The sequence below is a fragment of the Phalacrocorax aristotelis genome, chromosome 16 (genome assembly GCF_949628215.1).
Source record: "Phalacrocorax aristotelis chromosome 16, bGulAri2.1, whole genome shotgun sequence".
Classification (NCBI taxonomy): Eukaryota; Metazoa; Chordata; class Aves; order Suliformes; family Phalacrocoracidae; genus Phalacrocorax; species Phalacrocorax aristotelis.
In genome coordinates, this window is record NC_134291.1 from 775,441 (window position 1) to 845,539 (window position 70,099).

At 42.8% G+C, this 70,099-nt stretch overlaps 2 protein-coding genes across 3 annotated transcripts in view; both read right to left on the reverse strand.

Annotated features, from left to right (window-relative positions):
- Nucleotides 1-750: 750 nt before the first annotated feature.
- On the reverse strand, nt 751-33,972 carry LOC142065477 (myosin-4-like). Its single transcript, XM_075111672.1, has 38 exons — nt 33,769-33,972; nt 33,528-33,671; nt 33,278-33,434; nt 32,675-32,702; nt 32,473-32,584; nt 29,624-29,716; nt 29,450-29,527; nt 29,276-29,363; nt 29,076-29,179; nt 28,755-28,893; nt 28,223-28,341; nt 27,973-28,122; nt 27,724-27,894; nt 25,462-25,771; nt 23,924-23,994; nt 23,308-23,395; nt 21,059-21,176; nt 19,511-19,634; nt 18,526-18,662; nt 16,963-17,218; nt 14,850-15,092; nt 13,795-13,971; nt 13,029-13,174; nt 12,852-12,942; nt 11,690-12,079; nt 11,471-11,597; nt 10,942-11,060; nt 10,052-10,248; nt 9,366-9,549; nt 8,292-8,457; nt 7,392-7,516; nt 5,117-5,425; nt 4,829-5,032; nt 4,619-4,744; nt 3,318-3,488; nt 1,626-1,730; nt 1,452-1,547; nt 751-1,005 (listed from the first exon to the last, which is right to left on the reverse strand). Exons 1-38 carry the CDS (start codon nt 33,970-33,972, stop codon nt 751-753), a joined length of 5,922 nt encoding a protein of 1,973 aa, XP_074967773.1.
- A 17,580-nt stretch (nt 33,973-51,552) lies between these two features.
- Nucleotides 51,553-70,099, reverse strand: part of LOC142065108 (myosin-1B) — a 22,775-nt gene continuing 4,228 nt past the window's right edge. For both annotated transcript variants that reach the window (XM_075110951.1, XM_075110952.1), the window contains 33 exons: nt 69,947-70,039; nt 69,770-69,833; nt 69,589-69,687; nt 69,380-69,483; nt 69,160-69,298; nt 67,074-67,192; nt 66,826-66,975; nt 66,019-66,189; nt 65,011-65,320; nt 64,334-64,407; nt 63,929-64,016; nt 63,731-63,848; nt 62,786-62,909; nt 62,574-62,710; nt 61,612-61,867; nt 59,812-60,054; nt 59,525-59,701; nt 59,294-59,439; nt 59,115-59,205; nt 58,637-59,026; nt 57,860-57,986; nt 56,864-56,982; nt 56,385-56,581; nt 55,782-55,965; nt 55,530-55,695; nt 55,233-55,357; nt 54,714-55,022; nt 54,409-54,612; nt 53,378-53,503; nt 53,113-53,283; nt 52,922-53,026; nt 52,551-52,646; nt 51,553-51,899 (listed from right to left, as the gene is read on the reverse strand). In XM_075110951.1, coding sequence (XP_074967052.1) covers nt 51,747-51,899; nt 52,551-52,646; nt 52,922-53,026; nt 53,113-53,283; nt 53,378-53,503; nt 54,409-54,612; nt 54,714-55,022; nt 55,233-55,357; nt 55,530-55,695; nt 55,782-55,965; nt 56,385-56,581; nt 56,864-56,982; nt 57,860-57,986; nt 58,637-59,026; nt 59,115-59,205; nt 59,294-59,439; nt 59,525-59,701; nt 59,812-60,054; nt 61,612-61,867; nt 62,574-62,710; nt 62,786-62,909; nt 63,731-63,848; nt 63,929-64,016; nt 64,334-64,407; nt 65,011-65,320; nt 66,019-66,189; nt 66,826-66,975; nt 67,074-67,192; nt 69,160-69,298; nt 69,380-69,483; nt 69,589-69,687; nt 69,770-69,833; nt 69,947-70,039 — 5,175 coding nt within the window. In that variant the 3' untranslated portion in view covers nt 51,553-51,746. The remainder of the gene's footprint in view (nt 51,900-52,550; nt 52,647-52,921; nt 53,027-53,112; nt 53,284-53,377; nt 53,504-54,408; nt 54,613-54,713; nt 55,023-55,232; nt 55,358-55,529; nt 55,696-55,781; nt 55,966-56,384; nt 56,582-56,863; nt 56,983-57,859; nt 57,987-58,636; nt 59,027-59,114; nt 59,206-59,293; nt 59,440-59,524; nt 59,702-59,811; nt 60,055-61,611; nt 61,868-62,573; nt 62,711-62,785; nt 62,910-63,730; nt 63,849-63,928; nt 64,017-64,333; nt 64,408-65,010; nt 65,321-66,018; nt 66,190-66,825; nt 66,976-67,073; nt 67,193-69,159; nt 69,299-69,379; nt 69,484-69,588; nt 69,688-69,769; nt 69,834-69,946; nt 70,040-70,099) is intronic.

The window sequence follows — 70,099 nt, forward strand, 5'->3', positions numbered from 1 at the left end:
CCCCCCCGCTTTCCCCGTCCCCACGAAGTTGCGCCACAGGCGGCAAAGGCAGAAGAATGAAGGCGTTCAAGCCACAGGCATTGTTACAGCCTGACGGAGGGATCTTCTGCGTATTTCGGCTTTAACTGTTACCTCCTCTCAAGCATGGAAGCTGGAGGCACGGAGAGCCAGCAAGGAGGGTGTCCCATGCCCTGGGTGCCCTTTTCCCTGCATAAGGGCATTACCTGGGCCTTGGGAACTGCCGCTGTACGCTCTGCGTCCCTTCACCAACGCGCGCTGTCAATCTCACAAGGAATTGATAGTCCTCACAGTCACCAGAGAATCGCCCAGGCTTGTTTTTATTTCTTGTAGCTTCTACTTAGGGTTGGCTGAATATGACCAGGCCAAAGATCAGTGACATGCACGCTGAATTACTTGAAGCCAGCAATATCTCTGTTGGATGCACAGAAGTGTATACTGTGAGGAGGCCTGCTGCAGCTTTGTTCAGGGACCTCATTCCTCTGATTTCTAAATATAAAAAGGAAGGCAATGTAGGGATTATTGGAGCAATTGAATTATTTGTGGGGTTGCTTCAGGTCTGTGGCTATTGCATATATTCTGCCATATTACTGGTAAAGAACAAACATCTCCCAATTCTGCTGAAAGACCCAGATTCTTAATGTCGCTCATGTCTGGCCTGTCTCGTCGGAGGCACCAAAACAACTTTCAAAAGCCACTGGTTTTGAATAAGTGCCAATTTCTGGCCTGCCTTTATGAGGATGCTGGGTGCAAGACCGGGAGGAATGCAGCTGCGGCTGCCAGCTGTTCGGGCAGAGATCTTTGTGCACCTGCTGCATAGGAGCGGTCCCGCCCTGCAGCTCCCCGACTCACCTGGCCTCCAGTATCACGGCTTTTGGCTCGCAGTTTGTTAACCTGACTTTCGGCAATGTCCGCTCGTTCTTCAGCCTCTTCCAGCTCATGCTGGGTCTTGCGGCATCGTGAAAGATTAGTGTTTGCCTGTTCTTCCTGAAAGTCATGTAGTGCCATCAGTGGCGCAGTCGTGGACTGACATTGCCCCGGTACCGTTAACCCAACGCCCCGTGGCTGCTGCACCTCAGTAACATCACCTGCTAGTTAACCCTCACAGTCACAACCCCACATTGCCAGCACTCCGTGCGTTTCTAGCTAGTGCTGTCAACAACATGGGCACTTAGCTGGGGGCAGAACAGTTAATCCTACTCAGTTCCAGCTGGGAAAATTGGCTTCTGTGGCTCCAAAAGTGCAACAACTCCAGGATAATTACAGCTGTGCGTGCTCTGTTGTGAGCCACAGGTCTTTACAAGGTAAGGAATATTCAAAGGCTGTGGCCATAGCTGCCCTGTCAAACTGAGTATTCAATTAGTTTAATGAACTTGGGAACTGTGGAAATCCCCACCCAGGGCCCACAGAGATTTAACAAATCCTGCACTCACAGCTTCCTCTGCCTGTTTCTTGTATGCTTTCACTTTTAACTGCAGCTTGTCCACCAGGTCCTGGAGCCGGAGAATATTTTTCTTATCCTCTTCAGACTGTGGGAAGTGAAAATCAAGTCAACCTCAAAGACGGACTGAGGTGTTTCATGTATGAGGGCAGAGGGTTTGAAATACCTGGTAAGTGAGCTCCTTCAGCCTTCGTTCATACTTGTGAGCGCCTTTAAGTGACTCTATCCCTTGTTTCTTCTCAGCATCAAGCTCATTTTCTAACTCATTAATCTGAAACACAGTATCATGGTGAAGACAGCAAGCTGCCAAGAGTGGCTGCTGGTCATGTTGTAGGATGCTGGGAACCAGAGTTCTGCAGACTAAAGCTGCAGAGAAAGTGCAGGGCAGCTTCCTGCAGCTGCCTCTTGGGGCCAGACTAGCTCCACGCTCAGCATGCTGTACTAGTAGTGACACGGCGTGTGAATCCATAGTTATTTATAGAATGAACTTAGCTGTGCATACCTGGGGCATTTATAATAAAAATTAGGCTTAAATCTGTCAGATAAGAGGAAATCAAAGCAGGGAAGGGAGGGTTCTGTTAATGTTCACCAGGTAAATGGGGAAAACCTGTTTCATTTGTGACCTCCAAGTCCAGCTTATCCTCATGACTAGCCCCTAACAACCTGTCATAGCTCCGTGCCTCTTCTGCAGTGTATATAAGTCAAACCTGGACACCAACGTTTTTATTTCAGCCAGGATATCCCCTTTCAAAGCTAAAAGCACTTACTTCCCCATCAGCTGTGCTGTATTTTGGAACAGGAACAGCTGAAGAGCGCAGCGAGTGAGTCAGGTGAATGGTCCGTCTAGTCCAGTGCTCTGCTGCGGGGGGTGGCAGCAGCATGCACTGTTTAGGGACAGCATGGAAGCCTGGGCACTATCTACTCCCCTCACACTTGTCCAGCTTCCACAGTCATTAGATTAGAGGTGCAAGATGGCATATCTGTGCCTGTTCCCTTAAGTATGTCTATAAACCTGCTGATTTCTAATCCCTTTTTGAACCTCCTGCCATCTGCCTCCACAGCCTCCCATGGCAGAAGGTTCAGAATTTCACTGACCACTCCATAAAGTATTTCCTTTTATTTCTTTTAAACTGGTCTCCAGGTGAAGATATCCCTGCATCGTGTGTCCTCACTTCCCATATTGTGCATTTTGATGAATAACCATTCAGAATACATCTCGGTCACTGCTGTCATGATTCTGTAAACTCTGACCTCACGCCCCTCAGCCATTCCTCTCCAAACAGAAGAGTCCTAGCCTTGTTTGTCTCTCGTTATAAGGCTCCACCCACTCAGCTGCCATTCCCTGGCTGCTTCTCTGTCAGGTCCTTCTTGAGTCGGAGAGACCAGAACTGCACGTGGTACATTTAATAAAACGGCAAGTGATGCTCTCTGTCTTGTCCTCAGCACCTTTCCTAATGAAGCCCCAAATTTTTTCTCTTTTGGGTTTTTGCTTCTACTACACATTGAACAAAGAGTTTCTGAGGCCTGTCATGGATGATACTGAGGTCTCCTGGCTGAGCTGTAATTGCCAGTTCCAAGTTCAACCCCAAGTAAGTATGTTTTAAACTATTTTTCCCTAGATAAGTTACTGTATATGTCTGCCCTGATGTTCGTCTGCCGCCGTTTTTGGCCACTTGGTTTTTATGAGCTCATTCTCAAGTTCCTCACCCACTGTGCAACGCTTGATTACTCAGTGTAACTCCTGTCAAACCCACCGGAGATACCTGGGGTTGTCCCTGTTGTAACCTTCCCAAGAGGTTCCAGCAACCAAGGGCCCACTCAGGAGCTTGACCTTGGCCTACCCTAATCTTCACCATACCCTCGCCTGTAGTTTCTGGAGTTGCTTCTTTCCACCCTTCAGTGCCAGTTGCTCGGCTTCATCCAGGCGGTGCTGCAGGTCCTTCACCGTCTGTTCCAGATTCCTCTTCATCCTCTCCAGGTGGGCGCTGGTGTCCTGCTCCTTCTTCAGCTCTTCGGCCATCATGGCTGCCTGGTTGTAGTGCACAGCTCTGTTACGAATATGCCTCCCTGTCCCTGGCAGTTCTGTGCCCTCCCTGGGAGCGATGCCCAGCTTCGCATTTGTGTACGGCTCCCCACATCCTCAGCCAGTGCCCATGGCTACGCTAAGGGTCTGTCGTGTAAAGAGGATCCCTCTTCCTCAGTATCTGTATTTCTAAAACTACTTTACCTTGGAGAACAGGCAGGGTCAATGACAAGAAAAAAATAATTAAGGTGTGCAAATTTTTCAAGAGTCAGTGGAAATTAGGGGCATCCTGAAGTATCACCAGCTAGCACTCTGCATCTATGGGCTCCCAAATGATTTTTAATATCTGGCCATTTGGTGCCTGAACTTGCCAAAGAGTCAGACTCCTAAGCAGCTTTTGCCAGTAAAATAGCCCCAGGTATCTCAAACTACAATGAAAAGCTTGTGCCTGCTGACATCTTCAGCACCCGGCATGGATGGCTGTCACCAGCGTGATGGGGCAGAGAGGGCAGAGAGGAGCCTGCGGTTCTGCCGCTGGCAGGAACCAGAACTAGACGCAGCACTTCAGGCCCAGGTGCACCGTGACTTGATGCAATAGTGTAATCATTTTCTGTTTAATTTTCATACACCCTTCCTAGATTGTCCTAAGATTTGTTTCTTCTGTGGAACTGCAGCCTTGTTTAAATGAAACACATCTAGTCTCTCTTTTTATTTCTTACATGTCTAGCATTTGTATAGAAGCACGTATGATTTTAGTCTTAATTTCTGCTTTTCTGTGCTGTGCCTAAACAGTACTTGGTTCAGGCTACCCTTTTCCTGTTACAATTTTGCCACCATCTGTTCTATCCTATCTATTACATTTATCCTGGAAGCAAAAGTGAGTGTGGGTATGGGGAAGGGGAGGCAGGATACCTCTTCAGTACTGACTGCTGGCAGAACATGAGTAGAGGAGGTCTTCCAAGGCAAGCAGCAGGGCAGAGGCTGTGTGAGGCTTGTGTGGGAGGGACTGTGTGTCACCAATATTTTCTGTTCCTGTGTTAAAGAACTGGTTCTCCTCCACGTGATTGCTGCTTTTCTAAAGTGTAAAAGTGGCTACAGTATTATAAAATGAAAAAGAGGCAAGCAAGAGGACTCACATCTGTGATTGCTTTCTTTGCTTTCTCCTCTGCATTTCTGGCTTCCTGAATGCTGTCTTCAACTTCATTCTGTAAATGGGTAATGTCCACTTCCAGTCTCTTCTTGGTGTTGAGGAGGCTTGTGTTCTGTTGGGACAGTCCAAAGACAGGTCATTCCCACCCCATTTCATGCCACTCCCACATGCCTATTTTAAAGGAGATGCCAAATACCTGTGAGTGGAGGAGCTGCACTCGCTCACTGGCATCCGTCAGCTCCTGCTCAGAAACCTTCCGGGCTCGCTCTGTCTGCTCCATAGCAGCTCGCATCTCCTCCATTTCTGTTGTTATCAGATTGTTCCTACGCTCTACCATAGCAAGCTGCTCCTTCAGGTCATCATTCTCTCTCAAAGCATCATCCAAATGGACCTGGGAATCCTTTAACAGTGAAAGCACTATGAGGCTCAGGCAAGTAGAACGAGTGGAAAAGACCTGTAGGACAGTAGCCCTTGTGGTTCCTACCTTGAGTTGCCCTTGCACGGATTTGAGGTGCTTCTGTGTCTCTGCTACCTGACAGTTGGCATGGTTCAGCTGTATTTCCATGTCATTCAGATCTCCCTCCACCTTCTTTTTCATCCTCAAAGCATCATTTCTGCTTCTGATCTCAGCATCCAGTGTGGTCTGCATAGACTCTAATACCCTCTGGTGATTCCTCTTCAGCTGTTGAATTTCCTCATCTTTCTCCGCACTCCTTCTATCAGCATCTGACTTCACCTGGTTCAGCTCCAGCTGAACACGTAAGATTTTTCCCTCTTCATGTTCTAAAGAGCCCTGTCAGGGTTGAAATAATATCATTTGTCTCTCTAGTGTCCGTTACTGGGAAATGCCCATGCAGAATTCTGGCGCTCTGCAGGCAGTAACACAGATATATTTGCCTTACTGTGGACCTTTAGAAAAGGCCTAGCACTGAAAAAGCTGACTGCGATTCCCATACACAAGAGTCGTTATACCTCAGCTGGATAATAATCAGTGATTTAGGAATAAGACTCCTTAGGAAAATTCCTCTAATGCCACAAGGCCTGGGCCCTGAGGGCTATGTTGACACTGCAGAGATAACAAAACATGTGAAAACATAAAATAGGACAGCCAAGCCTCATGCTCAGAAGAAGCTTGCCTTCTCTTGCAACTCCATGCTGAATTCTGCTTAGGGGTTCTGCACTTAGCCCCACCCTGGTGACTGTGTGGGCATGTTCCCCTTCCATACAGCCTTTTCTCTCTGATGCTCATATCATCTTGCTTCAGATGTCTGGGAGTTAAAAGCCTGAGGCTGGATCTTTACATTCAGTGGACAGAAATAAGCACATCCAGAGAATGAAACAGTTGATGTAACGTTGGCATCCCTTTTAAGAACAGACCCTCCAGAGATGCCTGTTTCTCCTTTTTGACTCTAGAATGAGCCTATGGTGACTAATTCAGGATTAGATTGATGACATTTAGATGCATAAATTAGAGCAGATGGATTTGCCTGGCTATTATAACTCTTGCTCCTACTGCCTGCCCATCTAGTGAGATCTAAGGATTAGCGATGTCAGTTGTTTTTACTTTTTTTTCTACCTAAGGGGAGTTACAAGAGAAAATCAGGTGAGGCTCTTCCTGGTGGTAGTCAGCAAAAAGAGAAAAGGCAGCAATCAAAAGCTGATACAAGGCAAATCCTGACTGCATATAAGGATAAAAATGTTTTCCCATGAGAATGATGCCGCATTGGAAAAGGCTGTCCAGCAATACTGTGAAATTTCCATCCCTGGAAATTCTAAAGCCTTCTTAGACCAGGCTTTGAGCAACCTAATGTAACTTTGAAATTAGCCCTGCTTTGAGCAGGAGGTTGGACTGAAGACCTCCAGAGATCCTTTCCAACCTAAGTTGTGTTTCTTTGAGCTATGCCCTAGGTATACCATGGGTAGCTCCATGAAATGCTCTCAGAGACATTTTGTAGAGAATTGGATATGGTCAGAGAGAAGTAATAAAGGCTTTTCCAAGAGACACTCAGGGCAGATAACAGAAGGCAGAACCCAGACAAGAGGGAACTGAAGGAACTGCAATCTAGCATAGATTGGGAAAAAAAGGTAAGATTTAAAGTTACAAAGAGCTGAGGGGTAGCCAAAGACAGTAAGGAAGACTGAGAAATCATGGAATTGTGGGATCTGATATGCAGCTTGTGTCAGCAAAGCATGTCAGTGTACCAGTGGCACCTCCAAGGCTCAGCTGATCCCTAGCAACCTCTCTGTGCTCATCAGAGCCCATGTTCTGTGAACTGACTCCTCTTTCGATGTCTCACTGGCTCCCATTCATTGAAGCTGGAGGAACTGAAGAAATATATCTTAATTCTCTTCAACGTTCAGCTTTCTTTGAACAGGAGGTGACATTGAGAAGACTTTTAAGTATGGATTAGACCTGCTCTGAAAACATGCCTGAGTAATTTGACTAGAAAACAAAAACTGTCAGAGTTTTGAAATACAAATGACCTTTCCTCAGCCTTTCACAGGAGAAAATTCAAAGAGGTGGTGCAAAATGAGCTCAATTTTAGTCTGGGACTGAGTGTTTTTGTGCATGTTAACACAGCGAAGAATGCCACATTGGTACAGGAGAGGAGCAGTTCCTATGGTATTTGCTCTGCTTGTGCTTTTGTACTGCACCTTGTGCGTTGTGACAGTATTAGGATAAACAGGAATATATAATATCCAAATTTTGTCCATTCGTGGTCTCTCTAAGAACAAGCCCCTTTACTGAGGACACTTGCCTCTGCTTCTTCTAATGCTGCTTGAAGCTCACACTTTTCTTGCTCAGTTTGCTTCTTTGCTTTCTCCAGTCCATGGTTAGTTTTTCCAGATTCAGCAATCTGTTCAGTCAGATCAGAAATTTCCTCTGCAACACAGAAAACACACACACTTACCTCATCTTAGATAATGCTGTGTGGCAATGGGAGTGATGGAAGAGATAATGATGTAACATGATGCAGCAGCAAGGGGGAATAATAGGCCTTGTCTCATGTGCAATCTTTATTTCTAATTATCTGGTATTTCCAGTTCAGTGTGCAATTTGAAAATGAGAGGGACCAACTGGAGTGAGCTCAGAGGCTAATATCAACTTCCTCTGGACAGTGGAATTACATCTCCAGAGACAGTCCTGTCTGACTGGTCTCCTCATCCTCAGATACTCCCCAGGAATCATTCAGCTCACTAAAGGGAACTGAGTTGTGTTTCCTTTATACAGTTCATTTGCATATTAAATGAAAATTTGTTGTGCCACAGCTGCACTGTTCTCTAATAATCAGGAGATAGACAACAGGCCTCCAGATTTTCTCTAATGTCAGTGACTGAAGTGGTCTGAAAAAATAGAGAGTCTGGTTTCATCATAATTTCTGTCCATTCAGTTAATTTAGTCCGTATCCATGAATGGGATTATGATGGTGTGAAGGAGAGGGAATACCATGAGAAAGTAGGATGCTGTAATGAGATGTAGGCATGTGCTTACGTGTGTGACTTTGTGATCAGATTAACAGGAAAGTCACCTAACCTGAGCTTTGTGTGAAAATCATAAAGACCAAGATCTTGGGCAGGGGCAGAGCTCTGGTAGCCCAGAAACGTGAAAGCATCTTAGGACTCATGGTTGATCCCAGCTGATAGAGATCTGAACTTACGCTGGAGGTTCTTGTTCTCCCGTCTGATAGTCTCAGCCTGGTCAACCATTTCTTCATAGGCATTCTTCATCCGGAAGATCTCAGTGCTAAGAGAGCGAGACTCCTTCTGGACAGCTTCCAGCTCAGCCTGACTCTCCTGGTACTTCTGCTTCCATTCAGCCAGGACCTGGCGTGACAGGAGCATAAGAATGACGCATTCTGCAACACTCCTGTCTCTGCATGTTTGCAGGACGAGAACCCAAGAGGCATGGCCTGTCTCACAGTCTTCTGCTTTGGACTGTTCTCTGCCTGTGACAATCAATTCACTGTGATACGTACTCTGGCTGTTTTGGTGGAAGCTACTTAAATTATCCTCTTCAGCCAGCACTGGTGCACAGCCCAAGCTCTCAGGCAGGAGTTTGGTTTGACACAAGCCTGGACACAATGTGGTTAGTCCGAATGAGGCTGTATGAGCCTTTTTACTATTGCAGGAGCCAGTGGTCTTGCACTCAGCCCACAAAGAAAGATTGTGTTTTATGGGTTGTCTCCTGAGTTTGATAACACAGCCCTTCAGGGCATCTTTTTCATCACGTTCACCTAATCCACTCACACAAGGCTGGGCCAAGGCACAGGGCTGTGCAGTATCACCTGGTCAAACAGTGTTGATTCTTTTAAATGTCACTAAAGGCAGTGAGGGCTGGAACTGTGTAAAGGAGTCTAAGGCTCTGCCTAGCCCAAACACAAGGCTGGCAGACTAGCACCAGGTGAAAGTCAGGGCTTGTTAGGGTGCATGTGAATACTTGGTTAGTCTGCTTGATCAAAGGAGGTATGGATCCCCCAAGTCTCCCTCATGAAGACTTCACGCTTTTTAAAACTATCAGAAAGCTACTTTATTGTTTGCTGCGGTCATCTGGGGTTACTCGCACTGTGACATATTATTACTATATGTCCTGTTATGTGCCCTTTACCATAGCTTTGCTTTGGATAAAATGTAATTTATCTCACTGTGAGTGCAGAACTTTTATAATTTCATAATTTGGCCTGGCCTATCAAACATCAAACAACGTTCAGGTCTGGCAGGCTCTTTGAATGTACCTTGTCAAAATTCTTCTGCTTTTTATCAAAAGCTGCACAGGCTGAATTTGACCTCTCCACATCAATCATGAGGTCATCCACTTCCCCCTGCAGCCTCTGCTTTGTCTTCTCCAGTGAAGCACACTTTGAGTTGACAGCCTCAATCTGCTCCTCGGACTCCTGCAGGCGCTGAGCAAGCTTCTTTCTGCAGGATGAGACAATCAGCGCTGAGAGAAGGAAAATTCTGACATTCTAAGAAAATGTCAGGAGGGGAGTTTGGCATGGGAGAGATGGGCAGAGAGAGTGACACAGAAAGCTGTGATGGTGTGAACAGAGAGCATCGATAGAAGCCTGGGATGACACAGCACACTGGAGCAGTGCATAGGCTGGGAGAATACTTACCCAAGGGGTAGACTATGCCAATGTGGAGGGGAACCAGAAACACACTTTGAATGTTGGCAGTGGCAAAATCAGAATGGTAAGTGTGATTTTTCAACTATTATGATTAAGTCCTTAGTTAATGCACCGGAATTCTCCTTTCTGTAGACACTCCCAAGCCTCTACTCCTTCTCCTCCTTTAAACCACTACTCGCTCCCCTTTTCAGACCTCTGCATATTCCCACTACAAGTGTATTCTGTTTTCCTCCAGTGCCTTCTCACATTTATACTTAAATAACCTACTTGCTCCAGACCATCCCTCCACGTACTTGGCCTCCTCCAGCTCCTCCGTGCGCTGAATAGCGTCTGTCTCGTATTTGGTTCTCCACTGGGCCACTTCGCTGTTGGCCTTGGACAGGGCGCGCTGCAGCTCCCCCTTGGCTTCCTGCTCCTCCTCATACTGTTCCCGGAGCAAGTCACAGTCGTGGCGAGCAGACTGCAAGGCGTGGGCCAGGGCGTTCTTGGCCTGGGTAGTTAAAATTATACAAAATGTCAAAACATTAACAATTTGTGACTGGAATTTCTCGCTGTATTTTTATAAAACTCCACACCTCACTGCCCGTGTGCAACAGCTGCTAGACTAACAGAAGGAGCAAAGGGAATAACGTTAGGGACTCTGTGTTTCAGACTTGATGCTATTAAAAAAGATCCCATCTCGTCTGGGATACTGTCCCTCAAACATGTCTGCACCAAGTGCTTAAGGCAAAGACACAAGAAATCCAGCAAGAGGCAAGGTGGGAATTACCTCTCAGGAACTTTCCCTGTAAGATTTTCAGGTAGAGTTTGATGTTTATCTGAACGTGGAAGGAACTTTAAACTGTTTTGTCGTATCTAACCCTGGGTACACCTGCACTCCTGCTCCCTTTCCTTTTTTTGGCTGCTGCTGTTTTCTTTGCCTCAGGGAATTCCTGTAGCAATAAGGTATGAACACAGAGCTATTTTCATTCAATTCTCTCATGTTTTTGAACTTCAGAAAGCTTGATGAGAAGGACTTAAACTGTATTCCTTACTTCATTTCTAATATCTCTATGTTATACTCCAAAGAATACTTCTAAAGTGTCACTGTTCTGATGCCACCACCTTCATCTGAGGAGAAATCTTTATTGGTTTAGCTCATTGATTTATTTTACAGTTTGTTGGTCTAAATTAAAAAAGTCACCTTATTTTCTTCCTCTAGTTGCCTCTTCAGCTCTTCAGTCTGCTGAGTGAAAGCATGTTTGCCTCGACTGCACTGAGAAATCAAGCACTCCTTCTCCTCCAATTGCCGAAGAAGTTCACCTAACAAGAAAACATTTATTTTTTTAGACAGAGATATGAGACATAAAAAATGAGAAGAACTAGCCATATGGAAAGTAGTTGCAAGGTATAACGGGGTCAAATGAAGGGAGAGTAACAACTTCCTTCCCACCAGTAGGAAAAAGCTATCAAAGAGAAATGTTGTACTGGCATCAAAGGAAAGGGGATGAACTGACCACAAACTCAGACATTCATTTTGATTGACAGTGCTTCTTTTGGTTTGGTTTTATCTTTCCTTGGGTGGAGTTTCTCTGACTGCCACCAGGAGGAAATTCTACAGTCTGAGTTTTGTTCAGATCACCCAGTGATGGATATATTACAAAATACCCAGGCATTCAACAGCATATTTAAGTACTTGGCATAGGACTATTACAGTTCATCTAGGGACACACCATTCTCAGTCTGTAGGTGTCTTTTCTGTGTGTTCAGATCATTAATTAGTCGCGTATGTTCATCATCTTTGGTTCTGACTTCATTGAACTGGTCTTCGAGAGCTCGGCACATCTTTTCCAGATTGCTCTGTTAAGAGATAGAAAGAATATCCTTCAGCTCACCCACTTGTTCAGAAGAGCAATGGTAATGATTAGAAATGTCTCCTCCTGTGCAGTAACCTTGGCCTTGGAGATGGACTCCATGTTGCTGGCCAAGTCGTCAATCTCCATCTTCAGCTCACTCTTCTCCTTCTCCAGCTTCTGCTTCACCCGTTGCAGGTTGTCGATCTGCTCCCCAAGCTCAGCGGTGCTGTCCGCATGCTTCTTCCGCAGGGCGGCAGCCGTCGCTTCATGCTGCAGCGTGGCCTCTTCGAGGTCGCGGCGCATCTTCTGAAATTCTGCCTCACGCTTCTTGTTCATCTCAATCTGAGCTGCCGTAGCCCCTCCTGCTTCCTCCAAGCGCTCGCTGATCTCCTCTAGCTCCCTCGAGAGGTCAACTCGCTGCTTTTCAGTCTTTGCACGGTTTGCACGTTCAGCCTCAATTTCTTCCTCCAATTCCTCAGTTCGAGCCTGTGAAAGTTAACTGGTTAAATGAGGACTTCTGAATAGACAGATTTGGAATTATCCTTAAGGAATAAAGAGCAAAGGTTCCCTTCCATTCGTATCAGCATAGAGAGTGGAGGACCACTAGAAGTTTCACTGAATTGTGTCCTAGGAGATGCAATATTCAGTTTTGGAAAAACAGTGAATGTAAAATCTGACGTTTAATTTTTTGTTATAGCTCCGAATGGATTTATTATGTTAGGAAGGACTAATATTGCACTTTTCTGAAGAAATAGGGGATGTAGTACTGGAAAATGTAAAGGAATGTGAGTTTCTTAGAAATTTCCCAAAGGTCAGGCCAAAACAAAGTAGTGTCCTCTCTCCATCAGCAAACAAGATGGAAGGAACCCTGAGATGAGCAACCGTGGGATAACGGCACTGCAGAGAGCTGCATTTAGAAGGTGAGCTCTGTCCTGATCACGACAGATTATGTCACATTCTATTGTTTTCTTAGAAAAGTAATTCTCAGTGGCTTCACTACTGTTATAACGCAGTACCTGATCCATTTTCAAAGCCTGCCATAAACTTCACTTAAGAAATTCCTTAGTTATGTATGATTAGAGGCCAGAGCTTCCGTTCCCTGAGATGGGAACAGCACAGGGCTGTAACAGAGCCAATGTTAACTGTTTTATTCATGTGTGGGAAAATATTTCTTTAGAGCAGTGTAAGAATAAATATCAATTAATTCTAAGGAACTTGTGCTCGGCTACTAAAAATATCAATAACTGTTAGACTTTACCTGAAGTTCCTTAATTTTCTTTTGCAACTGAGAACTTAGAGCCTGCTCATCTTCAATTTTACTTTGCAACTGGCTAATTTCAAAATCCTTTCTGTTAAAGAACAAGAATGCAAATACAATATGGTTAAGATAAAATCTGAATTTTAGAATTCAGAGCATAAAAAGTCAGTGCAATACTTTTTTAGCCTGTCATCCATCTGTTGCTTATAATTCTCCAGATCCATGATGGAATCCTGAGACATTTTCAGATCTCCTTCCAGTTTTCTCTTTGCTCTCTCAAGGTCCATTCGCACTTTCTTCTCTTGTTCCAGAGATCCTTCAAGCTGAAACACATAAAACATACTTTAAACACAGACATTATACTTTGAAAGTAACTACTCTTGATTTAAAAATCTGACTAGAGTTGGAAATTGATGAACAGAGAAAACGATCAGATCCTGCATATACGTCTCATCTCCACCTTTGCTACACTCACTGCACGATCAGAGCTGCCGTTTTGATTCGGTGTCAGACATTAAGCTGTCCACATCTTGGCTGTGCACAGTTGAATGAAAATTTTCCAGTGGCTGCAGTTCCTAGCATACAGACTGCTAAACATTGACAAACTCCCAGTGTTCATAACTTCATGCAGTATATCCACAGTGCACAGTAAGAGGCCACAAATAACTGCAGCAAACTTCAAACTGCCACAGTTAATTGGTTAAAATGGGGCACAAAAGTCTACAATGCTGAAACACCCAGTGATGAACATAGTTTAAATAGACAGAGAAAGATGAAAGATGTGCCAGATTCCACAGCCTGTCAACCTGCAATGATTTATTAGCTGCAATTATTAGAGCTGGCTTGGCTGCTTTAGGTGTTGCTTATACTCCCAACTACAGATTACTAGTCTCTTCTAACCCATCAGAGCATCCACCTACACAACCCAAAACCTTTTTCTTACATCATCTACTTGCTGCTCCAGTTTGGTCTTGGTTTTGGTGAGTGTGCTGACTTTGTCTTCCTCAGCTTGCAAGTCATCCAGTGTCTGCTGGTGGGCTTCCTGGAGGGCCTTTTTCTCCTTAGTAAGTTTAGAAGTATTTTCATCCAGAGCTGCCATCTCTTCAGTAAGATTCTTAACCTGTTAGACAGCCAGCATCCGTACTATGAGGGCGTGCCTTGAGAAATGGCAGGCTGAGAACACAGTGAGTGCACCCTTGCAAAATCTTGCATGGATGTAGCCAAAATGCTCTCCAGTATTTTTCTCAGTGATGGCAGTGAAGGGAACCTGTGGTTGTAAGGACATCTCTGCTAGTATTGTCTCCACAGGAGGACTGAACGCTGTAACCACAGACGTGGGCTTTTGAGTTCTAACATATATCTTTCAATTCTGTCTCTTCACATTGATTGTTGAGATGTATGTGAAGAGACCTGTGCTTTTTCTGGGAGAAAATGAGTTAATGACCACCTGATATAGACTCTCCTTGCTACATTGACAGTCTGAACCTTAGAAGTCAGGAAGAACTCTCATCGTATCATCAAGTCAATGGAAGGAAAGGATGTCCATGCTAGCAGAGACCTGGACTTCTTAAATGTAAGAAAGAGAATTATAAGGAAAAATTTGATATCTGCAAAATCAGTTCTCCTCAATGCATGTGAGAAAGGACCAGCCTAGCCGTTCTGTGCTGAGCTACTCACAAGCATACTAGTCCTCTGTTACCCACAGGAGACACAGATATACTGGTTCTTTATGACTGCAAATAGCCAAATATAGAATTTCTCTATCAAGCACCATAACAACCTCTTAACTGTTTTTGCACTGTCACAGAAAATGTATTTTTCCTAAAAAGAATTTATGATTTTAACAAAAAATTTCTGTCAAAGGTGATTAAGTGGCAATACCGCTATCCTGCACCTTGGGGACATATCAACGCCATTCAGAGCACTTAGGAATGACCGCAACTTTCCACAGAACTGAAAACTCTCTGGAGAAGAATAATACCCTGACTCCTCTATCACCTTATTCTCTGTTGCATGCTTCTTCTTTTCCACTTTGGCCAGAGTCAGTTCAAGGTCATCAATATCTTTCTTCAGCTCAGAGCACTCATCTTCAAGTTTCCTCTTCTTTGCTGTCAGTTCGGCATTCGTCTCCTCTTCATCCTCCACTCTTTCACTTAGTTCTTTAATTTTAGCTTCCAGCTGGATTTTACTTTTGATGAGTCCTTCACATCTCTCTTCAGCATCAGCTAGATTTTCACTCTCCTGTCAGAACATATTGAAGGCACATTATATTTATCATAAAAATGACAAAGGCAACATAGGTTGTTCAAGCGCCATCTCTAGGAAACTGAGTATCACAAGTCAGGGCAAAATTTCCTATGCAAATCACAGTAATGCACACGATTCGATCATGAGGAAATTGTCCTGCTCAGCCATTGCTGGGAAAGTGGACAATAATCCCATGGTAGGGATGCTTCCTTTCAGCTGGCCAGATGGTTTGACTACAATACCATGCCACAGACTCACAGGGTTCTGTCAGAAGCCTGCAAGGGGTCAGTGAGATAAATCAGTAGGTAGCAAACTGGATTTCATGGAAGCATGATCTTAGATGTGGATTTGTAAAACATATAGCATTTCAAAGTCATCTTTCATAGAGTGTTTGATGATTCTACCTTTAATAAGCTTCTCCAACTCTAATGACACAGGTCAGACTGTGTCTCCCCAAACTTCTTCTCCCGTTTTATTCTCATGGAGCTAACCTGGCTCCCATCATTCTCTAACCTCTCTCTCAGCTAAGACAGTGTCAAGCTTGACCTAAATTGTAGCCTGCAAATTTTACTATAACTAGCATTTTGAGACACATGATTAACAGATGAAATTTTGTCTAAATTAATGCTACTATGATGTATTGTAGGCAGAATCCCAGAAAAGGTATCTGTTGACTGCCAGAAGAGTTATGGCTGAAAACCATCACTGCAGTAACAGGAGATGGTATGTTTAATTCTGTCAGATTCTGACTGAAACCCATAGCGCAGTGAAAATCATGGCTAGTGAGTGTGAACCTCTGAGGACAAACTTGGAGAAGATGGTCCTTGAGGAATATTTCAAGCAGGGTTGATAAAAATTCTCCCAGGAAAATGGGGCTTAGTGAGAAGACAGGAATGACTCTTCCAATACTGAAAGAGTGAGAAACTGGGAGTTGAGAAAGAGTTAGACAACACACTTGAGGGTAATGGTCATATCTTAGGAGTTCTTTTGTGTTCTAAAATCTGAAATATGAGTGCTTTGACAGGCATCCTAACCTGGAAGTTAGTTAACCTAGTTAAACCTGGGCTCTTGGGTTTTTTTGCTTACCATCCATGAATGGATTAAAGTGAAGCCTCAGATGCTTGTAAACTAGGTGGGTTCGGAAGAACAGAGCATTAATTACCAAGAAGGATACAAAGAAACTCAGAAAACTGGGTGAGGTTAAGTTGAAGTTCTGAAGAAGGATTCGGGTAATGAATCTGGTCTTCACCATGCACAGCTACAGCCTCGCTGCTTGGAACAATACAGGACTCTTGTCAAAACCCAACTTGTTCAAAAACACATGGAAACCAGTGCTTGCACCAGACTGCCCTTGGCCACATAGTATCTTATTACCTTTTAAAACCTGACAGTATTCGTGTCTTATGCAATTTCAGTCTCTGCTCATCAGTATTCCAGAGAAAAGCACCAGTCTTTTTTCGACAGTTTCAGTTCTGTCTCTGACAGAAAAGCACCCCTGCCCTGGCTCTGTGTTATAATGGCCAGCAGATGTGGAAACAGCCTGTAACTCATCCTGAATCAGATACCATTGTTAGTAGCACACTGTATACACTGTGGAGCATCCGATTCTTCCACTGGTGATTGCTTAATAGTGAAGTGGGTTTACATAGGAGCCCAGTCAGAATTTTCTGTATTCCTACTGGTGGTAATGTTCTATATGTGCTTTCTACTCACTTTGCTTAGGTGTAAATGACAAGACCAAATACAAAGCAGTGGAGAATCTGGCCCTGTTACATGTGTGTTTATGAAGGATAATGGAAAAGAGAAGCGAAATAGCAGCAGAATAAGAGGAAATAAGGGGAATCTGAAAGTGGAGGTTACTCACAGTTTGAACCTGAAGCTGCAGGTCATTTTTCTCTTGCAAGAGGGTCACCATTTTCTCCTCCAGCTCCTTCCTCTTTGCCTCAGACTTTGCAAGCTCTTCCTTGGTTTTCTCAAACTCTTCCTTCATGTTGGCCATCTCCTTCTCAGATTCTGCACTCTTCAGCAAGGGTTTGATCTTGAAGTACAGCTTCATCCAGGGCCAGTGCTTCACATTCATGAATGCACGAATGTTGTACTGGATGATATAAATGGATTCTCTGAAAACACATGAAAACATGGTTTATGAGGCTGCTGGAACAGTGTGATTATTGGCCATAAAGTATCAGCATTTTCCTCAAGGAACTTTTTCATGAGACTTTTTTCCTCACCTCCCTTGCTTTCATTAGTCATTTTAGGCCCTTGATTGCAGAATGGCTGGTTCAGTAGCATGAATAGTAACTATGTCTGGACAGAAGAGGGAGAAATACTCCAGAACAGACAAATTTCTCTGGCGTGTTACCTGGGAATCTCCGAGACTTTCCTCTCTGAGATTTTCCTCAGTCTCAAAGAAAGTGCAAGTGCTTGGGCCAATACCAGAGTGAAAACTGGCATCCTTGAAGTACTGCTGCTGAGATTGCAAATCTGGGAGTTACTGGCAAATGTGGGAGCAGCAGCTTGATGCTTTTTGGGTCACTCAAAATAGTAAATACCGTATTAGAAATTATTAAGACAGAAACTGAAACCAAAAATTAAAACTTTTTATGATAATAAATGCAAAAGGGTGTGGTTGATGCCATTAGTTCAAGGGGAGATTTGATAATTCCTTGCTGAGAAATCCAGTAAGAGCTATTGAATTCTTAGAAACTATCCCTACCTCAAGAAGCCCCTGAGCTACATACATTGTGCAGAATATTAGAAATAAAGGCAGCTGGTTGGAAGAGTGTCCTATACGTTTATGCAGTCTTTGCTCCCCCTAGAGCTTTCACTTGTCAACAACATTTGAGAAAGTTTGTTTAGCTCTCGCAGTGCTGCCACTCCTACACTCTCAATTTTTGCATGATTCATCCCATCTCAAAGGGAGAGATCTGAAATGGGAAGGCTATCTGGGATGGTCAAAAGTATGGAGTACCTTCTCTGTACAAGGTAGAATTGTTCATCTTAGGTGATGGAGCCATGTAAGAAAATTAAAGAGAAGGAGAGCAGAGAGTGATTATATGCCATTCCTTACAAACCAATGTAATCCAATGAAATTATCAGGCAACATGTTCAAAACAGACAGACCTTAGTGCTTGTTCAGTTGGCTATCTCCATCACAGCGTTCTTTAAAGGTTGAAAACAGTAAGTGCATTCCTGGAGTAAAGGCTCACTGTTAAATACTAAATACCATGGTCCAGCTACATGGTCCAATTGCTAAATAGCCATTGCAGAATTTGGGAGACTATAACACAGAAACTATTTGTGCTTGCTCTGTTTCCCCTGGTCTTTCTAAGCATCTTTCCCCAAGGACAGTTTTATTTTTTTGCCTGAGACAGTGTAGTGCATTGCTGGGATTTTGGTCTGACACAGTATGATTTTCGTATATTACCTTCTTTCATTCATCTTTTTAAATTCAGTTCTCATGAGGTACCCTCTGCATATAGCTTGTGTATGAGTGATGAGGCTCACAAGCTTCTCATCTCTCATCTCTTCTAGGAGTCCCAGGAGTCCTGCCTTGAAGAACACCTAGAACATAAAAGAGGGTCAAACAGTTTGAGGCTTAGGCAGGTACACAACCATTGGCAGCTGATGCAGGGCAGTTCAAGGCAGTTTTGGAAAAACACCTGCAGAATAAATGTTTAATAGATAGAGAAATTTTGTGGCAGTGTTGATATCAGTGTTCCTGTGATTCATGACAAGTCACTCTATGTATGATCTAATCACATTATTGCAGTGTTATTTGATGCCTGCTCCAGCATAGCTTGTAGAAGATCTAGCTCATAAGTATTTACTAAAACAAGGAGTTAACTTTCAACTTAGTACTATATCCTACACTTTCTCTTCACTGTGCTCTACCCTTCTACATCAGGCTCAAGATTTGCTCTGTACACTGAATTAGAGGTGGCTTGAGAAGCATACATAATTATGACTTTTCAGCAGAGTAGGTGATTGGGTTTTTGTCCAGAGAGAGTACTGCCTTGGTCAAGCTGATCAGAGAATTAGTGTCCCACCTAACACTGCTTTGGATAAAGATAGACTTGTGTGTGTGCCTAAATCTCATGAAAAGTCTGACTGTCCAAACTTGTCTGAGCCTGTCTAACATGCACTGATATAAATGAGTTCAACTGGCAGCAGAAAGGTGCAGCATTACTTCTAGTTGCGGTCACGCCGGGTTGTCCTGGTAGTATGGTGTTCCCAGGACTGACAGTGCTACCCCTCACACACACCTCCAGAACCAGACAAGTTTTCTGTACTCCTTCTTCCTAGTGTGTACTTCCATTCTAGTCATTGCGAAGGCTGATTTCATATGCAAGAAATACTCTCAACAAAAATTTTTGCCATTAACTATACCTACTCTTCCACAAGGACTTTACCTTGGTGTGACCAAATCTATATTGGTTGTGATCAACATCAATGGAGGAAAGAAGCTTTTCTGAAGCCTTTTTGCTGTCAATGAATTGGCCTTCTGGAATGGCTGAGGCATTAAGAATCTTGTACCTGTGGTAAGAGAGGTTGCAAACAGGGTGAAGAAAATAGGATTCATCATATATCATAAAATATACAGAAGCTGAGCTATCTGAAAGCGGCTGAATATGCCATCTGGAATTTAGACAGCCTTGGCTGAACAGAACCTGATGACAAGGGGACACGTCTATTCTTCAGAGGAATCTGTTGGCTGTGTAGCAACACAGTATGTTGTTACATGCAAAATTAATGTGCATACTTAAAGAGTGTCTGAAGGTCCAGGAATTAGGAAGATCATAGTGAGAACCTGTCAGCCTCTTCTCATCTTGTTTCATTGATCAGAGAATTAAAGTTGAAGATGACTTAAAAATGCTAACAAAGATCAGTGATACTCCAAAGGGAATACAGATCTTGCACAGCTCACAGTCTCTACAAGTTGTACCACTGAATCCTTGAGCTTGGACTAAAAATGTCATGGTATTATTCTGTAAATGCTAACAGCAGTCTTAGCATTTTGCAAGGTAACTTAATGATTGAGGTAATCCTGTGTCATGGACAGGACTACCTCATCCTTCTAAAGGGGTTTCTTCAGATTCATCAGTGAGCATGTGTGACTGTACACCAGAGCACTTCTTATTCTTGAGTCTACCTTGAAAAAGGATATGTAAACTCAGGATGGTGATAATGGTGCAGTGAATTTATTCTCTATTTTAGGCTTCCATTTTAGTTCCTCCTGAGATTCAATACATTTCCTTTGAACTATAAAGCACTTTGTTGTTCTGGCCATTATGGATAGATTTTTTCACCTGTCACATCGAATTATGATTTGACAATTAAGATCAGCTAATGCATTACTTAACATCAAGTTGCAGGGCATTTTCAGAGAGGTCTTGGGGCCTTTTCACACCGGTTCAACATGGAAGATGCTACTGTTATATTTAATTATAACAGCAGCCAGTTCTGATTCAGCACTTTGTAGCAACTGAGCTCACATGAACCAGTTTAATTGTCTCCATTTTAAAATGATGAAAACAAGGCACAGGATGCAGGCCAGTGACAGCCTTGGATTTTTAAATGCTTAGTCAGTGCGCTGCAAGGAGGCTGTGCTGACGAGTATCGGTTTTTTATCTATACTCTGGGAGACTTACAAAGAGCAGTCTATAATGACAAATGACACTTAATTCATTACACTACAAGAATTTTGCATCTCTTTAACTCACCAGGCATTGACCACGATTTAGAAATTATACTGGTTCTGTTGAATCAAGAAATCTATGGTCTGATCAAAGAGGGAAAGACTGGAGTGACCTAAGACAGTACTAATGACTTGGTTCCCTAAATGCCACTAATCTAGTCTGATTCAGATGGTGTCTCTCCGTGATGTCACCAGATTTATCATCTGAGTTGTGAGTTTACTGAGGCCTTATCTTAACAGACAGTAATAACTGAAGACTTACCGTTGCTTAAAGTCCGCATAAAGGATTCTGCTTGGAAATCCCTTCCTGCAAATTCGGATGCCTTCTAGAACCCCATTGCACCGCAGCTGATGCATCACCAAGTAATGGTCCATTTCACCTTAAACAAAATGCATCCATCAAGACTCTCCTTTTCTTCCAAAGAATCTCCATACGTATTAACATTCCAGAATGTCCTCCCTTTTTTTCATAAAATGCAACCAGTTATTGATTAAAGATGCAGGAATTGAAGAAAGAACATGCCCTCATTTCATACAAGTTACAGAGAGCTGCTTCGGTGAGCTGAGCTTTACTAAGAATGCTAGGGTGGGCAGTGCTTGTGAATCACCAATGGCCAAAAGGCGTAAGGCCACATTGCTCAAAGATGGCAGGAGAGTGCTTTAAGACCAGCTGAAAAATCTTGACCAGCATCAGCATCCTCATTTGATGCAGGTAGAGGTGGCACAATGTAGAGTGCAATACCGTCTAGACAATCAGCTCTTCACGTTATGTAAGATTTTATGTTGGATCTGCCATGCAAGTATTGACCTTACTGGAACCTGATTAGATGTGATAGTTAGATCGATTCCAACACAGGAGTGGAGAAGCAGGTTGCTTAAAACTCTCGGTCTGCCTGTAGAGGACAGTTGATTAAAATTGGAAGAATTCTCTTTCTCCTCCTAAAATATCTGTTGGATATAATAATCAACTGTACTTCTAAGACTTATTCCCAAGTATTACAAAGTACAACTGGCAAAATAAAACCCTCTTGGAATCACTTTGTCATACAGAAATTCCCATCAGCTGCTGGAGACATTAATTAGTACTGAATGGTCCATACCCTTAACTTCAGCTTTTCAGTGTAAGCAATAAAGTTGTACCAAAAGGATTGTTAGAAAAGTCAAGCAAAAGCAGCCTAAAATGAGCTAGAAATCAGAACATCTCCAGTTTCTCTTCCTTCACTTTACCATCCTTAATTGTGCTCACACGGTAGTACTTTACTTTTTCTTAAAAGGCAAAAGTCAAGGTTCCCTCTGAGTCATCTCTGTCAAAAACAATAAACTGAACATCAAAATGACAGCCGTATCTGGCAAAATAATTCATTCAAATATGCTTTTCTATTTTAGTAGGTTCACTTAAATCCCTCTGTACACCTTCTCGACTGTCAGGACCCCAGTGGGAGTCCTCTTCCTTCACTTTAGGGTATGAAGTGTGGACATTTCCATTTGGGCTTCACTTATAGTCAGTGGAGTGAAAGAGTTTCTTCCAGGATGTGATTCATCTCATCCTAAGATAGATGTATAAAAAGGGCCAGATGAGCCATACCTTAAAATGCCAGCTTCTCTCCACTCAATATAAAAGGAGTTTAGAGGAGCAGCTGAAATGTGAGTCGTACATATGTGTGTTGCTTAAATCGTGCTTGTGGTCTTCAAGGTTACAAAGAGAGACATGAACAGGAAAGGTAAGAAACATTCTGAAATTGGTCTTTTGTTTCCTGAGCAGATTAAGCAAATGCTAAGTTCCTGTTTCCTGGTTTTCCTGTTGCATCCACTACATTCTACCAGTATCTACCTTATTGTTCCGGTGGTATCAGACCTCATAACGGTTAGACTCCTAAAATCCACACAGGCAAGTCTCTCCCCAAGTATTTTAATTTAATGGCCATATGAAAATACTCCCAGACTTGACTGTTCTCAGAAACTGAACTCTTTGTGAGAGTTTAATGTTTAATTGAATAAAGGAAAAAAAGTAACTTTAGATCAGAATGCTTTCCAAGTGCTAGCAGCACCCAGAATTTCACAGAATTCTCCAAACGATATATAATTTCTTTGGCAGTTCTCCAGCTCAGTGAATCAGATCCTAACACTGAATATTTAAAAACTGGTAAGTGGTCTTGGGCTGAACCCAACAGTTCTGAGCGACACAGTTGTCCTTAAAGCTATGCATTTGTTAGGGATTTGCTAATGCCGTTACCCACAACAGACTATTTCATCAGCTGTAATCAATCCTATCTTTATCATCTTCAGCTCTGTACACAGATTAAGGAAAGATGGGTAAGTGTTGTGGGCCATGTAATGCTCAAAATTTTACGGTCACAGCAAACGATACAAGAAGGTTTACTTGGGCACTGTTCTGCAGGCCAACCCCCATCTTCACATGCAAAGGGAGCAGTTCTGGAAGAAGTTGGTGTGGAAGCTAGGTAGGCCAATTCCTGTCAGCCCTGCATCTTTAGACTATAATGACAGACATACCAGGTGTCTTGGTCTCATTAGGAATCAGGCAACGCACAAAGTGAGGATGGGTACTTCTCAGGTTAGTCATCAACTTGTTTAGATTTTCCTGTGATAGAACAAAACATGGGTTTGAGCTTTGACCTACACAGCTTTTGCAGTTTTATTAAAATGCCAAGGTGTTATAGAAACACAGAATGGTTTGGATTGGAAGGGGCCTATGAAGATCATCAAGTCCAACACCCCTGCCATAGCAGGGACCTCTTTCACTAGATTGGGTTGCTCCAAGCCCTGTGGAATATGGGGCATCCACAACTTCTCCGGGCAACTTGTCCTAGTGTAACATCATCCTCTTTGTAAAAAATTTTTTTCCTTATGTCAAGTCTAAATGTACTCTTTTTCAGTTTAAAACACTTGCCCTTTGTTCTGTCACTACAGGTCCTGGTAAAAAGTCTTTCCCTCTCTTTCTGATAAGGCCCCTTTATATATTGAAAGGCCGCAATAAGGTGTCCCTTCAGCCTTCTTTTCCCCAGGCTGAACAACCCCAACTCTCTCAGCCTTTCTTCACAGGAGAGGTGCTCCAGCCCTCAGATCACTTTTGTGGAAGCATGGATCATTTAAAAGGAAATTCACATACCCGGAACACAGCGGACACTGTCTGGAAAGAGCCCCCCTTCTTCTTAGCACCTTTTTTGCCACCACCATCACCTTGGACGAAGTAGATAGGAGGTGAACGGTTAGAGTAAGCAGTATGTTTTTTAGCCCTCACCTTCCTTTCTTTGCTTGTGGGACAATAAAATAATTGCTTTTTAATTGTAAATAGTGACCCACTGCTGCATGAGAGTCTTGGTGAACTGCTGCTAGCTGGTTGTTGATCTGTGTATGGTATGTTTGGTCTCAGATGCATGATTCAGGTGGCATCATAATGTATATCGTTTTGGAGGCATGGAACACTATGACCTGACTAAGTTTCATAACAGTGTACTCTGCTACAAGTCACACTGGTTTTACTTACAGATGTACAACCATTTTTCTTTTTTTTATTAGGTGAAAGGTCACAAGAGTGTGGCTCTGCAGTGGACATTCGTTTATCAGTGCAGTGAGGTTTCCTTTAGAAAAGTCTCCTCACCCAATGTTCCATGTTCCAGGGATCTATTCTGAGTTATGGCAGCCCCAAGGCAGGAGGAAAATGCTAGCCTCAGGAATACAAGTCCAAGCAGCTCAGTGCCTTTTCAGATTTTCTGCACCATTGAAGCAGATTAAATTGAGACTTAAATGGAGTCTTTGTGCTTTGAACTTCATGCCTTATCCAAAATTTTATCCCCACAACCTTTTCTTCTCACCTTCCTTATATTGATGACACCTGCAAGGACTACAACTGACTCATCCTATGAGCTTGCTCCTACGACCTCTTATGAGCATACATTGGTATGTCATACAAACTGAACTGCAAGAAAGCCCCCATGCAGTACTCTCTTGAGCCTGAAACCCTGCTGTCCATATGCCTGATGGCTGAGTTGACTACTGCTGTATACTGCCTCTTCTTTTTTGCCCAGCTTCCAGGCTGCCAGAATATTGGGGGTTTTGGTAGAAATGTGTGTGGCCATTTTTGGTAAGGCAGACCTGTTGACTGTCCAACTTGATGGTCTTCAGCCACAAAAAAAAAAAACCCCAAGAGATTGGACTGCTCTCTAGATGCCTTTAGAGGACTTCTAAATTATATTCTCTGTCTCTCCCATTTTCTCTTGCGACACCAAGACTGCTCAGCTATATATGCAATAGTTCCATGGCCTTCCTTTAGTTCTTTCAGTTCACCTCAAGAAGAAAAACTCTGTCCCCAAAGACTCTAAAGTGCTTGCTCTTTGCAGGTGTATTTGGCACCTGTCTAGAAGATGAGTGAGCATGCACATAATTCACAACACAGTAAGGCTGGAAACATACACCCCCTATCACTTTGTTTTGGACTTGCTGAGTTTTACTTCTCTGCACCACATGAAGGTGGTGTTTTCAGCAGTTCTGCATGTCGTTATCTTAGTTTTGGCGTATCTGGGTGCACACAGGAACAAGGTCACATTAGGAGATGATAGAGAGTCTAGAGTGTACCACAGAGAGGAGAAGCAGAAGTAGTCTTTAGTTGAGTCTTGCCTTATTGATCGTCATGAAAAAAGCACTTACTTGTTTCTGCACCAGCATAGTTAGAGAAAAGGAAGGACAGCAGCTTCAAGGATGATTTCTGGTACAGCCCCACAACAGTTTCATTCAAGGGATCCTTGTTCTTGTCAAGCCAACCAGAGATGTTGTAGTCCACCGTGCCAGCATAGTGCACCAGGGAGAAGTGGGCCTCAGCCTTGCCTTTGACAGGCTTGGGCTTCTGGAAGTTGTTGGACTTGCCCAGATGTTGGTCGTAGAGCTTGTTCTTGAAAGAGGTGTCAGTTGCCTTGGGGAACATGCACTCCTCTTCCAGGATGGAGAAGATGCCCATGGGCTGGGAGAAATAGGAATACATGAAGAAAGAAAGTGGTGGGGAGAGGAAAAGTAAATAAAATGTCACCTTGCATATGATTTGTGGCTTATTTCGGCAGCTATAATTTGTACTGCACAAGTTCTTAATACATCACTAAGTTACTAAAATAATCAGGCAAACTATAATTAGTCTGTGTTGTTCAAGCTACTACCCGTGAACAGGGCAACTTGACAATACTATTTACATGCATCTTTGAATGAAAGGTTATATATATGTATATAAACATATAATAATTTTTTTCAGTCATCTTTATCCTACATCATTTGGAAACAGGTTTCAGCATCCTGTTTGCGGGACTGATGCTGTTGTGTATGTGTGTTACAGGCCATCAGGGTGCAATTTTCAGTGTGAACTTAATTTGATGGCTCCTCAGGAGTATGCACAGATAACTAATATCTAACACCTCCTGTTCTGTCTCCAGTGAATGTATATGATGGATCAGATTTTCCTCATCTTATATGGAGTGTAAATGGCACTTTAGAGTACCATAGACTTTTAATTTTTCTCAGAATTGTGTTTAAAATGGGAAGTGTTTCAATACAGAGAAGTAGGCACATTCTCAGCAACATCAGAGCTTTCATCTTAGCTACATTAGGTCTCCTCTGGTAGTGCAGATAAACATATCTTCTGGTTTTGCTGGAGACACTGATGTGACCTGCACTTCATTGGCGTAGAGAGAACTCTAGGAGTTCCTTCTTTGTATGAACCCCCCTTTTTAAATTTAATTTAATAAGATGCCATTAGATGTTCACGTCTGATAGGTGCCAGAGCTAGGAGCGGGGATCCTGCAGAGCAGCAGCAGCCACAGGATGTGGATGTAGGGCAGGAATGTCATGTTTTGGATAAAGATTTTGCCCTCTAGGTGTGGCTGTTGCATGAGAGCTCTGGGGTTACCATTCATTTTGCCTAACTGTAGGTGCCTATAAAACAGAATCTAGCTCTGAGTTAGCTGTCCAGATTGCTCTTTTATAATGGAAGCATTATAAAGACATTTCACAGAATCAGGAACATACTTTATAAGGAGATGATTTGCATCTTGGAAGTGTCTACTTCATTCCTGTCATTGCAAAAGAGACTACAGTATTAGATCAGTGTAGGTGTTCTGATTCCTCTGGCTCTAGTACTCTGTATTGCATAAATATGGGACACAAAATGTGTGGACACTGACCAGTAAGTGTGGATCTTGGGTGTTAAATATAGCAATAGGCAACAGGCACTAGCTGTGAATGGTGGAGCTGCCTGTAGATGCTGCCATGTGGTGGGAAGTGTGGGAGGTTAGCAAGAAACGTGAGGCCTGTGTGCAAAGGCATAACCATGGGTATGAATATTAAGCAGTGAATATGCACGTGGGATGGCTGAATCAGTCACTGGGCACTGGGCATGAATGACCATGCTGGAAGGAGATGCATGTATGCTCCTGAGAAGCAAGACTTTTGGGCACCTGCATATTGGATTTGCATGTGATACGTAAGTGCTGTGTACCACCACTGGACACTGGCTTGTAACATGGCAGTGAGAGGTTAATTCCCATGAAGATCCCCAGTGCAGTAGCAGTGGGCAGTGACAGAGGGGCCAGAAACTCTTGTGGTGTTGCTAGAACCAAGAACTTAATTCTATCTGTGACTGCAAGGAGTAAGACTTGAGGTTCATCATACTGTTAAAGGCATTCTTGTTAAAGGCACCAAATTAATACCATGTATCCTCTCTCCCTTCTACCACAGTCATGTTGTTCAGGAAATCATTGCTTGTGCAGAGGCAGCCTGTCATTCCAAAAGCTTTGTTTTTTATAAACTGCTACTTTGTACGTGAGAGGGTCATTCAACAGTAATGTGTCAATTCATTAAGAATGACTGGACTAAAATAAATGATCGTGAAAGAAATGTGCTCTCCTAAAATGAAAACATTTCATCTACCTTCTCAATGAGCTCAATGCAGGCAGCCAGGTCCATCCCAAAGTCAATGAACTCCCACTCAATTCCTTCCTTCTTGTACTCCTCCTGCTCCAGCACGAACATGTGGTGGTTGAAGAACTGTTGCAGTTTCTCATTGGTGAAGTTGATGCACAGCTGCTCCAGGCTGTTGAACTGCAAATTCAAAATATAAAAAAATGCTAGTTAGTTTGGAAAAGTCATCAATGGGCAAGCATACCTACTGTAACTCACATCAAAGATCTCAAAGCCAGCAATGTCCAGGACACCAATGAAATGCTGTCTGGGCTGCTTCGTATCCAGCTGTTGGTTGATTCGAACAACCATCCACAGGAACATCTTCTCATAAACGGATTTAGCCAATGCACCCACTGAATTGTATACCTTTAAGAAACACAGCCACAGCAGTAATGAAAACTGAGTTAGCTTTAAAGTTGTAAGAGCTGTCTCAACAAAATGAAAAGCTGGTCAGCTCTGTAAGTACCTGTTGGACATTTTGTCCCTTAGTTACGTATTCATTCCCGACTTTCACCCTGGGATAGCATAAAGCCTTGAGCATATCAGCAGAATTCAGACCCATCAGGTAGCCAGCTTTGTCAGCCACTAGAATCAGAGACGGCAAATGAGTTCAAAAGAGACAAAGACAGGTGTCCTGGTCCTCTAGGATGTTTCTGTTACAAGGAACCTACTTTCAGAGCTACTCAAATACACCTATTGTCAAGGGAAGCTTGTCTCCAACCCCATGGAGAATGTTTTCCTTCCAGCACAGGCAGTGTCTCAGCTGCAACACACTCCTGTCCCATGCCTGGAGGGCTGCAGCAATGCTTCATCATTACATCTCTCTGTTTCCTTGCGGAGACCAGATTAAATCATTGACTTCGTGGGAGTTACAACAAACTTAAAAAATTTAGTTTCTGGAAGGGATAATCATTCTCAGTGTGTTGGCACTGTATGGGACGGGGTTGCTACCTTGTCTCCTGGTGCAGTTCACAAGCAAACTCTGCTGTCAACAGTACCTTCCGTGCTGTCCGGCTCTGCCTGCTCCTCCCGCTGCTTCTGCTTGAACTTCATGTTCCCATAGTGCATGACAGCCCCTGTCAGCTTGTACATCCCCACCTTCTCATCGGGGCTGAAGCCCAGGATGTCCACAGCACTCTGCAGAGGCAACAGGCAACTTGGGGAAGGCCAGAGAAGCACAAGGGCTGAAGCAGAAGGTGCTGTTAACAGGCACGTGTGCTGTGATGGGAAGGTGGGGTGTCTCCCCCTTCCTCCCCACCACCCCGCCTGCACACCAGGCTGGCTGCAGGGTGGCCCTGCAGGTGCTCCGCTGTACTCACGTCCGTTGCCAGCAGCTCCTCGCTGTCGTCAATACTGGCAACAGTGACTTCTCCTTGGCTGACATAGGGGAAGTCGTAGGGGTTGGTGGAGATAAGGAGGAGATCTGCAAGTACACAGGATGCCTTTGGTGGCACCGGGGCAGGTTGCAGTGGAAAGAGAAAGCACTTGCTGAGCCAGCCCCAGCACCACTGACACGCACCAATGAGCTCCGGCTTCTTATTGGACATTATCTGGTAAAAAATATGATAGCTCCTTTCACTGGCCAGCTGGAAAGTCACTCTGGATTTCTCCAGAAGATCTAATCGAAAGAGAGATGTTGTTAGTCTCCTAGTAAGCCTGAGCTCATAAATGCACAAACTCTGCATGCACTGACTTGCTCCAACTCACAGGTTTCGATATCCGCAGAGGCCAGCTTGCCAGTTGTGCCAAAGTGAATCCGGATGAATTTTCCCTATCAAGCAGTACAGATCAGCCCATTGGTTATAGTGGCCAATGACTGAGACATGTATTACATGACTATATTGCAACAAAGCTGAAGTGAACTCACAAAGCGTGAGGAGTTGTCGTTCCTCACAGTCTTGGCATTGCCAAAGGCCTCCAGCAGCGGGTTGGCCTGGATGATTTGATCCTCCAGAGTTCCCTAGTTATAGGAGAAAAAGCTTCTCATCAAGCTTCACTACTGGTTAATAACAAATATTGCAAAGGAGATATTACAAACAGATCATTTTTAAACTTCATATGTGATTTTAACCTGAAATTTAGCAGAGTTCTTAAGCACTCATCAGCCATCGCTTATGAATATTGCCATTGATTTCAGAGGGAAGAGTGGTGAAAGACAGATCTGATTTTGTATCCTTCTTGTACCTGCTGACATATATTGGGTATCATATACAGAGTCACTACAGTGGAGCTCAGGGAGTTTGAAATCTGCACGAGAGAGGTGCTTCCACATTCCCATTCACAAAGGCCATGACATCTAAAGAAAATGTGGCAATTCTGGGATTTTTTCTGGAGGTTACTCGAGCCCAGGACACACACAGAGAGGTACAGCCTTTAGTAGGAAGCACCTAGCAAGGGAGAATATAAAGTTTTGCAAATGCATTCAAACAACCAGCAGCCTTTCAAAATGCAGAAATACATCTCCAGCCGTCCTGCAAAAAGAAGAGTGGGATATGGACATAGCCTGAGACTGAAATACCAAACTTAAAAAAAGCAGAGAACAGAAACTCTTTGAGTTTTTTGCTGCATGACTACAGAAAGAATGATCAATGTGTAAAGTTTTGATATTGCATCACTCTTGTTAACTGCAAAAATATGGGAGGAAAGAAGCTTCTGTGACATTATGTCTCTCCTTTTCTGTGCAATACAGTCTGGGAAGCAGAGTCATCGCATGTTGTTTTGAAATGCGAGAGCAAAGTTTTCTTGGGGTTTCTAGCAAAGTCATGACTGATCCCTACATAGGTCATGAAAGTGTTGCCAGGGATAATTTCCAAGACAGAGATGGAAAACAAAGAATGAGAAAAAAATAATCTGTTTTTACTCCTATGAAAGATTAACTGCACAGCTCAAGTTGCTGGATCTTTGTACACGCTGTGCAGTGCAGCCTTTAACGTCTTGCAATGGAGAGGGAGCACCATTCCCAGCACTGCCTGCAGATGGCACAATGGGTTTAAATTAGTTTTTATTAGTCCCCCATGAAGGTGGACCCTGTAAAATCAAGGCAACACAGTAGCAAATAAAGCTCTATATGATTTTTTTTTTTTTAAATAAAAATCCCAAATCCCTAGAGTAATGCTCTCTTACATGTACCTTTCAGCTTTCTAAATGAACCTCCTCATTTAGGAGAAGAGAAGAGGGGTGTGTGTCAGTGCAGCTGACTGTACTAGCACCAAACCTCTTTTTAGTGCACAGCTGTGACCAGGGAATGCTTAAGGGAGCATCATGCATAGGGAACAGCATGGAAGATGACGTGCAATTCTTTATGCAGGTTCATTCTGGAGTCCTGTCTACAGGATGGGTGCCGGAGGCTGAGACGGCATTCTGGGGAAATGCTGTTATGTGCTTCCCTTATTCATATACTCTTGCCTGGTGTCTGATTTCAGCCTGCATCTGAGATAGGATGATGGGCTGGATGGAACTATAACCTGAGTGTTTTATTTAATGTTCTTATGAAGAAGCACGTATTATTGTTACAGAAATTGTGAATACTAAAAAAATAGAGTACTTTGTGAATAAACTCGGAAGAGGGCAGGACAGGTTGTTGTCCATCTGAGAGCTAGGTGATTTTCCTTATATCAAACATGGTCAGTACATCTCTCAGCTGTCACAAAGTTTTTCTGGGATGAGTCCTGGCATACTGAGCAGCTGGTGAAAGCTGAGCCCAGGAGATTCTGAAATTATGCTGATAGAAAGAGTGCTTGTGATGAACTTGCCTTGACCATAACAACCCATCAATCACAGACACCTGCCTCTGAGTGTGAAAAGAATATTCAGCCTTGGAATCTCCTTAGGCTTTGCTGTGCCCTTGGGTACTCAAATAGCACGCTGACACATGTCACCCGCTTTGATGCACATGCCATCTCACAGATAGTGGTGACACGCACTTGTGCCGCAAGGATGTTTGTTGCTTGCTCTGTGCTAGGGAATGAAGCCCACGTCTTGCAAATGCACCAGTGGGCTCAGGTTGCAGCAGCTGGGCTGCTCAGCAGAAAGGGGTATCAGAGTATGTGCTTTATTCCCTGGAAGGATCCTTTCTGAGGTTACCTGCTAACTGTCAGGCAAGTGGTCCCAGCTGTCCCAAACCTGTCCCTTTTCTTATGCTGACCCTTAGGCTGTTACGTTGACCGTAGGCAGGAGGACAAGCCAGGGGAAACTGCTACCTGATGCAACTGAAATGACTCTTCAACACAACCACTCTGGCGTTCAGAGTGCCTGCGCTTCCCCTGTCAATAGGAGTGAAACAGGAATAGGGACGGCACAATCGCGTGCCAGCGGGAACCGACTGCTCACTCAAGTGCTGTGGATGCGGCCGCTCTCATAGAACACTAATGGACAGGTACACAGTCAGTCAGCACAGAGGAAACTGCCACCTTACATTATCTTCCTCTTCCTGGTGAAGTCTTCCTCCATGTAAATGGAAACTGGAGAGAAACTGAGTCTTGGGCCTTTCCTACATTAATAAAATGTTTCTTTAAGTGGAGTTCCGCTAGTGTTCAGAGGGAAGGAGGCCAAGTGGCAGGGGTAAACGAGTGTAGGTGTGCTGCATCCTGACTGTCTCCTCAGTTGCACTATACTTGCTGCCTTTTGGTAGCCCTGCAACTCAAAAATATGCATTGATAGTTTCTGCTCTGCAGGCACAGTCTTGGGAAAACACTAGAAGGGGAGCCAATGACATACCTGCATTTTGCCAGGCTGTTGGTCTTTCTTCTTCTCGCCAGTAACTGCAATTGTTGCAAAGTACTGGATGACACGCTTTGTGTTCACAGTCTTCCCTGCACCGGATTCTCCACTGTTGAAATGAAAAAAATATTTGTTACAGGAAACAGGAAACGTTTCAACTTCTCTGTCAGCTTTGTCACACATACCAAAATATACTCACGTGATGAGGATTGACTGGTTGTTACGATCTGAAAACAAAGTAACAGAAAGAGATGTTCAAATGAGATGTGGAGGGCTTCTGTTCCTCAGCATAACTGACTGACTTCAAGGGAAAGAACTGTATTGTAACTGTATTTATCACTGTGTAACCAAGGAAGGTAAATTCTGCATTAGTCTGCACATGGGTGTTCTTGTGCGCAGAGGGATGGGGCAGCCCGAAATCCAACTCCAAACGGTGGTTCTTTATAAGGCTTTCCTCTACTGTTTGTTTTCTTTCATGTATAGACCTTGGCTTAAATATTGTTTAACTGGAATCAGATTCTTTGCTGTGTTCTTTCTTTACTGCTTCTTTAAATTCCTTACTAGGAGAGTGGGCACAAAGCCATATAGCTAGCTACTGCCTTTCCTTCATTATCTGACAGCATAGAGGTCATTAAGATGTCACAGGCAGTCTCATGTTGAGTTGTGCTGTAGGACTATGGGAGCCGTTGCCATCAGGCACTGAGTAGAACAGTAGCTAAGATGCCTGAACTGTCAAGTGTTCCTTAACCAAGCGCCCAGTTCGGTGTATATCAGGGCTTCCCATTCTTGCCAAATGACTCACCAGTCAGCATGAACTGATAGGCATTGTCAGAGATGGAGAAGATGTGTGGAGGGGCCTCCTGGCGCTTCTTGCCTCGGTAGCCAGCCACCACCTCCGGGTTGTACACCGGCAGCCACTTGTAGGGGTTGACAGTGACACAGAAGAGACCCGAGTAGGTCTGCGAGGAAGGGGGACACCACATTGGCTTCCACGTAGCCTGGCAGAGCAGTTCCTCCCAGCTACACAAAGGAAGGCTGCTGCTGCTACTTACGTAGATCATCCAGGCTGCATAACGCTCTTTGAGGTTGTACAGCACAGCGGGTTCGTGGAGGTGGGTCATCATGGCCATGTCCTCGATTTTGTCAAATTTGGGAGGATTCATGGGAAAGACTTCATCATCCTTTACAGTCACAGTCTGACAAAACAAGAGGGGAACAACAGGAGATGAGATCTAAGCCAGGGAACTGCCTGAACAGGGTGGTCATGTATGAGTAACTGTTGGTATCACTTACTGTATCATCATATGTTTTAACTGTGACTTTACCACCTTCTCTACTCTGTATGGTACCTTTCACATACATTTGCTTTACATCCACTACAAAACAGGCTGCCTTGGCATCAAATGGGCGATTCTGGGCTTCGATTCTCTCCTTCTCAGGCTTCCGTAAATAGGGAGCAGCTTCTCCAAAGATTGCCATCTCTGCATCTGAACTCATGGCTGGAGTTGCTCTGGAGGAATTCAGAAAGGTTTCAGAGAGCCTGTGCATTTGTAATTTATATTTATCCAGAAAGTGGTCATGCTCAGTGACTAAAAGGAAGAAGAGGACTAATCAACATCAGGCACTTAACTTCTGTCTTAATTTTAAGTATCCACTAAAGAAGTCCTAATAAAGAAAGTTCCTTTTGTAGACAGAGGCTTATTGTCTTTGAAGACATCCCTCTGAAATGGGATGCCTGTGTGCCCAAGTGAGGGCAGAGAGAATATCAATCTAGAAGTCTTCAAAATCCTCTCCTGCTGTATCTTCACCTGCTATTCACACAGCTGCACAGCCATGTACTTCTCAAAGCCACACACACAAAGCCACTTAGATTGTTTCATTTGACATCTAAACATTTAGACACAAGTAAGATCCATAAATTAAGCAGATTGGCTCTCACACATAATTTCTCAGTGGAGGTATTCCTGGCACCCTTCCACTTCCTATGTTTTAATACCAAGCAGGGAAAGTTCAACTAGTTTCTTCTGTACCAAGCACTGGAACAAATTGTGAGGGTCAGTCACCACCTATCTAAAGCCAAACCTGTTTCTCGTATGAACTAAATATAAAACATCTTTTTAGATCTGTGGCAAAATTAGTTAATAAAGGAATATAATGTATATTGATGGTAATAATTAATAGCATAGTATTATCTAGGTAAATAAGTACATGGTATGACATTTCAAAAACTTTCAATTACAAAGTACCTTTAGCATTAACATATTATATAGAGTAATACTCGTTATGACTCATTAAAAGACAAATAATGTGTACCAATATGTACCAGTCATTCAGTTAGGGATTTGTCTAGTGAAAATATTTCAGAAAACTGCTTTATACTCAGTTTTGTTTTACATTTTTAGCAATATCTAGTAGAAATTCTTCAACACAAATAGATGCTACTGGTTCCTACAGCCAGAAGGACTGACATGGATCATTCAAGAGCATCTGATAATAACACAGACAGAAGTAATGTAGACAGGAACTAGCATAAACAGAATGTTCTTCCCCAGGCAAGCTAATGTACAGGCTAGCAAAAAAAAAAAAAAACAAAACCACCACCAAACAAAAAACCCCAACAAAATATTCGAAACTCCTGCGACTTCATGGGCTGTCTGATGCACTGTGGTACTAAAAAGGATAAAGAGACAGAATTGGACAACTCAGAAGAATACTTCCAAGGCATCACGGTACTGAAACAATCAACATGGACTGATTTTATGTGCAAGAAAATTATGAAAGGAGTCTGCAGTTGTTTGTAATGCTGCTTTTGGATACAATGCTGTAGAAGTGCTGATCTCTCTCAGCAAAACCTTTCTGCTATGGGATATGCACCTTGCAGGATTCTGAGGCACTGCATCTCAAGAGCCTTTAACACCCAGGAATTTCAAAGCACAGAATCCAGAACCTTTGTCATGCTTTGAAATTGTTATTCTATGCATATAGAGCCCAGCATTTTTGCCTATAGATTATCAGAAAATTTCTCGAGGGGCACGGTCTGTTAAACTACTGAATGTCTCTGATAGGAAATGGTGTAACATTTAGATCTTCATGCATTCACGAACAGGGAAGGCAGCCTTCTCTAGGAGAATAACCTGTACTTCCACCCCTTTTGGCTCCAATTTCAGCAAGCATTTTTTGGTATTAGGACGGAAGGCGTATGTGTGGAGGGTTCCTTCTGTTGCTTTGGTGAACTTGCCCAGTCACTCAATCACTAACCTTCCCCAGAAAACCTAGAAACGAATGGCGCATATTAAGTTCTTCACAAAGGTGACTCCCTACATAAACAGACCTGTCTATCAGACAGGAGACAAGACTATCCTGAACTGTGTTCTGGTTTCAGGACCTGCATGTAAGCCGAAGTCAGCATATAATGCTCTAGACCTCTCCCCAGAGGAAACTAACAAGGCAGGATAAGCTTAGACCTTTCTTCACTTGTAGTCTGAGCCTCCTCTCTGAACATAACCTCAGTTTCGGGCTTTCAGCAGTTGTGTAGATGGCAGGGGGTGAATTCTAATTGTCTATAAATCCCAGAATCCCAGGTTGCACTGCCAAAAGACATTATTGTCACTGTCTCTCATGTCCTCTTGGCAAAGCTTGAGTATCTGTCACTTTCCCAGTAAATGGAGTATTTCCTACTGAGAACTGTGAATATGTTCATATTGAGTGAAATAGCACGTATCCTTTTCAGTGAACCTGATTCTACAACATGGTCTTTTGCCACCTGCCATTGCCATTGTCTGGGTGAGCTTCACTCATTGCTCAGGATCAGTTAGCAAAACTACATGTCATTTACTAAACCCTTACCTTCAGAGAGCCCAGGAGGAAATCTGATTTCAGTATCTGTGTGGAATGGTTAAAGAAAGAACAGAGAGTGTTAAATCAAAAACAGTCCATTTTCTTGAGCATATGCTCTATTGAACCTTTATGCACCTTGTGTAGTCTCTCCCAACAGCTGAACTGTACACAGAGCCTTACAACTCTTAAGCTAGAGCCAAAGCCCACAGAAAATGTTTTCTTCCTCCCCACACTACCATGATCTGCAGAAAATAAATCTAATGTCTAGGAAAAGATCAGCTACATTACATATATTTTTCCAATCGATTTCAACTGCCTTCAAAATTAGTTTTCCTGTGCCTCTCATAGGTTTTGGAGGTAGCAAAGTTTGTAGAAGGCCTCTCCAAGGACTGGCATGGCATGGCTCCTCTGCTTCTGCTTGTGCTACCACACTGGAGTGGTTTGAGTCGTATCACCTTGACATTGCATGTAAAGCATGACCTGGAACGTTTGAAGCGGGGAACGAGAGGAAGATGCCCCTACATATTCCACCTCTTTGCAGAGCTGTGGAGATGCCATGGTCAGAGTATAAAGCAAGCAGATGGGACTTACCGTGAGATGCTGAGGTAACAAAGAACAAGGTTGCCTTCAGCTGTGGCTCTTTATATGTAACCTCCTGCCCACACAGCATTCAAGCGCTCTATTTTTGGTCAATAATAATCTACTCTTTAGTTGTAAACGTGTTGAAGCTCTGATCTCTCTGCTAATTACTCAGAGCCAGGATTGGTTTAAGGTTGTATGGAGTCAGCTGCACTGACCTGTTCTTTTCACATTGCTCTGTGCCAGGATGGAGGATGCAGGAATCCAAAGACAGCTCTGATAATGCCAAATAAGGCCACACTTGGCTTCTGACTTCAAGAGCTTGCCTTAACCAACAAGATGGGCTTTTTTTCTTAAATGTGCACAATTTTGTCTTTACAGGCTATGATTTTAACAGATCCCATCATATCCTCTCAGTCTATCTGCACATGCTGGTAGTGAAGGATGAAGACTTAGTGAGGCAGAATTTTTCTCTCATTGAATTTCTTCATACCACTGTATGGGGTGCTGGCTAGCCTGAAACCAGCCTCAAGCTAGGGACACAGTAAGACAACTTTTGTGGTCCAGCTTATGGACCACAAGGCAGACTTGCAGTACTGGCCTTTAGGTTTACAATACCTGAGGCCTGCAGGCATACTCAGGGTCTCAGCCTGTGGGAAGGAGCCTGGCTTCTGTGCCACTCCATTATCCTGCAGAGGATGCCATGGAGCAGCAGGCTGAATGTTGAAGCAGAATAAGTTTGACTTGCTCTGTAAGGGTATGTGGAAGGACAGTGTCTGCTCTTCTAAGGATTTCTGGTTAAGGACCTTTTTTGACACCAGAGGGACAGTAAGAAAGGGAGGAAGCCATAAATAAAAACATGCTGGGACACAAACCTGACAGACAAATGGTAAGGGAGGAGGGGACAGGAACCAAACCTGGTCAGTCACATGACTTGATGAAGGCATGTGAGAGTGTGAAAATGTTTATTCCAGCAAGGTTACTAGATCAGGGACATTGTCAGCTGTAAAGCTAAGGTAAAAAGGGGATCCAGAAATAATATAGACAGAGACACAGGCAGGACAAAACAAACATGGAGACAACAAGAAGAAGCAAACCTTGCCAGTCGCGCTAATTGATGGGCTATCAAGAAACTACAGGCATCACTTCCAGGAAGATCAACCTGGACTTCACAGCTGATAAGACTGTGAACCAGGGGAGATCCCAGACAGAGCTGGGGTGGGTGCAGGAACTGACAGAGCTGTACAAACCCATAAGGGAATGTGCAGGGGAAGGGGGAGCAGGGAGGAACAGAGAAGGGGGTAAACAAGAAAGGGTTCAAGGGGCCGATCGCATGTAAAATGGGGCCAGTCAGTGCGCTTGTCTGGCTGAGCCCTGCACCTGATCACCGCAGCCTCTCCTATCTTCTTATTGAATCTTTTCTTGACTATCTCTTTGTGTAATCTCACTCTCTATCCTGTCTATGCCTGTGTGGATGCATGGACTAAGTGCAGACTACTGGTGAGGCCTCTGTTTGTGTGAGTAAAAAACAGTGCCAGCTACTGGAGTCAGTCTGGGGTCACCCCTGGCCTGTGGTGTCAGCTGCTGGCGCCAGTGCTGTCTCAGCATCAGCTACTGGAGCAACTGTGGGTCTTTACCCATTTAGGTGGGAATGGTGTGTGTTGCCAAAACCAGCTACTGGGGGACATCAGGGTGAGTGAGAGGCTCAGTGCCGGCGGCTGGAGGGCGACCAGAATTAAAAACTCATGTGCCTGGTTCTGGCTGGTGGGGGGAGCTGAGCACCTGTGTCTTCCCCAGTCCTGGTGTGTGTGTGCATTCACCAGCAAACTTTAAGCTGGACCAGTAGGGGGGATGGTCAGTAGTGGGGCCTTGGGCCCAGGCCAGGATATCAGGCAGGTGGAGGGTCCATGCTGGTATGTCCAGGGGGACTTGTGAATGTGGGGTGCCTGTGGGATAAGTCTGTGAGTGCTGCATGTTTGCAAGCATCAAGCTGGACCAGCCAGCAAGTAGGCAACTGTGGGGTGGGTCAGAGGGCTGGGGTCTGAGCAGGGGTGCTGCAGGGACAGAGGGGATGTTCTGGACTCAAGGGAGCTGCAAATGTGCATGTGCTTGTGAACCTGGTGAGTGTGTGTGTGTGTGCCTGCACTAGTGACCTCCTGCTCTGGCAGTCCCAGGGGATGAGGGAATGTGTCTGTGCTCATGTGATGTGGGTGCTGTTGATGGCAGCACCTTGGCTGTGGCAGTCTGTGTGACCACCTGTGTCAGTGTCCTCTGTGTGTGTCTGTGTGTCTCTGGGACACATACTCAGCTTTGCTGCTGGTTGAACCTACCAACAAGAAAGCGGCAGCTGCGTCTCTCACCCTGGGCAGAGACCCCAGGCCCCCACGCACCTGGCTGGGCGCCAGTGGCCAGGCAGGGTTAATGTGCTGGAGTGGCTGGAGGAGGTGGCCACACGTTCTAACATCACTTAACATGCTCCATCACAGAGGTGCAATAGTTTTGGGAGGAGATGTGGGAGGCTTAAGTTTTTCACAAGCATTAACTGGACCCCTGGTGGATACCAGCTCCGTGTGTCAGGAGTGTGTAGGTGGAGACCTCATTCACAAAAAAACTCTAGTTGGACATGGTGATGGCTTTTGACTTGAGGATGTGCTGCCTGCCAAGTCATGAGTGTAGAGGAGGAAATTCCACTGTCAAGAATGGAAGAATGTCCCCAGACAAGCACTACCTGCCCCTCAGAGGTGGCTGTCCACAACTGACACTTTGTCACTGCTGGGGGAACTTCCCACTTCACCACCAATACTAATAAGGTACAACCAGTGGGAGTTCACCATCATCTTTCCACTGCATCCTTGTCCTCTTGAAAGACTATAACTTATTTACTCTCTTTTTCCACCCATGCTTTTATTCTCCTTAATAATTCCTAATACAGAAGCAATCACACTGCTTTGTTTGCTATTGCTGTCCTTTAAGCCTTTCCCTGTTCATTCATCTCCTTTTGGGGTACATGTAGCTAGAACTGCATGCAGTATTCAAGCTGTGAGTACATCATGTACTTATACACTCATGTAATAGTTTCTCTTTGTACTCCATTCCTTTCCTAACAATGTAAAATTATTGATTTCCCTTTTTGAACCATTACCAAGCATAGAAACTAATGTTTTCAGAGGAATAGCTATTATATCTATTTTTTCTGACTTGTGATGGCCATCTTAGAACCCATCTTTTTGTGTAGAAACGGGATTAATTTTTTCTCATGGGCATCATTTCACATTGATTATTATTAATTTGGTCTGTAGCTTTATCACTCAATTACAAGATGGTTACAATGAGGAAAGCAAGGAATGAAACTCTCCATCCTTTTTCTTGAAACTACTTTTGTACAAAGAAAAATATTCAGAGAGTTTTGAGTTAGAACAAATACAAGAGTACCAGAGATAACCAGAGTTCTGCAGGACCACCAGCAAGAAGGTGTCCAGTTATGCTATGGTTGCTTGCTATAAAATATCCAGAGGCCTTTGAATAAGGTTTAGCATGCAGAGCTAAACAGACGGATTTCCTAACCAGTAGGTTAGGAAGTCATCCCTACTTTTCTGCCTGTGTCCCAAACACTCCTGTATACCTTTCCCCGCTCCCCCCCCCCCCCCCCGGAGGGTAGAACTTCAGAAGGAATGTTGAGAATGTTAATCCACTCCCACATGGTCTTATGCACGTGCTGTGAGCTTGCCGAGAGCCATATAGCTATGGGAATGAGAGCTTGGGATCTGAATTCCTCAGGTGACAGTAATAGTTGATTTCAGGTCTCTCACAGCTTGGGTAAATGCTCTTACCATCAGATTATTTTCTACAGGAGGTGAGGTGGCAAAATAGATTTTTCATCATTACCTCATCTTTATTTTAGAGGCAGAAGAAACATCTGCGAGAAAGTGGTTTAAACTTCAGAGGCCATGAAGTCTTATCACCTCTTTACAAAATTGACCCAGCTCCCTATCTGGAAAGAGATGGATTTTCAGATGCATTGTTGTCATTGCTTCATGTTGGTTCAATCTAGGGAACATCCTCACTTCATTTACACACTTCTCATTGGCTGTTTATTTTGGATTATGGTCATGGTGCCTACTATTTAGGTACACGGTATAGGAAATAAGGGCATCTAAGAGGGTATATTGGATTCTTCTACAGACAATGGACTCCTTCAAGTCTGGCACTGCAACAGGCAGTGCTGAGACATGTCCTGTTTAGGCCTTTTTCTCTTGCTTCTTGAGTCTTTTTTAGTATGTTTTTCAATGCTTTTACTACATTGGTGTGGGTTTTTTTTGTTTTTCTTTTTTTTTTTTAAATGAGTTGTTGCCATTCTGTCACAGTCTGACCAGAAGTGTGAGGACAGACGCCGCGTGAAATGACAGTGATAACTACTCAGATGTGGAGATAGTATTATTATTGTATTTTTCTTGCTATCTTTCAAAGACTCAAATTAGCTGTGCTGGTTGCAGCACCAAACTTGTATGCACTTTTTCATTTTAGCAGTCTCAAGACCTGGTTTTGGTACCACGCCCCCAGTCTGTATTACAGGCTGCATTATTCATTATTTACTATATACACTTACATTTGCATTTTAATTATGTGTTTAACCATAGGGATAACAGAAGCATGATTACTCCTTGTCTTTTAACTGACGCATCTAATTCTTTTGTAGTAGAAGTGATTTTGCATTTTCTTCTGGGTATTTTTTTTTTAATTAAAACTGTTTATGGTGAAGAACCAATCCTTTCCAAAGGCACAGCCACACACTGGTGACCCTGCACATACAGAATCATCTTGACATCTGTCAATTAAGCAATTTTTAATCCATGTAGTGTGTACTGCTCTGGTTTTGTGGTGTTCTAGCTTACCAAAATACATAAAAACCAGTAACAGATCTTCATGCTATTATTGTTATTATTATTGTTATTATTATTATTATTACTTTTAACAGGAAAGAATATGAACTCATAAATATCAACACATTTTAAGTTACCTTAATAAGACAGTACAAATTACTGTATTTAGTTTGGTATATTAAGTATTCCAGTGTTTGCCTCAAATCAATATCTTGCTAGTCTATTATTTACAGCACTAAATGTTACAAACATTTATAATATTTATAGAATTTTAAATTACTACCTGCCCACTGGGGGTTCCCCAATATTTCAAGAATTATTGAAAATCAGTATTAATGATGCTTTTGAAATATAGTGTCTGCTTGACAGATAGTCAGAACAAGTTAATTCAGAAGACGATGCAGAAAGAAAAAAGAAAATGACTGGTATGCAATAACCCCCACCTGAGGAATGACTAAGTAGACTTCGATTCTCCAGCTTGAAAAAGATTCAGTGGAGAAGGTAATATATCTGTATTATCTAAAAACTCCTAAGTGTCATAGATGTATTCAACATCTCTTTTATGTAAGAACTATGGAACAGCAAGTGAAAATAGTAGGATGATGGTTCAAAACAGATGAAAAGAGGTGTAATTCATTGCCAAAAGGCATGTGCAGGGGTCAAAGAGAATGACCACCCCAAGGGAGGACCTCTAGAATGAAGGAGAAGCAATAATCTTCCAGCATGGCTGGGAATTCACAAGTTATTAGGGGAGAACCTGGGCACATGAGAAACAAGGGACTGCAGGTGGTGCAGATGATGAGTTTCAGGAATACAAGCAAACCATCTCCAGACTGTGCATATCTCCCCCAGCCAGATTCTGAGATCTGCGTTATTCCCAAAGGAGAGTGTCCCCTGTCGATAGCCATCCAACAGGCCGGCTTTCCTGCAGCTGCAGGGCCATTACATTGAAAGAACAAGAGTATACAAAGACAAGGAAAGGTTGTATGTGTGTCCTTGAGCACGTTGACTTTCTGGGACATCCCCATAAGGCACTGAGGAGTTAAATGACTCAGGGGTCCTGATACCTACCTTTCCTCCCTTTGTATGAGTGGGGGAATAATGTCTCCTTTGGGCAAATGAAAGATAAAAGATTTTTTCTCTTGTGGCCAAGTAAAAATTTCTACTCCTAGTTAGATAAATTGAACCTTCAAAGCTTATTTAAGTTGAAAAAACAATGAACCAAATGGATTGCATGTAGAAACTCAGAAAACATCATGTACCAGGAAGATTTGTTGAAAGTACACTTTAAGTCAGTTTAGGTAAACATACCAGGTAAGGTCTACATGTACTGTATATATGTATGCAGATATAGATATGATATTGCTGTGGTGAGTCTAGTGTCCATCTTGACTGCTGTATTGTTGCTCATACTACTTCTTTTCACAACATATATGCAGATGTGGATTTATCAAAAGCATAAGTATGGCTGGAGTCTTTTACAGCAATATATCTGTCAAGAAAAGTGCCACACATTTATTTTGTCAGTTTCCAAAATGTGTTGTACCAGCTGATTCATCTGCATGGTTTCTATAAAATCTGCTATTCATGTAATTCTCTAAATTCTGCTGTTCACATGGGTTGATCAATGAAGGCACCATCACAAAAAACATCTTCATGAGTTCTTGTAATTCTAGCTTTGTCAAACAATATATAAAATGTAAATGTAAGCCTGGCTTGGTAGCTGAAAGGTTAGATACCATGCAAACCACAACCTGCAAAATTTGTGCATTTGATTGTCTTATAAATTCTTTGCTCTTTGTAGATAAAAGTGTGTTGGCTTTCTCTGTTACTGTGCTTCTGGCAGGACTCCTCAGTTGCTTGCATTTAGTGCAGGGCACAACACCACACCTGTTCATGGCACTAAATAGCTTCGATCCCTCTACAGATACCCAGTATCTTTTCCATTGGATGCTCATGAAGAGATAATTTCCCAAGTGGCCAGTGATGTAAGCCTGCCTATACTAAGTCCCGAAACCACTGACTGATAAGCTGCTGTATCTGCAACTGCCTGACACTGTTGGGACAGATGGATATCTTGGTCTGAACTAATGTAGCTATTCTCATGTTTCACACCCAACCCCTTTTTCCTAGGCCTTTAAGCAGATACATATTTGTTCCTCATACCATCCACCTTTCAGACTTTTTATCACTGCATCTTAACAGATTATTTTGTTACTGTTATTGCAGTACACCAGGAAGAATGAAAGGGTAAGAGAGGCAACTATCTTGTTGTTGTCCCCCATAAATTTAAACAGCTTCTGAAAATACAATTTTTTGTGGCTTAACCTTCATGTAGGTTTCTTCCATTACATCTTCAGTGATGCAAAGTTCCCTGGCCTTTAAGATCGTTAATCTGCACTGGTAATTCTATGAGTCTGGACTGCATCCTTAAGTGTTCATGCAGGACTCTGAAAGCCACAAAGATACTCTGTCATATACACTACTAGTGTTCGTTATGGGATAAAGCCTGTTCCCTGTGCTTTAAATTATATGTTTTCAAAGGTGTGTGGTACTGGTTCTGGCAAAAAGGCAGAAAAGAAACACCATCACGAGACGCAGAACTATGACATGACTTGCTGCATTTTAATGCCATGGTGACCCCACAGTTTCACTTGGTAATGTCCTGTTTATTGAAAACTTTTTGGCATACAGTCTCCTATTCCATGGGCAGAAGAGTGAGAATTCCTCCATAGCTCTTCTCAGATTAGACAGAATGATTTTTAGGCTCAAATGATCAGTGATGGCAGAATAAATGTGTATTCATGGAAAGATGTATTTTCAAATATGTTTTTGAACTCAGCAAGGGTTCCTGCATTTAATAGAAACAAATGTATTGAGCTTTGACAATATGTACTAAAAGTTCATCTTCTCAGCCTGACTTTAAATGACACTCTTTTCTAAAGAAAGCTGAAAGATAACTTATGTAGAGGGAAAAGAAAGTTAATCTAAATTTGTCAAAAGTGTATCATAATGCATGCTGATTTTCTGCATCACTGAGCATGAGTTTGACACTGCACCAAGGCCAAATGGAATTAATTATAATCTTTGAGGGATTCCTTTCTAAAAATATATTTGCAAGCTTTTTCCACAGCTGTCAACTGCCCCCAGTCTAGAAGAGCTTCTGTTGTAATACTGGAACATGGGCATTGAAGATACCTTTCAGCTAGCTACTGAATACCGCAAAATGGTCAATGATACACATCGTGTACTTTGGGGGAAAGGTGATCTCTACCCTAAATTTATTGTTCTATCTTTTTTCCCAGCATAAAGCAGTAATATGAACATATCTTCAGGTTGTTTCAGCAGTTCTAAAGTTGGCAGCAATCCATATTCTGTGCAAGTTACTGACAAGAACTCTTTATTACCCTGTGGACTGTGGGGCTATTTCACCATAAATGACAGGATGTCTACTTCCCTTTGCCCTTCTTGAGGCAACCAAACTATAAAGCAATTCATTACCAGGCCATCATTTCTACCTTGGCATTGCAAAGGCAACAAACCACTTTTTCCCCAGGAAATTCTGGCAGCAGAAGCAGAGGCAGGAGCAATTGAAACAGTACAGATAATGTGTTCCCACTTAGAGCTGGTCTCATACCTCTACTGTCTCCTTGTACAACAGCAAATTATATTGCTTATTTGGGATGTTATCTAGTAGCAGCACAGAAAAAAAAAGGTGTGGGGAAAAAACCAGCTTGACTTCCATGCCATAATTGTTCAGCTAATAAAATGATGACGATTGTGTGTTCTGCCTGTTGCCAAATAGATAATATGAATAGTAACAAGTGGCCAAGACCAGAAGGGTTTTATGCAAGATTTCCAAAAAGGTGGGGGGAGGAAACAGCTGAAGTATGGCTGTGGTAGGTGAGCTCTTACTAAAACTGCCTTGCTTTTGCAGATCTGGAAGTTGTCTAGTACAATGCTATTTTTTAAAAAGTGTTTCGGGAAACTGTGGTCCAGTAAACCTGGTGCCTGGGAAAAGAGTAGAATTTGAGTACACACTGGTAAATGCAACATATTAAATATAACATGCTGAGAAAAATCGCATTTGTAAAGGGAAGTCATATTGCACAGACCTAGTGGAGAATCAAAAATAGGTGGATAGGTGGGAGAACCAGCTGGTGTATCTAAAAGCCACGTGAGAGGGTACATTACCCTTCTTAAAGAAGCTAAGTGTGTGTCTGTGTTGTTATATGAGATAGTTCTGAAAAGTGATCCTGGACAAGGACAGGCTGATAAGCGTTGCTGCAGGCATGAGTGTCCCTGGGGATGGTCTCCAAGTGTCTAAAGTGGCTTGATCTGAAGCAAATCCCAGGAGCAGCTTGGCGGAAAGCTCAGTCCAGCAGCTCTATTTATATATACATACATAGCATTAGAGCCCAGCGCAGCCCTCCAGTACTGCCTCAAGGGGCCTTGTATCCTCACACTCCTTACATAACCTCACACCCCTCCTAAGCAATGTCCCATATACCCTTGCTACCCTTCTCTGTAGAGCCTGCTAGCAGGTTATGAAACAGCTATCACTATTTTAAGTCATTAATGTACTCAGTAATGATCACCAGGGTGTCAGAAGGATCTTGCCTAGTGCTAAGGACTCCATGCCTTTTTGTAAAATATCTTCTACATCTGGGACATCAACACTGTGCTTTGCTTGAGCTGTTTCCTATTCAAAGTCAGCAGTAAAGACAGAGTGGAGAAGTGACCTTCTGCCACAGTCAAGATTGCTTTTCTTTACTGCCCTCCAGTTGCCCATACCTACCTCACCTTTCTCCTGTAGTCTTGACAGCAGTCAGCTGCAGAGACGCCCAGGTCACTGGGCTGACAGGGCTCTGCTCTTCTGGTGGCAACTCAGCACCACCTGGCCAGCCATCCAGTCCAAAGCTGCTCTCCAAGGCATCTTTGTGGATCCGAGTTGAATCCAGCTCCCTCAAAAACTGCTACTCCCCTTGCTATGAAAATATCTGGGATGGTAGATATAGGAAACAGTGGCGTTTGAGAAGTGTTCTGTAATTCTCTAGTTTTTAAAACTGGTTTCCTTTTCTTCCATATTTAATAGGGAAGAGCCTGCACCAACTCTTTTTATCTCCCTTCCCCTTCTTCCTAGCTGAAGCCATTTGAAGGAACTCCTGGATACTCTTGTGACAGCAGTTCAGGAAGCCCAGGAATTTAGAGGAAAACGTAACATGCTGGATCCGATAGCCTGAGAGCAGCAAGACTGCTACAGCTTCATGCCCTCAGGTCCAACCAGTACCAAGGCTGCAGATGTGTTCCCAGCAGGCACACATGGAGCACATGTATATATCCCACGGTGGGATCGCACAGCTACACTGTGCACTTTAGTGACAGTATTCACGCATACACTGTCCCCATACTTACAGTACTTAGAGCTACAAGTTCCATTTCAAAGAAAGAATTAAAAAGGTGTGGTGTAGAGACAAAGGAGGTATGGAAAGGGCAAAAAGCACAAAATCCTTAGTAGGATGGTAAGGCTGAAATTTGCAGCTTTCATACCTCCTAAAGGCCCGTAGTGTTCCTGTATGAACTGGAGCCCTATTACCAGACTTCATAAAATTAGAAACTTCAGTAAGTTGCGGACACTTGTTTGCAATTGTCAATACCTCTTGGTAACTCAACTTCCAACAAGTATTTTGCAGAGAACCTGTGCCTAGCTTTCCACTCTCTACCTGCTTCATGGTCAAATACAGTTAGGACTCAGTTTATGGTAGTTAACAGTTTTTCAAAAGAAACCAACTTGACTCGCAAAGCTAATTTACACACTAGTCTTCACATACACAATATTGTGTATGTATTTCTCAGTCCCTCACCCTGGTTAGTCCAGGAGTTTCCCTCACAATATTCCAAAGGTTTAGTAAATAATTCTAACAGATAAAACACATTTGCAAAAGGACCAGTCCCCTCCCCATATTGGGAATATTGAATCTGCTGTTTTGGGAATACTCACGGCTCAGCTGGCTCCTGATGACTATGCCATATGTTAAAGGAAAATACACCATCTGGATCCAACAACCTGAGAGAGGCAAAGCTGCTGCAGCTCCGTGCCTCCAGATCCACCCCGCCGGTCCATGCCCCCATAGCAAGGTTGAAGATGCATTCCCAGGAGCCATAAACACACACAGAGCAAAAGTATATGCCCAGTGTATGTGCTTACATACATAAATACATCTGTACATATATAAATCTATATATACATACATACTTATGTACATATCTATGTACATATGTGGTCCTACAGATCACAAACAGATACTCAGAGTGCTTACGCAGACAAAAACAACACCAACAGCCTCATCCCGTCCCCCTCTCTGTCTGAGCAGCAAGGGGGTCTACTAGCGAGAATATAAATACATATGAACAACGTGGATCCCTCGAGCAGCTGGGCTCAGACACTCAGCCTGGCCAGTCACTGCCCCTGGATCACAGTCTCCCCAGTTGCTGGCACCTGGACATATAGACCCCGAGGCCACAGCCCTGTTCCGGTTGCTGGTACAGGCTGTCCCCACCCACAGGCAGCTGACCAGGGCTCCCTTGGTCCCACAGCCAACAACCCCCATGCTTTTGCCCCTCAAGACACAAGTGCTTCACAGCCTGGGCTGGCCCTTGGAGACCCACTCACCCCTTGCTCCCAGGCCATGCCACCTGCTCACCAGCTGCTCTGGCTTGAGCTTCACTAGCTAACACACATACTTGCAGACTCACACTCGGCCCAGTTGTTGCATCATGGACCCATGGGTCCTCCAGCCCATGGTCTGACTGTGGGTGCTGCACTCACAGCTCATACACACCGAGTAGGGAACCCTCACCCAGGACAGAGCTACTAAGGAGTTTAATAACAAGACAGGATAGACTGCAAGGATCAGCTGAAGTGTGCATACGGCCTGCAGCACTCCCCAGCCAGAGGGGTTTTGCTGTACTTGCCACAGCACTGCACAGCCCTGTGACCACAGCAGCTGGTGTCCGTGGGTCATGACGTGTTCTCTGCCCCGCAGGAATAATGTTATCTGCTGCTGTCAGTGGGCTTACTAACTCCCCCTCCTGGCTGAACTGCCCTGTTAGGTTGATAAAATGGGCCTGTCAGCCTTGGTGTCTGTAATGAACTGATACAGAGCCCAGAGTTTGGAGGGCTTTTGCAGCCCATGTTTTGTTATCCAGGGTTTAATCCTGTGTATACACTGCAAAGTAGATCGGAAAGATCCTGTTTAGAAGCAAAATCCTGCCTTTACACTGCCACGCAAGCAAAGCTATTTTCAAAGAAGGTAGCAACTAGCTATAAAGTTTGTATCTGTGAACAGTAATGGTTTGGACTACAGTCTAGTTATAAGACCACATGCTTCCTGAAAGAAAAGGATGATCTGCTTGAGTCAGAGGCAGGAAAAAAATATCAGGAAAGGTAGGAAGTGGGGCTCCCAAAAGCCTGAACAGTTTTTTGGCAGGTAAGGGGGTTTCTCAGCAAGGAGGCTTTTTACTGCTTTTGTGTCTGTGGCATACATGATAACAGGGCTATCTACATCAAATAAAGGCTGCAAGCTGATTTCTCATCTTATTTTCTTCCTCTGAAAGGAACATGGTAGCAATCACAGGAGACAAACAATGCCACAGACTTAATTTCTCAGGCGTCTGACATGTGACTCTGGGAACTGGTTTGGAGATATGGTGACGCTCAACTAGGACTGCAGTCAGGGGAAGCTGCCCTGTAAAGCTATAAAATGCTTATTGAAGCCTTGAAATCGAATGCTAAGTATTGTGACTACTTTTGGCAGTGATTACATATCAGTGATGAAGCAGTAACATACATCTTGTTACTGGATTGCTGCTGAAAAAAATAGCTTTGGAAACTTTATGTGTATGTGTTTGTGTATATATATATACACACACACATAGATACATATGTATGCGTAAATTGCATACAGTAAATAAATAAGTAGTATTTCATACATGTATCTTATAACCTTGGAAAGCCTATGATGAATTTAGTACTTCTGTCTTCAAGCTTGGCTTGAATAATACTCATTAGACAGAAAATAAAGGGTGAAAAATCACTGAATAGCGCTCAGTCACTGAATGCTGTCTTTCATGTGTCTCAGATTAAGAATCAGACCTGTGGAAAACAACTAAAGGCTTTAAACCTAATACATAATCAGAAGTGACTGATTATGGTAGACTGAACACCAGTCATGATTCTGTCTTTTCCTAACCACTCCCTGGTTAGGAAGCTTAATAAGTTTAATTTTTTTTTAAAGAGGAAACAGGAGGGTTGTGAATGACTGGAAACCACTTAGAATGATGATCAGTTCTGAGACCTGCAACATTATCTTGTCTAACCTGTGTTCCCTGAGAAGTACAGTGGCTGTAAGATTGGCCTGAGGCAGTGGTGTCTCAATGCCAAATGGCAGATCTGTTGTGGGCTATATTGCTCCTCTCAGAAGAAGCCAAATGAAAAAACTACAGAAGTCTACTGTAAGGGAAGTGACTACACTGTGCTGTTTATCATAGCCTTCTGCTCTGGACTTCAAAACACAGCAGACAGCACCACAGCCTCATTGTCCAGTTAACACTGGGATGTGAAAGGAGGAAGATGATATGAGACCTGAGAAGATGGGAGAGAGAGAAAGAAAGTTTTAGGGTATGGCCCAATTCAAAGTGAAGACAGTTGAATTTCCTTGGTGCTTGGGAACTCTGACGAGTCATCAGGTTCATCGTACCAATCAAAGAAAGAGTTGGGTAGGCCCATGTAGCACTTGTGAACTGCCAGCCATTCAGTAGTGCCGAATTCAGTATCAAATGTGGTCATCCTTTCCCCAGATGAGTATTTTCTCTATTATCCTACAGAGGCCATTTTGACATTTTGCACTGTAGATAATGATTTTTTTATTCCTGAAGGCATAGCAGTGCATCTTCAACAGGAATGGTTGATTCGGCTTCTCCATTTATCTTATTTCCAGGTGGAATATAACAATCCTAAGAAGGTCTCAGTGGATCAAATCTCTTCAGACTGTGGAAGGACAAGTGCTCTAAGAATTAGATTATGACAAAGTGACACCTATTTATCCTTGTTTTCAAAGAGATGAGCATGAATTCCCTGATGTATGCTGATATCTACAAAGAATGAAACCCTGCATTTTGAGTGAGGCCAACCTAGGCAAAGTTATCTGGATTACCCTGGAGACTGCATAGGAGCTAAGTGGCTGCTTGACCAGCTTAGAAGATTCAGGGAACTTTTGGGACAGAATACAGACAATGAACGACTATATGAGGTAGCTGGTTGTGCTGCCCTTGGAACATTGGTTTGCACATCACTTTCAGGGATGGAAATTAAAAGTAGATCCCATTTTAGGTTTAAATGCCCTCTAAATTATGTTTTAATGTGTCTTGAAGGACTAAAGAAGTTTAACTCCAAAAAAGGTCTTATTGCAAATAAGACACATGATTTAATAGAATAATCAATTATTAGACTGGATTACTGGAAGTTGCAATAAATTCTCATTCTTTGAACAGAACCTTCGAATTAAAATCTGTTGTATTCCTAAAGCAGAAGTTATAAGGGATAATTATGTTCTGTTGCAAAGAAATTATTTTCTCCCTTAAGGAAGTCTTAGATGAAATTTCATTGTGAGAATGAAGCAGGATATCTGATTAGACCACTTTACAGTGGCTGAAACTCTTTGAGAGTACCTGAAGCAAGATTTTTAATGGAATGAATTTAAATTTGTGAGGAAAAATGTAAACCTTAATTCAGGATAATGATTAAAATACAACAGTGAACTTCTCATTATTTCCATGGGAAAATCTCTACAATTTTTATTGTCTAGGCATAAATTATCTAGAGACTGATGAAGAACTAAACAGTGATTACAAAATCAAAGTGATAGAGTTTCACATTTTGTGCAGTTCTCTTTCACTTTGCACCACTGGAAGCATTTACTCTTCATTTTCTGCCTTCTTGCCAATTTCACGGCTCTTTGCTCGGAGCTTGTTGACCTGCGACTCTGCAATGTCAGCCCGCTCCTCGGCTTCCTCCAGCTCGTGCTGGATCTTGCGGAACTTGGAGAGGTTGACATTGGACAGCTCCTCCTGGGGATAGGAAGAGAGTTAAAATAGGTTTTAAAATGTTTAATAATGTTCCTACTGTAACACTGCACTGGACATCCTGTGGTATTTTGCCTTTACATAATAAAAAAGACCCCCAATACTGTGAGCTAGTATGTAATTCTGTCTAATACTTCTAGGGGGAATCCAAAGAAACAGCTTAAATGCTAAATGTTTAGATCAATAATAAGATATACTAGGAATCCTCTCTGGATATGAAGTGCTAATGCACTTTGGATTGTTTTGAATTATATATATAATTAAAGCTGTTTCCATTAAATAATTTTTTATTTATTTACTGCTATAAAATTATGTATTGCAATTTTTGAAGTTTTTTTTCCCTGCTAGGCAGAAATATGAACCAAAGAAAGTAAAAGGAAGCAGAGACCTACCCCCACAATGCTGACCTGAGCCTTCGCTGCTCTTCCCAATGATGCAATAATGCTCACAGAAAATGTATTCTACACCCCTCTAGACCCCTGAACTGTTTAACCAAAACAGCTGTTCAGCAATTCATGCCTTAGTGCACAGCAAGAAAAAGACAAAAAAGGGTTCAAACAGAGCTACGCAGGGAAAAACACCAACACAGAATTCCACTTCCACCTGGATGGAGACTCTACACACAACAATACTTACAGCCTCCTCAGCTTGTCTCTTGTAAGATTTTACTTTCATTTGAAGCTTGTCCACCAGATCCTGGAGCCTCAGAACATTCTTCCTGTCTTCTTCAGACTAAAGAGAAGAACAAGAAAGAGAAGCATGTCTTTGCCCCTCCTCTTTAGATGCCCTCTATATGAAACAGAGAGTAACATTACTTATAGACCATTGCTGTCCAGTAGGACAGAGGTGATAAGCTGGATCTTCCTAACATGACCAGAAAGACGATTTGTTCTGATGTTCTCAGACTTCTTTTTAACTGCGTGACTCAGGACAGAAAAAATCCCTAAGGACTACATTTTGGCTTCCCACGAGAGGGTATGTCAGCCCAAGGAGGCCTCCTGCCTTACCTGGTAGGTCAGCTCCTTCACCCTCCTCTCGTACTTGCGCACGCCCTTCACGGCCTCAGCGCTGCGCTTCTGCTCAGCATCAACCTCCCCTTCCAGCTCCCGCACCTGCAATGAGAGGCCCATCTTTGGAGCTTCCCCGCTGGCTGCTCACGTGACAGGCTTGCACGTGCACGAATACCAGCCCTACGCACTCTGGCCTCCAGCTTCTGGATTTGCTTCTTGCCTCCTTTCAGCGCCAACTGCTCAGCTTCATCCAGGCGGTGCTGCAGGTCCTTCACTGTCTGGTCCAGGTTCTTCTTCATCCTCTCCAGGTGGGCGCTGGTGTCCTGCTCCTTCTTCAGCTCTTCGGCCATCATGGCTGCCTGAGGAGAGCAAAAGGTCAAAGCCCTTTGGAGCTGGAGACTCTTTGGGGAGAAGGCACTTAGCTGAAGCAGTGAGAGGAGCCCCCCAACTCACATCTGTGATGGCCTTCTTGGCCTTCTCTTCAGCATTGCGGGCTTCCTGGATCGTATCCTCCATTTCACCCTGAATTTGGGCAATGTCTGTTTCCAGCTTCTTCTTGGTGTTGATCAAGCTGGTGTTCTGTTGAACATCATCAGAGGTTTGTTTTTGTTAGCTCATTAAACCAAATCAAGAACATCACAGGACTGTGAATAATTTCGGACATAAGTACCCATTGAAAAATGGGTACCATGGATTTTTTTCTGGAAAATTTGTCACTGGGGAACAATGCTTTCTTTGTCTCCAACAATTAATTTTAATTTGAATAAGAGTACTTAGAAATATAATCTGTGCCACATCTCATCCACCAATGCTGGCATGGGAAAGTAATAAAAATAAAGTGAGGGAAGTCAGTGAAATGCCTTCTCTTCAACATAATTAGGGGAGAGTAATCCACTCTTGTCAACTGAAAACAAAAAATTTGTAATGTAGATAGGATGGATTCTTTCGTGAATCTTTGCAGCATTTGAAACCAGACACTTTTCAAAGATTTCAGCATTTGACTGCTGGAAGACTGCTATGCCATGTCACTTGTGTCAAAGTCTGCTTGACATGGCCTACATCAAAGCCTGGAGTTCATTCCCATTTTCTTGCTAGAGTAAACAAGCATATTTTTAAAGAAATATAAGGATTCCCTAGTGCTACCTTTCAACTCAGCAGGGAATGAATGTTGCTGTAGTGTCAGAGTTTCAGTCCCTGACTTCTCACATGGCAGATCGTTTGTCATGTGTGACTAAAAATCTGGGCCCTGTGACTAAGTGTCTTTCCTCTGGAGATTATGTTAGGATGCAAAGAAGGTAGAAGAATGGGTTTCACGAAATGCAACCTGGGAATACAGCCAGCATACACTTTTTCAGCAAAGACCTCTTTTAGTCTCATGATGATTATGTAAGAAAAGATAACTTGCCTTTGAAGTCGAGCCTCCAATGGTGATTGGATGGAAGCATACTTTACCAAGAGTGCGATTTCTCAACAAGTGACCTCACCTGGGTATGGAGGAGCTGAACTCTCTCACTTGCATCCATCAGTTCCTGCTCAGCCACTTTCCTTGACCGCTCCGTCTGCTCCAGGGCTGCCCGTAGCTCCTCAATTTCAGCCTGCAAGAGGTTTGCCCTGCGCTCCACCATGGCCACCTGCTCCTTCAGGTCCTCCTGTGACCTGAGAGCATCGTCCAGGTGTATCTGGGTATCCTGTAAAGCCATTGAAATAAATTATAAGCAGATTCAGAGCTGTTTGGCACTGAAAATATCGGTTAAGGCATTTCTTTGTAGACAATTTCTCTTCAGCGGACCTTGAGCACCCCCTGTGTGTTTCTCAGGTTCTTTTGTGCCTCTGCAGCCTGGCGGTTGGCGTGGCTCAGCTGGATCTCCATTTCATTCAGGTCTCCCTCCATCTTCTTCTTCAGTCGCAAGGCTTCATTCCTGCTCCTGATCTCAGCATCCAGGGTGCTCTGCATGGACTCCACAATTCTGAGGTGGTTTCTCTTCAGCTGGTCGATCTCCTCATCTTTCTCTGCTATCTTCCTGTCAATCTCAGACTTCACCTGGTTGAGCTCAAGCTGGAGGCGCAGGATCTTCCCCTCTTCATGCTCTAGGGAGGCCTGAATAAGAGAAAAACATTGTGTCAAGGAAGGGATTTCTTTCCTACAGCCGTTCTCTTCCAAACTACCTCCTACACAGAAAAATGGGACTGTTTTGCTGTGGATGGTGTGGAAAGTGAGGCCTTGACTTTCCTTGACAGTCCCAAGCTTTTACTTCTCGCACTGCTCCTCAGTTCCTCTGTTTGGAAAACAACAATTTTGGGCATGTACCTCAGCTTCCTCCAGTGAGGCTTGGAGTTCAGACTTCTCCTGCTCAATCTGTTTCTTGACTTTCTCCAGCTCACGAATCGCCTTTCCTCCCTCCGCAATCTGCTCCGTGAGGTCGGAAATCTCCTCTGTGCAAACAAAGACCCACGGCACGGTCAGGCCCAGAGCAGAATGGGAAGGGTCCTGCCACACCACGGTGACAGGCATCTGTGCAGAGCTGGAGGCACAGGGCCCTGTGGAGCAGTGGGTAGTGGTGGATCGTGGGAAAACCCTGCCAGCAGCAGAGGGCCAGGGACTTACGCTGCAAGTTCTTGTTCTCACGCTTCAGCGTTTCCAGGTGGTCCAAGGACTCCTCATAGGCATTCTTCATCTTAAAGAGCTCTGTGCTGAGAGAGCGAGACTCCTTCTGGGAGGCTTCCAGCTCAGTCTGAGTTTCTTCATACTTCTGCTTCCATTCTGCCAGGATCTGAAGAGAAGGAGGACCTCGGTATGGATGTGGCAATCAGGAGGGGATGCTCTGCCCAGGAACCCCACATCTGGAGCCCACCAGACCTTGTCAAAGTTCTTCTGCTTCTTATCCAGAGCTGCGCAGGCAGCGTTCGATCGCTCCACATCAATCATCAAGTCCTCCACTTCATTCTGCAGCCTCTGCTTTGTCTTTTCCAGGGAGGCACATTTGGAATTGATGGCTTCAACGTGTTCCTCTGCATCCTGCAGGCGCTGTGCCAGCTTCTTCCTGGGAGGTGGTAAGCACAGGTTGAGGTGAAGAAGCAATTGGAAGCCTGTGGTGTGCTGCCAGCATGTTTTTCACAAGAGCACACTTAGCCACTTGGTAGTGTGTGACACCCATTTAAACAGAGATGTAAGACCCCTCCCAGCCAGCCACTGTGATTCTATGTTTGAATCCTGGGGTCCAGCTATTCACTCTCTGCTATTCACTCTGCTGTGCGCATTGGCATCGCTCTGCTATTCTGCATCTGAAGAGCTTTGCTGGTTCTACTTTTCCCCAGTTCACACCCGCTCTTGGTTATATTTTCTGTCTTCCTGCCATTCCACGCCAAAGTAAAATGTCAGCTTCTTCCTGACAATATCACAGTGGTCTCCTCCAATTTCTATTCTTAGTCTCTGCCAGCCTTCCCCATATTCCTCACGTACTTGGCCTCCTCCAGCTCCTCTGTGCGCTGAATAGCGTCTGTCTCGTATTTGGTTCTCCACTGGGCCACTTCGCTGTTGGCCTTGGACAGGGCGCGCTGCAGCTCCCCCTTGGCTTCCTGCTCCTCCTCATACTGTTCCCGGAGCAAGTCACAGTCGTGGCGAGCAGACTGCAAGGCGTGGGCCAGGGCGTTCTTGGCCTGTGGTAAATATAGTAACGCAACAATGAATGGAAATGTCCTGGGAAATCTCTGGACTGAAATGCTGATGGACGCTGGATTATTCTGCTCTGGGAATGATAGCAAGCTATGGAATGAGGCAGGAAGAGCAGGGAATTTGCAAAAGAACTAATGGATAGGCTTTAGGGTAGTGGGTGCAAAGCTAATATGAGAAGAATTGCACTGCATTACCGAAGTGGTTATTTTTTCTCCTCTCATCTTGTTGATACTGTGATTTCATGCATTTATGATAAGCCTTCTCACCTTTATCTCTTCCTCTAAGTGCCTCTTGAGTTCCTCAATCTGTTGGGTGAAAGCCTGCTTGCCTCTTGACAGCTGAGAAATCAGAGCATCTTTTTCCTCCACCTGGCGTGAATATTCACCTTTGACAGTTCAGACAAGTAGAAGAACCTTTTTTATGACTTATTTAAACATGTTAAACTTGATATTAAATGCACATTAAAAATTTTTTTAATTAAACATAATTTAATTTCTTTCATGGAATCCTAATCACTGATACCTATCCATATCTCTGAGTATGCCAAAGTATTTATCTTAGAAGTACATGAGGTATATCATGCTCCCTTGTCCAATATCTAAAAAGTCTTACTGTATGTTTGCACTAACTCCTGTGGTCACTTCAATCCTCATGCTTACAGAACAAGTACTATATTGTGTATGTGCTCAGGTATATCAACGTCCTCTCCTGAATGTCTCCTGGGGAGAAGAAGGATGAAGTCTAGGTTATGAGATAGATGAAGTCTTCTTTGAAACTCCAGTCGTAGAATCATAGAACAGACCAGGTTGGAAGGGACCTTGAAAGGTCATCTGGTCCAACCTTTCATGGGAAAGGGAGCCTAGATGAGACATCCAGCACCCTGCCCAGTCATGGCTTGAAAGCCTCCAGTGATGCAGACTCTACCACACCCACAGGGGGTTGTTCCAGTCCCTTAAACATGTTATTGGTCCTGCTCCAGGATGTCTGTATCTCTCTGGTACTAGGGAGCATAGGACTGGACACAGCACTCCAGGTGTGGCCTCACATGTGCTGAAGAGGAGGAAGGATCATCCTCCGTTAACCTGCTGGCAACACTTCTGAGCCTAATGCAGCTCAGGATTCTGTTGGTGTTCCTTGTCAGAAAAGCACGTTTCTGGCTCATGTTCAACTCAGTTTCCACCAAGACACCCCAGAATTTTTGACACTTTTTTTAAAGCCACAGGTCATATACAGTATTCTTGTAAAAAACACAAATGTCTTACCAGATTCTGTTTGTAGCCGAGCTTTCTGAGCACTAATGTCATTAATTGTGCGCTGATGTTCCTCCTCCTTTGTCTTAATCTCACTGAGTTGATCCTCTAGGGAGCGACACATCTTCTCCAGATTTGCCTGTTTGCATGAAAAACAGAATGAAAGATAACTGTGGTTCAACACATAATTACTGAGAAATGGAAGTCTTATGAAGGGAAAAAAAAAGAAGCCAATGATTTAGAAGAAAAGTAAAAATGTCTGGTTAACTGATATTTATCTCTATGAAATTTGCACCCCTACTTCCAAGATTTGTATAATTTATTAAAATACACTCCATTTTTCAACAGATGAAAAAGAAGGGACACTGTAGCATGAGGAATTGTTTTAAATTTCTGTTGGCTCTTAGGGATTATGTCATTGAAGTATTTAAAGGAGGAAAAGAAAAATAGGAATGAAAAGGGAAGGGTAGGGTAGGAGTAATTGCTATTTTAGAAGAAACAAAAAAACTGATAATGTTTTTCTGTTAAGGTGTCTTTCATTTCCCTATCACAATATTCCAAACCAAGCAATGAGACGCTGTAGTCCTTTATGTTAGGTGGTTCGGGTGAAGAGTTTTAGCTTTCATGCAAAGGATATAATATATTATTATGCTAATACTGAAATGTATGAACTGAAATTCAAGCTGTAAAGTGTAAGTATTTATTATAAAGTATGACTAACTTAAACATCTACATTAAAATATGAGTAGCTGGTTGTCTTTGAATTACTACAATGAAATATTTGCGTACCTTGGCTTTGGAGACGGACTCCATGTTGCTGGCCAAGTCGTCAATCTCCATCTTCAGCTCACTCTTCTCCTTCTCCAGCTTCTGCTTCACCCGTTGCAGGTTGTCGATCTGCTCCCCAAGCTCAGCGGTGCTGTCCGCATGCTTCTTCCGCAGGGCAGCAGCCGTCGCTTCGTGCTGCAGCGTGGCCTCTTCGAGGTCGCGGCGCATCTTCTGAAATTCTGCCTCACGCTTCTTGTTCATATCAACCTGAGCTGCCGTAGCCCCTCCTGCTTCCTCCAAGCGCTCGCTGATCTCCTCTAGCTCCCTCGAGAGGTCAGCCCGATGCTTCTCTGCTTTTGCCCGAGAGGTTCGCTCTGCCTCAATTTCCTCCTCCAGTTCCTCAATACGAGCCTGAGGAACATTAGGGACCCTTCGCACCCAGGCCCTCCTCCTACCCGAGCCGAGACTGGGTGAGAGAGGGGAAGGGACACAGACTTGCCTGCAGCTCCTTGATCTTCTTCTGTAATTGCATGCCCAGGGCTTGCTCATCCTCAATTTTGCTCTGGATCTGGCTGATTTCAAAGTCTTTCCTTTGGGCAAAGAAAGCCATGTTAGTGCCTGAACAAAACCACCCAAGCGCCCCAGCCCAGCACTCAGGTGCCCCACAGACACACTCACTTCTTCAGTTTCTCGTCCAGCTGCTGCTTATCATTTTCCAAGTCCATTATGCTGTCATGGGCCAGCTTCAGGTCTCCTTCGAGTTTCCTCTTGGCTCTCTCAAGGTCCATGCGCAGTTTCTTCTCTTGCTCCAGGGACCCCTCCAGCTAAACAGAACAAGACCATCGGTGCTCTGCCAGCCACGTCTCACTCCATACCTGTCCTGTCCTTGCTCTATGCCTGCGTGCTTACATCGTCCACTTGCTGCTCCAGCTTGGTCTTAGCTTTGGTCAGCGTATTGACTTTGTCCTCTTCTGCCTGCAGGTCATCCAGTGTCTGCTGATGGGCCTCTTGGAGGGCTTTCTTCTCTTTTGTCAGCTTGGCAATGGTCTCGTCCAGGACTGCCATCTCCTCTGTGAGGTTTTTCACCTTTGAGGAGAAGGCAGCAAGTGAAGACAAAAAATGTTTTTTAAAACTTTATACTGTATGACAAAACAGAGGTCTCTTCTGGAGTGAGAGGGACAGGTTGTGCTTTATACCTTGTTTTCAGTGGCATGTTTTTCCTTCTCAACCTTGGCCAGCGTTAACTCAAGGTCATCAATATCTTTCTTCAGCTCTGAACATTCATCCTCCAGTTTCCTCTTCTTGGCTGTCAGCTCAGCATTCATCTCTTCTTCATCTTCTGCTCTCTCTGTCAGCTCCTTAATTTTGGCTTCCAGCTGGATTTTGGTTTTGATGAGCTGGTCACATCTTTCCTCAGCATCAGCCAGACCATCAGCTTCCTGCACCATTCAGTCAAATAAAAGAGTTTTCAACAATTATCTTTTCTTACTGGTTTTCAGACAAGGAATTATTCGTTTCAAGACAGCTTTACAATGTCTTTTTAATTAAAACTCATTATTATAAAGGTATGTATTTTTTTTTACTGCCTCCAGCCCAGAAAATAAAGGAGTATATTATAACACAATAAATGTAGGCTCTTAGCATTTTTTTAAAACTCTTTCACTGCTCATGCACCCCAACATTAATTTGAAGATAGACTGTGGAATCAGACATGGCAGTATCTCCCCTGTATCTTTTCATCATTTTAGTTATACTGCATTTGACTGGAGTGGAAACTAGCACAGAGTTATGCTGAAGAGAACTATGTAGGCAGATTTTTTAGCATACAGTGTTTAAAATCTGAATGGTAAATATGCCGACATTCAGGTGAGAAAATCTTATTACAACTCCCACAAAACTGTTTACTGAGCATGAATTTAATTTTTGGTTTTGGCAAAATTTTGTGTTAAGATCACTGTTTCAAAGGCAGTAGTTGAATCAGGCATGTTTTAGCCCTTGCGGACAAGAAGAACAGTTTGGAAGGGAGACTGGTGTTTACCAGGGCAGTATCAATTACCTGAATCTACATACATTCTAAGATGCCAATTACTAAGAAGTGATTTTTATTTTCTACATACATATTGTTCTTTTTTTCTTTGTTCTAGTGAAGAGCAACGATACCATCCAGGCAGAAGCCTTTTAAAAGCTCAGAAATATAGCAGCGTTAGGGTTTGTCTCATATAGATTTAGATACCTGCCATGATATCAAGATGCAGTATATTTAATTAAAAGAAATGCACATTTTTGGACAAACTTTATCATACTATAAAAGGATGAGTTTCTCATTGCTGAAGATGAAGAGAATCTAAGGCTCAGGTGTAGACTTTTAGACTGTAGACATCAAAATGGGGTCAGACTAGTCCTAATCCTTGCTGGTAAAGACAGTTTTAAGGGGATTGTTGTTGCTACCTTTTTATTTCTAAGGAAAAAGGGGAAGACTACACTTTCATCAAAGTTTTTCCTGAGGAGACAGGGACCATAAATGCTAGAGAAATGCCTGACACTCTCAGCCCGTCCTACTCCACCTGAATCCACTTGTGATTCTCCAGATAAAGGGTGTTAATAGGACCTCCAGACTTCCTTCATTGATCAGATGATTACATATCAACATTATATAGTATATAATATATAATGTTTAATAAAGACATGATAATTGCTGCTGTAAGTTGCCATGTATGATTTAAAATATCAAACTGTAATCTGTAGTATTTACTAACCAGAAATTGATTACTTCTCCCTTGATTTAATAGTGTAAGGAACCAGCTGCGATAATTCATTGCAAATTTATTAATATTTGTAGATTTCAGCTCAGCTTTTCTATGTTTTTTCTTCCTATTGTATAAAATATGTGTATGCTTTTAAAATAAATACCATTTTGGGCTAAAGTGTCTGTTACTGAGACATTTGGGATCATTTTACACATGACATTACAAGCCAAAAACATTAGCAATACTCACAGCCTGCACTTGGAGCTGCAGATCGTTTTTTTCCTGCAGCAAAGAAACCATTTTCTCCTCCAGCTCTTTCCTCTTTGCCTCAGACTTTGCAAGCTCTTCCTTGGTTTTCTCAAATTCCCCCTTCATGTTGGCCATCTCCTTCTCAGATTCTGCACTCTTCAGCAAGGGCTTGATCTTGAAGAACAGCTTCATCCAGGGCCAGTGCTTCACGTTCATGAAGGACCGAACGTTGTACTGGATACAGAAGATGGACTCTCTGAAAGGTAATAAAAAATATGTTATGTTACATATTTTCAAATTTGTAATACATATTAGTTGGTATATTGATACGTATAACATGAAGTTCTACATATAATACTTTATATAGTTCTGTATTTGTGTGTATACAAAGTATTTATTATATATTATTCAATATGTATTTATTAATAATATGTAGTATATTTAATATATATATTAAATATAGATCTGAAGAAGACTCCCTAGTGTGATGCAGATTGTCAACCCCTGTGGACAGTTTTGAAGTCCAGATGTTTGGCTCACTTTCATGGCCAAAGAAAAGGAACACTTCCAGAAGCCGACTTGGTCCCGTGGATGTTATCCAAGGGAAGAGGATATTTCTGTTTACTACAAGTATCTGTTTGTCATCTTTGATTATGGTGACCTAAAATAATTAGCTTAGACTAGGTATCTGGTTTCTGGATGTAAATAAAAAATATCTATTTACTGAATTTAGCAAAAATTAGTACTAAGGGTGATATAAGTTAAGAACTATTTGTTTTTTTCTAAATCTGGATTTTATACTGCTTCATCTACTGTCAGAGTGTACTCCCAAATACATCCAGACTGGTAAACTGAATTAATGCGAAATAAATGGAATTTGGCAATAAGCAACATATTTTCAGGTCTGTTCATGTCATTGGTATCTGATGAGGACTGGCCCAGCAAGCCAATTAAATATTTACCTCCTTTCCATCATTTTCCTGAACTCTACTCTCATCAGGTAACCCCTGCACATGGCCTGTGTGCGGGTGATGAGCTGTGCCAGCTTCTCATCCCTCATCTCCTCCAGGAGTCCCAGCAGCCCAGCTTTGAAGAACACCTTGAGAAAGGAATGTTGCAGCAGGTCACTGTCAGGTATTGCAAGCACAGTACATCAGCTGAGCAGCGTTTGTACCTTGGTGTGGCCAAATTTGTACTGGGTGTGGTCCACATCGATTGACCCAAGGAGCTTCTCAGAAGCCTTCTTGCTATCAATGAACTGTCCCTCTGGGATCGCACTGGCATTAAGCACCTTATACCTATGGGAGGAGGTAGAACGTGAAGAAGGTCAGATTTCTGAAAGCTCAGTCAACCCTGTACCAACTGATACCATTGTTAAGGTTCTTTGAAGGGGGAATCAAGAGTGGAAGAGAGGTGATGAAGTCTGAACTCTGTTCCATTGTTTAGGAATCACACTTTGATGGGTAAATAAGTTTTTAGGAAAAAACTTGCACTTTCCTTAGTCCAGAAAGTCTTAACACAGAATGGATACTGTTTTCCATGGGTAACTGCTGACATATTTCACATGCCCTGTTATCTAATGCCTTATCTCCAAATGAGAACTTCATGTGCAAGAGCAAAATATGTGGAGGGGAGAAGCAATTCTTCACCCAAAGTAGTGGCAGTACATAATATCTGAGTATTTTCCAGTCGATATATAACAAGAAGCAAGATCTTTTCATTTGATTCAGTTTTCCCAAAAGTTAGTCTAGACTATCTTGTAGCTTCTTTATTCACGTTTCTGTGCTGATGGCTGCAAGTCATCTTATTTCTCTACCCAGAAGTTAACTAAGTCTAAACTAGTCAACATAATTTCTGGAGAGTTAATTAAAACATGCTTCATCCCATACCACAATATGAATCAAGGACAGGAATAAATTATTTCCCTCTGAAAATGCCTGTTCTTCTAGTTAGGTATAGAAAGAAACTGGATGACTAACTCAGACAATTGATTTTTTTATGCCTAAAGGTAGGTACAGTGAACCCCTCCCATAACTCCCACAGTATATAAAAAAATTAGGAAATGCAAATTATTCAGCATTGGTGGATATGGTGGAGGGTGGATGACATGGAATCTGACCTCTGTTTAAAGTCTGCATAGAGTATTCTGCTGGGGAATCCTTTCCTGCAGATTCTAATCCCTTCCAGCACGCCGTTACACCGCAGCTGATGCAGCACCAGCTCGTGTTCCATAGCACCTAATAAACAACATAATGAATTGGTACTTCATTGTACTGCACAGAGAAGAACAGATTTATCACATCTTTGAACAACTTACCAGGTGTCTTTGTTTCATTAGGAATAAGGCATCGCACAAAATGGGGATGTGTGCTTCGCAGATTGGTCATCAGCTTGTTTAAATTTTCCTTAAGAGCAAGAGCAAATACTTGGGTTTAAAAATGTCACTTACACAATCCCAATATTAGATGGAGTAAAATGAAATGAATGATCAGTATGCAATGAAATAATGATCAGTATTTTTTTATTACAGAACTTTTGGGCAGTTCTGAAAGAATACTTCCAAGGATTCAGTTAGAATCCTTCTTTATTAAGCAGCACATGGCTTTATCCTTTCTGAACATAAAGATTTTATATATTAGATCTATCTAAAGCTTTTCTGAACTGAATTTTCTATATTTTTTTTCACAATGTGGTAAAATTTATAATGATAAATCTACAGTACCCGGAAAAGAGCTGAGACAGTCTGGAAAGAAGAACCCTTCTTCTTGCCGCCCTTCTTGCCACCACCACCACTCTCTAAGCAATCACATTTTTTAAAAAAAGAAATGAACAAGAAAAGCACACAGTTAGAATCTGAAAAAATTTTGTGCGTTTGTCTTAAAAAAATAGAAAACGTAACAATATGACAAAAATTTGCAGATGCATACAGTTTTTAAAGTTACAATGGGAGACTTGAAATTATCAGATGATAGAATGAAATCAAATGACTTCAAGCTGAAGTTAAGAAAAAGCACACAGGAAATATTGAATGAAGTGCTAGTGAATATACCAAATGCAGTCTTTACACTTCTCTATATCTAAGGGTATGCACAACTTTAGCAGCATGTTGATACATTTGATTGTATTCCCTGAAGTATTTGGGAATGCCCCATATTGCAGAGATCTGGTTTATCAGCTAGCCTCTGTTAATGCTGTAGTACAGCTCTCTGGTCTTACAGCCTACAGATCTACTAAGGTCTCTAGGGAAATGTAATATCTTTTATGAGTCTGAGTGTCTGACTTCTGAAAAGTAGATGAGGTTTTGGGTTTTCAATTCTTGAAATGTGAATATTATTGTAAAATATTATTGTAAGATCTTTTTTCTGTAAGTTATAGTAGAACTGACTTCAAAGAAATCACCTGCTTCTGCCCCACCAACAGAGGCAAAGAGTAAAGCCAGTGTCTTCATTGATGATTTCTGGTACAGCCCCACGACAGTTTCATTCAGGGGATCCTTGTTCTTCTCAAGCCAGCCAGAGATGTTGTAGTCCACTGTGCCAGCATAGTGCACCAGGGAGAAGTGGGCCTCAGCCTTGCCTTTTCCAGGTTTAGGCTTCTGGAAGTTGTTGGACTTGCCCAGATGTTGGTCGTAGAGCTTGTTCTTGAAAGAGGTGTCAGTTGCCTTGGGGAACATGCACTCCTCTTCCAGGATGGAGAAGATGCCCATGGGCTGGGAGAAATAGCAACATGTGAATGAGAAAGAAAGTGTGGAAGCAAGAAGCAGAGAAAATTTATATAACAGAGAGTAATGGAAGATAAAAATTATACAAATGTATAATGTAATTCCTCAGAATGTGTAATATCATGTTTTTCCAGAAAGGGCATTTTGTTAGTGGCATTTTGTTTGTTCAGTTATATGAAAACAAGCTCACCCATAAGTTCCATGACTGTGAAGTAATAAAGATCGACCATGTAGAAATTCACTACATGCACGATAGTTGAAGACGGAAAGCAAAATTAATGCAATTAGCAGCATTCAGATGTAAGGAAGAGTTTACACTTCCTAAGGGCTTTTTCTTGGAAACAAGATAGAAAATTTCTTTAAACATATTAAGAAGAAGTTGCTCAGTGTATTTACTCGCTCAACACGCATTAAAAAGAATACACTCTTTAGAGTAAGAACTCCAGAACAGTGACTAGGACTGAAATTTTTGTCCCGGGTAAATCATACGTACTATGTGACAGAGTCCCACAGGCAGTGAAGGATCAGACATGTAAAAATGTCTGTGAAATGGTTGGAATTCAGAAAAAATCATGTTATATGATGCTTTAAGTGTGAGTGCCAGACATTATAGTCATCTAATTTGAGCATAGATTCCTTTTATGTTTTACATCTGGAAAAATATTAAATATGTAGGGCCCAAGAACCTTCTCAATGAGCTCAATGCAGGCAGCCAGGTCCATCCCAAAGTCAATGAACTCCCACTCAATTCCTTCCTTCTTGTACTCCTCCTGCTCCAGCACGAACATGTGGTGGTTGAAGAACTGTTGCAGCTTCTCATTGGTGAAGTTGATGCACAGCTGCTCCAGGCTGTTGAACTACACAATTATGAATAGAGATTACCATGAATGTAAATTTAGAAAGCTAGGGATAAAGAACAGTGCTGGCTTTTTGTACCAAATAACAGGAGGATCTCTGAGTGTTCCTTCTTTACTCAGCCAGGAGTTTGGACCTTCTGTCAGTGTGTCTCTTTTGTCAAGCTAAAGTTTATCCATCGGTTTATGACCCCTAGAAGCTTAGGCCACCTTAGTATTTCAGACTTGTCAGTTTTGATTTCTACTAGACTGGGCAGATTTCTACTAGACTTGTCAGTTACAGAAGAGTCCACAGCGCAACAGTTTATCCAACATTTCCAAATGCTGATTTCAAAACATGTCCCAGGTCTTCTAAGCTCAAATTGCTTCTGTGGAACTGGTGACTCTGCATTAGGTACCAAATGCCATGTTACTCTACTGTTTGTAATCAGTTAAAAACTGCATTTATGGATTTCATTGGCATATATGCAACACAAAAATCTATTCCCAGTTAAAAACGTGTGGAAATCATGATGGTTTAGATGCAATCTGAAAGGACCAAAACATTGCAGAAAAAAAAAAAAGCATAATTTCTTCTCAAGTACTTTGGCTTAACTAGAGTTAATTCTAAAAGCATGGTAATAAAACTGTGTTCCTTACATCAAAGATCTCAAAGCCAGCAATGTCCAGGACACCAATGAAGTACTGTCTGGGCTGCTTCGTATCCAGCTGCTGGTTGATACGGACAACCATCCACAAGAACATCTTCTCAAACACAGCCTTTGCCAGAGCACCCACTGAATTGTATACCTAAAACAAAAACAAAAAACACAGAAGGTGTGTAGTTATCATGCAGAGCAAAGGAGGAAGTCCAGAGGATTTGTCCACAAAACCGGGATTTTTGTTACCTGCTGCACAGTTTGACCCTTGGTCACATATTCATTCCCAACCTTGACTCGGGGGTAGCAGAGGGCCTTGAGCAGGTCTGCTGAGTTCAGACCCATCAGGTAGGCAGCCTTGTCAGCAACTGAAGGCCAAATAGATCAGTTGTTAAGGTATCAGCAGACATTAATGTCCATTTATAAGACATCTTAAAAGGCAATTCTAGTAAAGATAAAAAGATTAGTTATGATAAAAAAGTAATGTATTTGTAGTTTATCATAAGCAACACTGCCCAGTAATTATGGAACATTTATGCGGGCTATTTTTTCTTCACCTATTCTTAGTTTATTTTAAATTTTGAATGAAAAATCAGTTTAGAGGCACATAGGTAGGCAGACTTCTCAATAATAAATGCTGAAAAAGAAAAAAGAAAGATAAGCCTGGGATAAGATCAGGTTGCACACAATTGCAGATCCTCTTGGAAGAAAATACAGTGCAATTTGTTTCAGTGACCTGTGGTAGGGCAACTTTAAAGACACGATACTCAAAAAAGCACAATGCAGAGTTGTCAATTAGGTCTTTACAAATCTACAGCTAAACATAGGAGATTAAGGGCTATTTTTAGAAGTGCATCCTCAAACAGAAAGTTGGCATTTTTCCTTTTGCTATTGCTTTTACTATTGAATTCAAACTCTGGCAGCAGGCATAGTATGTGAAATTGTTTGTTCCAGAATGCTTATGTAATTCATATGAAATAATGATAAAAACGTATCGCAGATCGCTGCATGAATGTTGGGCATGACCTAACAGCCTGAAATTGTGTCAAGAGCTATTTAGGCTAGAAACTGGGGAAAAATTTCCAGTGAGTAAGGATAGTGGACCTACATGGAATGGATTGCATGTTTTCCTCACTGTTTTCAAAAGCAGATGAAGAAAGAAAGATTGCACAGTAAATGGAGTCCACAGGGGATGGTGAAGATCAGTTGCCACAGTCCTTTCCCTGCTTTATGAACAAATAAAACTAGCAAAATAACAGATGACTTTGCCACACTGAGAAATCTGTTCACAGGCTCGGAGTAATCCTCAGGATTACTCAGGAGAGGATTCCAGCATCTGTGCTACAGGACTGATTTCAATGGCATCAGTGCCAAGTACACTGCTCCAAATGTTCCCAAGATTTGGTCAGCAAAATACCATCACTTATGTAGTCTCAGCTATTATTTGTAGCCTATTCTACCATTACTATTCATCATTATCAGTTTCATTGATATTGTATTCCTTCATTTATGTCTTAACTTTCCCAAAACACCCCAACCAAACCACACACACACAAAAAACAATTCAAGAAAAAATTGTTTATGATCTATGCAAATAACTCTCATTTCATGGAAATACTTCCATTAACTTTTAAAGTAATGCACTTTCGAACAATTCTAGGGAAAGCAAATGTGATAGACATATCTTAGTTGTCTTATTTTTCAAACAGAAGTCCTGGGACATGCTGAGACTGCAGAAAGCATAGACCGTATTAGCCACAGGGGCAGTGCTAACTGATGTTCCTTTGTAACCTCCCTTGTAAAACGGAGTAGCACAATGATCTCAGTGCAGGCATTGTGAGTTGTCTCCAGAATATGGGATTTGAAGCAGAGTGGCTTCAGCATTCTGGCTTCTTGTCACCTGGAAACAACATCATTAGGAGGTGACTACAGCTGATGGTAAATGATAGTATCTACCTGGGTACAAAACCTTAAGTCAGCGAGCAGAGTGGTTCCCGGTTCTGTGCCATTCTGTAGAGCAGCAAAGCTTGCTTTTCTTCTGCCTGACTCCTACTGTGTCAGCCAACGGAAGTGTGCTTTAGGATTCACCGGACCTTATACTTGCATGGTCTAAAATAAGCTGCATCTTGCACTGTGCTGTGTTCTTGCAGCTAAGTCTTCTGGTTAGGACATGCTTATGTTCTACAATACAAGCCTGGGGAAATGCACAGGCTGAGTCAATGTTTCTGACCCTGAATTACTGCCTGTATTAGTGCATGTTCCAGTATATACTGTGCTCCGGTATACACGTATAAATACCGGTTTATATACATCTATATAGAGATGGTACTGGTACCTTCTGTGCCGTCCGGCTCTGCCTGCTCCTCACGCTGCTTCTGCTTAAACTTCAGGTTCCCGTAGTGCATGACAGCCCCTGTCAGCTTGTAAATGGCTGTTTTCTCATCAGCTGTGAAGCCCAGGATGTCAATGGCACTCTAACAAAAGAATCACTAGAGTCAGTACCGTGCCCATTAATGATCAGAGTCCACCTAAGAAAACTTCTGGGCATTACTTACGTCCGTGGCCATCAGCTCTTCCTGGTCATTAATGCTGGGAACTGTGATCTCACCTTGACTCACATACTGATAGTCATATGGGTTGGTGGTGATCAGTAACATCTCTGAAAAGAAGGACAAAGCACATAACGATCAAATGCAATTGGCACATAAAGGAGTTAAATGTTGTCCCGTGACCTTTGTCTGCAGAAGTTAGTGATCTTTCCTACCAATCAGCTCTGGCTTCTTGTTGGACATGATCTGATAGAATATGTGGTAGCTTCTTTCTGCCTTGAGCTGGAAAGTGACTCTGGACTTCTCCAGCAGATCTGGCAAGGATGGTACGTCAGAGTTAACACAAGAACTGAGGAAGGCTGGAAGGAAATGGATCAGTCCAGGAGGGTCACTTACATGTTTCAATGTCAGCAGAAGCCAGTTTTCCCGTGGCACCAAAATGGATTCTGATGAATTTACCCTGAAGGAAGCAGAAAAGTCAACCAAGATCTATTTTACCAATTCTCACTGCAAGAATATTTGAATCAGTGTGCTGATACAAAAAAAGTAATTTTGTCCCAGGCAAAAACTTACAAAGCGAGAGGAGTTGTCGTTCCTCACTGTCTTGGCATTACCAAAAGCCTCCAGCAGTGGGTTGGCGCTGATGATTTGATCCTCAAGCGTCCCCTAAAATAGAAATCTTATCATCATGATATAGTTCATAAATAAATTTGGTAGTTGCAAGTT

What these genes read in the sequence shown, in the direction of transcription:
- LOC142065477 (XM_075111672.1), bottom strand. Translation starts at nt 33,972, where the DNA reads ATGAGTTCAGATGCAGAGATGGCAATCTTTGGAGAAGCTGCTCCCTAT. An exon ending in AAAAAGATGAATGAAAGAAG is followed by an intron (nt 17,219 to 18,525) that starts GTAATATACGAA and finishes ATGTGTTTTCAG; the next exon opens with AGAATCCATTTATATCATCC. An exon ending in AGAAAATTAAGGAACTTCAG is followed by an intron (nt 12,080 to 12,851) that starts GTAAAGTCTAAC and finishes TAACTTTCACAG; the next exon opens with GCTCGAACTGAGGAATTGGA.